Source organism: Medicago truncatula, chromosome 1, assembly GCF_003473485.1.
Source record: "Medicago truncatula cultivar Jemalong A17 chromosome 1, MtrunA17r5.0-ANR, whole genome shotgun sequence".
NCBI lineage: Eukaryota > Viridiplantae > Streptophyta > Magnoliopsida > Fabales > Fabaceae > Medicago > Medicago truncatula.
In genome coordinates this window covers 21,999,562-22,071,650 of record NC_053042.1, presented here as the reverse complement: position 1 = coordinate 22,071,650, position 72,089 = coordinate 21,999,562, and the positions used below count along the sequence as shown (strand labels likewise).

Genomic DNA, 72,089 nt, shown 5'->3' with positions numbered 1-72,089 from the left:
CATGCTTCATACTCAGCCATATTGTTTGTACATTCGAACAGAATTCTGGCGGTAAAAGGGATGTGATGCCCCTGTGGGGATACAATGACTGCCCCAATTCCCTTACCATAAGCATTAACAGCACCATCAAAGACTAAACCCCACTTGCTATTGGGATCTGGACCTTCATCAATCAACGGTTCTTCGCAGTCTTTTGATTTCAAATACATGATCTCTTCATCGGGGAAATCGAACTCAATTGGTTGATAATCATCAAGAGGTTGGTAAGCAAGATGATCGGCAAGAATGCTACCTTTGATTGCCTTTTGAGTTTTGAACACAATATCATATTCAGACAAAAGCATCTGCCAGCGTGCAATCTTCCCAGTAACAACAGCTTTCTCAAAGATATACTTTATCGGATCCATTCTGGATATCAACCAAGTTGTATGATTCACCAAATAATGACGCAGGCGCTTAGCGGCCCAGGCCGGAGCACAACAAGTCCTCTCAAGCATTGTATACCGAGTTTCACAATCGGTGAACTTCTTGCTTAGATAGTAGATAGCAATCGGTATACCCAAGTTGATGATCTCGATCTCTTCCTGGTGAGGCTGAATGGCTCTTCCCTCTTGTTCAAGCAGTCGAGTGATCTCATATGGTATATCATCATCCTCTTCATTTTCGGCTTCATGCACAGGGAATTCAAAATTTGGAGGAACCGTAGGGTTACTGTGTTCAACGGGTTTATTATGGCTCAATCTGCGTAAAATGGTTGGATGATTTTAGAAAGAGGTTTTTATGCAGATTTTTTTTTGAAATTAATAAGAAAATACAGATGTTTTGGTTTTTTCTGGCATTACCATTATTTCCAAGGAAAAAAAGCACTAAAAAAAAAATAAAAGTCGTGAAAGAAACGACAATTTTTATTAATAACGGCGATGCCGAAACAAACATGCCCTTACAGAAAATATCACTGTCGCTTCGGGCAGAGCGAGAGGATTGTTATTTTTGAAAAACAAGATACTTAAGCAACAAGACACATTACTCGGAAACATGCATGATTGAAGGAATGATGATGGCATCCCAATTTCTCGCAATGCCTCCTGGTATAACAAACATAGGCCTAGTGTCATACCCCAATTTTTGACCTAAGGTCCCACTGACACGTGTCGTTTAACCCTGATCAATCTATGATTTTTCAGTGAAAAACTCGACAGAGAGGTATTTTAAAATACCTCGTTTTAGGTTTTCTGAGTCGGGCCCTCTTCTTTCTTTAATTTTATTTTTTTTATTTTTAGTTAAAATTTCCATCTTTTATTATTTTTTTTTTAATCATTTAATTTTCATTTTATTATGTTAAATCTTTATCTATTTATTTAATTATTTCATTTTTTTTTTAGATAAGTCCAAAATGTCAAGTCTGTATAATCTTTTCTTTTATTATTTATCTTTTTATTTTAATTTTTATTATATGATAAAAATCCAAAAAATGGTCCTCATCCAAGAAACAACCTGTCACACGTTTTCTTTTTCTTTCTCATTCAAATCCAATTCTCAGCCTTATCAATCCAGCAACAACACTGCTTATTCTCCTCCCCAAGCCACCAATTTTTCTGCTCCTTTAACAAACCCTAAACCCAAATCCCTTCATTATAAATTGAAACCTACAGAACACAATTGAGAAACACAATTTAACCTAACAACACAACTTTTTCACACGCACAAATATTCTAAAAACCTGCAAACCAGTCACTTTGTTTTATTTTGCAATCACACTGCCATTGATATTGCTCATTCACATTTCTAATTTCATTTTTTTTTTTTTCTATTTCATTCACGTATTAGAAAACCTAGAGAACTTTTGTTTTACGATTCTATACTTCCAATTCTTGTTAGTTTTCATTGCAATATTATTTCCATTACTTTATTTTCTATATTGTTGAATGATCACTAGTTAGTCCTGGTTCCATAGTTTCATTGGCTGCTGCTTTTATTATTATTGTCGATTACGAATTCAGCTAGTTTGTTGTGTGCCGTATTCCCTGTTATATGCTTTACTCTAACAAATTTATTTCCCATGCAATTTTTGGATTCTAGTTCCATATCACATATATTCATTAGAATTCACTTTCACGGCTGTTTCACCTTCCATTCCATACTTTCTTTTTCACTATTAATGTGTGAATGAATTAATAACATTGCAGCTGACGTGCCTTGCGCCATTACTACTTTATCTCATCACTATTGGCGCATAACAACACTGTTTTGCTCTGTCTGTTTTCTTTGTATATACATGTTCCTATTTCTTTTACTAACTTCTGTTTTCAGCTCCTGCTACAGAAGTTGCAGACACCCTGCCGTGTTTGCACCTTGTTATTATTTGTTTAATTCTTTTGTAGCAAATTTTAACAGGTGTGTGTCATGGCTGTTCTATTCCATTCCAATTGCAAGAGCTGCTCTCCAAACTTAAAAATTCCATCATAAAGAAAACTGGTGGCCCCTTTGTCTTTATTTTTTTATTGCATATTTATTTTTATGTCATTTAGAATGTATATTAGGCTAATGTAAAATCATTAATGCATTTTTAGTTTAGGTTTATTATCATGCATATTTACTTTTCCGTCATTTATTTTATTAGCAGACCCTAGAATGTATAATAGGTTTTTATGTAATAGCTTTAAGTGTGCGTGTGTATGCTTACCTCTTATGCATGGTAGATTAGGTTAAAGGTCCTCGTGGTGGTCCAACGCCACCATGAGGTACCTACGCTTTACTTTTCTTTTCTGCTCCGTTAGTTTTCATTTATTCAAAAACAACAAAAACATGCAAATAACAAAAAAATCACAAAAACATTTTTCATAAACAAACCTTGATCCTAAATCAAGTGACCGTTTTTTTATTTTATTTCTTTAATCAAACATTAATCAATTTAATTTTATCATGAGTCCATTTTCTTTAATATTAAAAAACACAAATAAATTCTCATTTGCCACTTTGGCTTTTCATTTTAAAACCTTTTTCAAAACTAATAAAAAAACACCCAACAAATCAAACGTCAATTTCTACCCCGAACTACGAGGTTTTGATCCCTCACGGGTACGTAGGCAAAGGACCATGTCCTTTCAAACAATAAAAAATGTAGATAAATTAGGTCTCACTTTCTTTTTCTTTTAATCATCACATTAACTTCTTTTTCAAAAGCAAGCAAGTTATAGCACATTAAATTAAATAAAACCAAGAGGTTCCCGTAGAGTACTACGGACATAGAGGGTGCTAATACCTTCCCTTTATGTAACTAACCCCCGAACCCTAAATCTTTTCAAATAGGGGTAGTTTGAACTTTTTTCCCCTTTTCTTAATAAAATTAAATGTTCAGTCGTGAAATAATTAGTGAGTCAAAAGCTAATCAAATAGCCTTGATCTCCAAAAAATGACGCGACACCTAGGATCAAATCCAGTCGCCTTTTCAGTAATTGCATTGACAAACCCAGCGCTGTAGAAGGTTCCTGTGGAGACTCCTGAAGTTGGGGAATATCCGAGACCCTCTTTGTGCTTATTCTCAAGGAGTTGTATTAACTTGCCCCAGCCAGCAGCTTGTCCTTCTTGGATGTCATTGACAGTCAGATAATTGTCGTTCATCAGTCTCTGGATGTCATTCTGAACAACGTAGCAACCCCAAGGATTATGGAAGCATTCTGGGCAACTGGCATGATCATGGTCAAACAGAGAGGCTTGGCATAACTCGATGTGTAGTGGCACCAGAGGAGTTGCAACGTTACAAACGTCCGGTCTGGGAGCTTCCTCATATACCTCAATCATGTTTACAGCAGCGTGATTCGGAAGAGGATTGTCGACGACATGAGGAACGTTATTCTCAAAGGTCAATTTTCCTTGGTCTATGAGTTTTTTTACAATGTACCTCAACGCGTAGCATCCTTCGACATCATGACCTAGAGCACGTTGATGGAAATCACACTTGAGGTCCGAACGGAACTTGGGAGGCGACGGATCAGGTGGAGGCTTGCCCTGTCTGGTTGTGCAGTGCCCTTTGAGAAGTAGAGTCGGGAGTAATTCAGCATATAACATTGGTATCATAGGAAAGGTAGGTCTAGCTTGTTGCTGCTGTCGTTGTTGAGCTGGAGGCTGTTGTTGCATTCGCTGAACGACGGCATTAACGGGTACCTGAGGTTGTCCCGATGGCAAAGGATACTGATGATAGAATGGTGGAAAGAAAGGATGCTGAGAGTATTGCGCATACGGGTACGACGGAGGTAGCTGAGCAGCATTGATGTCCATGACCTGGAACGTGATCAGAAAGGTTTCGGGACAGATAGTTATTGGCAGATCTATCTCCCCAAGAATGTTCTTACGGGATCCGTCGAAGGCTTTAACCAGAAGGGTGCTCCTTCCCAAGGGAGTTCCCCGATAGCTCAATTGATCCAGAGTGGCCGTTGTCTGAGGCAAGGTGGTATTGACAGAGACAGGGTTCTTCCCAGGAATCTGGCCATTATTGACAGTACCAGAAACGCCAGCTGCAGTACTAGGAGTGAAAAACGGTGGAAGTCCATAAGGGAAACCAGTTGGCATAACGAAGCGGACATCAGTAGATGTAGTTGGGATCACACTTGTAGCTATAGGGATAGCTGTGGCTGATTGTTCCTGGGCGGCTAGCAGAGCAGTCATGGTATCATTGGCCTTAGCCAATTCTTCCCTCAGAGAAGCTAATTCGGTACGGAGCTGAGCATTTTCCTCTTCCATAGCTACCAAATTCTTCTTTCTGTATAGTCTAGTCTGATATATTCTGTCAGGTTCGTAGACTTTCCAAGCACGAGCCACCTTTCAAACTGTGGCAGAAGAACCAGGAGGCAGTGAGCACTTGGAAACCTTTTGTGACTGATGAATGATGCATATGGTGCATGATATGTACAAATGCAAATGCAGAAACGACTCTTTTTGTCATCGAAGGGTTTTAGACAAATTAGAAATTTTGTAAACATTATATGTCAGCTAGCAAAGTAGGAACCGGATCCTTGGAATGGAAGATCTCAATAGCATTCATTTCCACAAAGTTGTCGAGATTCGGGAAGAGAATGAGCCCATAGATAAGCAATGCAAGAATAGCCTCGAGCGTGTCCTGACAAGTAGTTTTGAGATTAGCTTGCTCAAGTAGATACTTTGAAGTGAACCCTCGGATGTGAGACTTAGTAGTAAGATGCTTGGAGACATCGGAAGTCTTGAGATAGAGATCCTTAGCAATAACCAGAGGAGTAAGAGAAGTCCCGGGACCGGTGAAAGGCGTCTTCTCGGCTATAGGTGAATCCAATAAGTGGGAATAAGCCTCAAGGGTAGGGACCAACTGGAAATCCGGGAAAGTGAAGCAGCGGAAACTCGGGTCGTAGAATTGCACTAGAGTGTGCACGAGCTTCTCTTCAACATTAGTCCGGAGAATAGTAAGCAAACCACCATACCGGAGTCGGAAACCCGTTTGATTCTTCACCTTGAGTGCCAAATCTCTCAAACTAACCAAATCAACCTCCTTGAACTTGTAGGATTTAGTCTTCTTCATACCTGTAATGTTTACAAAGTTTTTAATTTGTCCAATCCTTCGATGAATGCATGAGAAAAAATTATGCATGAATGCATGTATGCATGATTGTTTTTTTTTTTTTTCAATTACAGAGAAAACATGGAGGGTTTGAGATTAAAGTCGAGGAGCCACGGGCGGACACGGTGCCCGGTAAACTAGGGCTTAGGATAATAGTAACCAAGGTTCTAATCAAGCTCCCAAACTGCAACCTCTCTTACGTATATCATGGTAGCACAGGACAACGTCCGTTCCATGTTTATTCGCAAGAAGGTCTAGCTTGAGTGTAGTATCGCGTGACGACTAAAACTCGAGACAACACTCGGTTTAGCCACCGCACTACGTCCTAAAAAAGGCTAGGGATGGGTTTGGTAACTACGGTCCATAGCATCGTCGAACAATTGAAAGCAAAGTGCCTAAGCATGACAACACACGCCGACAATATTACTTCCAAAATGCCTCAGCTATGTGAGATTGATCGCATAATCCAATACACGAGGCAACCCTCGGATCGAATTGTCGATTATATCTCTACCTATTCATAAGTTCACTCAGCCCGGGTATAGGACTTTTGATATTCTCACCCCACACGTCAAATGAAAATAAACAAATATTCACATATGTAAGCAATAAAACAAAGCATAAATATAAACTAAGGAAAACTAGGCGTGACCCGCTAAAAGTGTCCCCAGTGAAGTCGCCATTTCTGTTATCGCGATTTTCGGGTGTCAAGTCATTAATTAGGCTTGAACCTTTCAATCTTTGATATTCTCTATTTTTTCTTGGGAAGGGCAAAATTGAGAAAAAAACCCTTAGATTCTAAGTTCGGGGGTCGTTTTCACTACGGGAAGGTGTTAGGCACCCGTGGTGACTATAGTACTCTATAGGAGCCGTTTTCTTAGTTTATGTCTACGCTTTATTTTTAATGCTATTTATGAAAAAGGAAATTTATTTATGTTAAGAATGGGGGGAGAAAGTGTTTGAGGTTTTATTTTAGTGGACTTGGAGAGGTTTTGACCTCATGCCTACATACCCATTTAAGGGATCAAACTCCATGTAGTTCTCTCTCAAAAAATGCTTTTTGTGTGTTTGGTTGATTTTAGTTTTTGTTGGAAAATGGTTTTGAAGAAAAGAAAGAGGCCTTAAAGGCATAAGAGAAGAAAATGGTGAATGTTGGTTCAATTGTTTAAAAAAGGTCTAAGTAGGGATTAGGATTCATTTGGATTTGTTTAAGAAAATAAAGGAAAAAATTCAATGGAGTTTTGACTCCAAGGTTTGTTTGGAAAAATTTGAGTGATGGAATTGGTTTATTATTTTTTTGAAAATTGACATTTGTCTAAAAATCGCGTTTCCTAAACATACATCTAAACGGTAATCATGCAACGTGTGTGCATGTCGGTGCTTGTGTCGGTGTACATCCCTTATAGTGTCCATAGTCTTTTACATTGAGTCCTAAATACATGCTATGGTCTTGCAAGGAATTTAAAAAAAGAACTAATCTATCTAAAATTATTACAAACCCAATTGATATAGAAATGAATAGAAGAATGATGCCTAAACTATGGGATGAATGAAATGTGAGATGAAATGGTTAGTATCATAAGTCATAAAAATAGTAGAAAGGTAAACAAAATTGAATAGAATAGCAAGAGAAAAAAAAAAAAAAGTAATGAAATGAAATAAAGTGGCAAAATATACCTAAAATTGGTTATGACACTTAGACATGCACATGACCTATAATCCCCTCATTATAGCAATGTTAAAGGGGTTTGATTTTGAGCTATAATGTGGGAACAAATAGGACACATTCAAGCCAAGAATCATGACACATTTTCAAAGATATTTTGCACTTTATTTCTTGATCAAAACACACATTACTTACAAAACAAGAAAGAAATGAAAATCCATATCCACAATCAGCAAAACATACATGTGATCAGCAACATATTCACCATGAAATTACACACCAATCATCCACATCACATGCCAACATTTTATGAGAAAATATACCACAAAAATACACAAACTTAGATCAAACACAAAATTAATCAAGAAGAAATAACACACACATTTTTATCATTTTTTAAACCACTGGAAAATATCACAAAAGTGTTAAAATGTATTAAGAAACATATAACAATTTTTTTAGGAATTTTTAGAGAAAAGATTGAGCATGCAGAGGTTCAATTAGCAAAAAAGCATGGTGCAGATAGCAGGAAAAATAAAAAACGTACAGGAAATAGGCCCAACCCAAAACCAAAGGATCCGGATTCACAGGGAGCGTTGGATTGATCCAGGGAAGGAAACCCTAGATCCAACGGCCAGGAACGAAGGGGATTGGACCGGTCCGGTTCACTGGCTTATATATACATATGAGCACCGGTTTTTTCATTTTCTCAAGTTCTTTCTCTTTCTTCTCTCATCCTAGTGAGAGAAGCTCTCACTTCTCTCTTCCCTCTCTCGCCGGAAACCGCATCTCTCCTCCCTCTCCCTCGCCGGAAACTGCATATGGAGGATGATCTTCATCTTCTCCGGTGAGGTTTGTTCCTCCGGCGTGGGGGCCGGCCGCCCAAGGGAGGCGGCGCCGCCGCCGGAGTTTGAACAAACTTCTCCGTTTTCGAAAATTTTTACATTTTTGGATATCCTTTTTCGTTCTAAACACGAATCCGGCACCGGTTTTTTCATGCAAGGCTTAAATCTTTGTAGATCTACACTTTTGTGTTTGCGGTTTTGAAAAAATTTTCTTGTTCTTTTTAGTTCTTTTGTTGAATGAAAGCTTTGGAACTTTGCAGATCTACAACTGATTCGTGTTTGTTGATACTTTGAAAGGAAAATGATGAAGTTTGAGTGTTTTTACCTCTGATTTGATTGGAGATTCGAACGAAAATCTTCGGAAAACTTTGGTTTGATTCTGTTTCGTTGATGTTGTTCTTGAATCCGAAAATAAATCGGTGATGCTCTTCTTCTTCTTTACCGGTTCGAATCTGCTTCTTTCCTTCTTCCTCTTCACTGATTCTCTGTGATCGGTGCTTGAGTTTGCCAATGGCGAATTCGCGCCTTGAATTGCAGAGAATCCGGTTCAATGATGATGATTGTTTGAAAAATCACTGAGAACTGAACGAATTTAGTTGAAATTGTTGATGAATTGTGATTCTGGAATTCTAGGGTTCATGAATGTTCTTCATGTTCTTGATAGTTTCTGAGTTTTTGATCTAACTGACAAGAGAGAGAAAAACTGATTCTGTTTTTGGTGATGTGGCGTGGAATGAATGGATCTCTGGAAATTCTGACACTGTGTTGTATTTATAGCTGACATGTGTACTTGAGACCCAATGGAAGAGGGACACCTGTAATTGGACTTAAGGACCTTGCTGCAAAAAGGAAAAAAATAAAAGGACTAATCTGCAATTATGAAAAAGGACTTAAAAATGCAATTTTAAAAAGTATTGGACTAAAAATGCAATTTTAGAAACTGTTTCAGGAACTAAAATGCAATAAAAATAAAATTGGACTAAAATTGGTAAATTGGACAAAACGTAAAGTGAAACCAAAAATAAAATTAACAAAAGGACTAAAATGAACCAGCTACAAAAATGAGGTATTTTAAAATACCTCTCTGCCGAAATTTTGACAGGAAAAGACCAAAATACCCCTAGGGACTAAACTGACTCCAACTGACTCAGATGCAATTTTTGAAATAATTTTTAAACAAAGACTCAACAATGATTTGTACAGACAAATTGAAAAGACTCAGAGGCAAACACAGGGACTAAAATGGGTTCCACTGCAGGAAATGACCAAAATACCCTTTTGTATGATTTTTGAAATAAAATGCAAGAAAAGTAATGCGACGTTTCAGAGAGTTCTTAAATGACTTGTAATGTCAGAAAAGACAGAGGAAGTAAAATACGTTTAAAGAGAATAAAGATTCAGAGTAAAATAACAGAGAATTGACAAATATCAGTGTTAAAAAAGAAATTTGAACGAGTATTTTTAGGTCCAAAATCAGGGTATAACAATGTCAAACTCATATTTTTCACTTTGATTTCTTTTATATACATCAGCATTGTTGGAGAAGTGGTCGTGGTTACACGACTATACCTAGTTGTATGGGGAAAATCAAAAGAGCAAAAGCAATAATGTCATATGAGTCCCCACAAAAAATCTACCAACAAGGACAACAACTATCAATTACTGTCCCAAAATTGATGTCAACGATGATAATAAACCTCAACCTGTCATAATTGAAGATCAAACAAGCACAGGGAAGCAGTGAGCATTATCAAATTAAGTGGTATGATAGGAAACTTAAAATAAGGAGTGATTATGGATTATTATTAGGGATTGTTAGTTTTAGAATAAATTAAAATGACCTAAGTTTAGGAGATTAGTTTAATTCTGATTATAGTCGGCGTTGCCAAGACCTTGGGTCATGAGGTTCAAGCTTTTGAACTTTAATAAATAACTAATATATATGTGTGCGCGCTCGCACATGCACGCGCGTGTATTATGTAATTGCCTTTTACAAGGTCTCATGTTTTAAAATCATTGAATAATCAACTCATTATTAATATTGTTGAAAGAAGTGGTCTTGGTGGCGAGTGATGGTGACACCTAAGCCAACGAGTGGTGGCGACACCAAACACATAACTTTAATTGATTTTATTGAAAAGGAGTAAGTATGAATAATTGAGAAAATGTATAATTGATAAATTGTACTTTTAAACTATTAAAACGACAGTTAAATAAAAATACAAAATTTATACTCAAAAGACGCTTAAAAATTACGGAGGTCATGTATGTGTGTGTGTGGATAATATACCTTTTCTCGATTGTAATTTTGTTTTTATAAATTACAAATTTAAGATGCCATATTTTATTTTATACTATACAATTATTATGTGTTTAGCCTACAATCTGCATGCGCTGACTGTCAACGATTTCAAAACATGAAACCCTGTAAAAGAGAATTAGTGTTTACACGCGCGCGCGCGAGCACGCATACATATTAATTATTAATCAAAGTTCAAAAAACTTAAACCTCCTAACCCAAGATCTTGGCAACGCCACCGGTTACATGACAATCATCATGCATTACTATTTAATCAGATTTAGAATATGGAATCGGAAATCAAAATTAATCAAACTCTGCAAAAATAATTACCGCATAGTCTTCCTCTATAAGATATCTCACAATCCATGATTTGCTATACTTTGTTACATCGATAAATGATGCTTTTCCTGCCACATTCTTTTTTCATTTGATGTGTTACGATTGAGCATGTAATGTGAATTCTACTAATGACATATTCTAAGTAAATAAATACGTCATATATCACCAATCCTAGACCAAAGTAAGTTCAATTATATTGGACAAACCCTACAAGGGTATGAACCTACCTTTCGTGTTCTTACAAATAAATGTATGGTAGCTTACGTGTTCTTACATTTTCTTTGTTCTTTCTCTTCATCTTCCTTTGTTCCAATATAATGGTGATTCAAGGATTTCTTTTGTTTTTACTCGTTATCTTCCTGCTATAGCTTTTGTGTTCATAGGATTCATGGGAGCAAAAATAGTAGAACACTACAAAACCGCAGTGGTGGAGGCAGCATTGTTTGTTATTATTTTCTTATGTTAATCCCTTACTCCAAATCTGCTGCATTAATTGATGTAATTGTATCCAATTTCATTTTTGTAGCTTTTGCATTTTTACCATAAATCCCTTTAAGTGAATTAATGTCATGTTGAACAAGTGAATTAAAGTTGTGTAATTTTTTCAACTTCAATTTCCTATCCTTTTACGTGTTTGATGCCACGGTGTTTGTTGCTATGTTATATGATTTGGGATGAAAATGTTTTTTTTTATAGATAATTTTCTTCTTTCTTTCTTCAAACTTCATTGTATTCCTTTGCCGTCTCTTTCTCACATTTCCTATATTAAAGTACATGTCACTTTGTTTCCCAAAATACAGTCTGAATGTCTAATGCTATAAAGATAAAAGATTGTGGATTATTTCCTATTATTTGCCTACTGTATGTGGTCCTATATTCCTACGTCATCATCAAATCTCAGCTTTTTAATGGTTACAAGTAAGTAAAAAAAGGTCTAAAATTGGGAGAAGGGTTCAAAGAGAGGTTAAACGCTTCAAATAAATGTGTGTGTAGATAATAATATACCTTTTCTCGATTGTAATTTTGTTTTTATAAATTACAAATTTAAGATGCCATATTTTAATTTATACTATACAATTATTATGTGTTTAGTCTACAATCTGCATGCGCTGACTGTCAACGATTTCAAAACATGAAACCCTGTAAAAGAGAATTACAGTTTACACGCGCGCGCGCGCACGCATGCATGCATACACGCATACATATTAATTATTAATCAAAGTTCAAAAAACTTGAACCTCCTAACCCAACGTCTTGGCAACGCCACCAGTTACATGACAATCATCATGCATTACTATTTAATCAAATTTAGACTATGGAATCGGAAATTAAAGGCTTAAATATGATATTAGTCCCTGTAATTTGGGTCAGTTTTAAATTTCGTCCCTGTAAAAAAAAAAACTTTGAATCACATCCCTGTAAAAAAAAAATTGTTTGAAAAGGGTCCCTGGCCCCACTAAAACATTGAAGTGGCATGGTTTTTGCCACGTGGCAGTTGCTGACTGTACAACTTATGCCACGTGGCGCTGACGTTGCATGACACATAATATTAAATTTTTAAAAATAGTTTTTAAATTCTAAAAATTGTTTTTAAAATTTAAAAATATAAAAAAAAATTAAAAAATCTGAAAAAAATATTAAAATATTAAAATTATTTTCTGAAATTATTTTTATCATATAATTTTCAAAAAAAAAATATTTATTTTTAAAATTATAAAATCTGAAATTTCTGAAAAAAAAATGAAATGATTTTTTTAATTTTTTTTTAAAATATGAAGAAAAAAATATAATTTTCAAATTAAAAAAAATTAATGGTCGAAAATTTAATTTTAACAGTTTTTTTTCGATTTTTTTAATGATTTTTGAATTTATTTTCATATTTTTTTAATTACGTGGACTGCCACGTGGCAAAACCCATGCCATATCATCAAAAATGTGGGGCCAGGGACCTTTTTCAAACAAAAAAAATATTTACAAGGGATGTTTTTCAAACTTTTTTTTTTACAAGGATGAAAATCAAAACGGACCCAAATTACAGGGACGAAAATCATATTTAAGCCGAAATTAAAATTAATCAAACTCTGGAAAAATAATTACCGCATAGTCCTCCTCTATAAGATATCTCCCAATCCATGATTTGCTATACTTTGTTACATCGGTAAATGACGCTTTTCCTGCCACATTCTTTTTTCATTTGATGTGTTACGATTGAGCATGTAATGAGAATTCTACTAATGACATATTCTAAGTAAATAAATACATCATATATCACCAAGACCAAAGTAAGTTCAATTATATTGGATAAACCCTACAAGGTATGAACCTACCTTTCTATGAGCACAAAGTAGAAGCAGCAGCACCTCTATTCAATGCTTTCTCAAACTGGGTAGTAACCAGGAGACACCCTGGTTCTTCTCTTTCTTCTTCAACAAGTAATTTGGCTGTTGAAGATCAAAAGAATGTTTACAAACTTGTATACTAGTAACACCCCCCAATTGCAACAGGTAAGGCACTGAGATAGTTGCAACCAAAACCAAAACCCTGTTCCATCGTCAAGATATAGAGTACAGAAGCAGATAACAAATAAGAAAAACGACCAAACTCGGAGCAGAAATGGAAACTTGACAACTTGAGTTTACAATACAAAACTGAGAATGGAATACAGCCTTGCCATTATTAGCGTCACCCCAAATCAAAGCACCGACACCAAACCCAAACACCAAAGCATGTACAAACAGATCATAGAAACATGACAACACTGAAAACCTAAACCAAAAACCTATTGAAACAAGACATCTTGTTACTTGCATAGTGACACAGTTCGTGTGTACCCGATGGAAGAGAGAAGCGTCAAAAGTCTCACAGTGGAAAGAAATTGGAGTAGATGAGCGAGAAGAGCCGAAGAAATGCAGCAGGGCTAATGGAAAATGTGTGCATATTTCAAAGTGTTGTGGAAGCTAGGAAATTCTAATTCATTATATTGTACCAATCAGAAGGCTTAAACATGACAGAGAAGGTGCACCAAAATTCTTAAACTCTTGGTTCTTTGGAGATGGAAACTCGATAAATGTTATCTTGAATCATTTTAATAGAAATTTTATCTTAGTTTGAAGATAAAATTATTCAATATTTTTACTAGGATATTCTCCAAATAAAAAGTGAACACACACACAAGTTTACACATTTAATTGTGAGCACATTCAGAATAACAAATAACTGCGACTATACTCTATGGAGTTTACATTTGTGAACACATTGAGAATATTTATGAGAAACCAAATCATTTTCATTGAACAGAACACCCTAATAAAATACAACAATGAGTTCAAATCACCTAAATTAGAAAATGAAAGACCAGTTGAACACATTCATCTGCAACACCATTTGTTGGAAGCTCGTTCAAATCAAAATTCCTAACAACTTTTTCTGACTTCAATTCATTATGACTCTGCTCTCTCCCTGATTCACCTTCATTATTTTTCTTCATTTCTTCAATGTCAATAGAGCCGTATTGACTGCAACCTTCTGATGTCTGCAAGGTCTTGTTATCAGTAGAAAATGAACGGGGAATCTTGAATCTCAGCACCAAACTCTTCTTAGTGTTATTATAAGGGACCTTCACCTTGGTATCTGGTGTTTCACCAGTGTCATTAGATGATGAAGGTTGAATCTTGAATCTCAGCACCAAGCTCTTTTCTCTATTATTCTTGTTAATACCCTTCACTTTGGTCCCTGGTGTTTCATCAATGTCACCACTATCTTGTTTCTGGATGTTGTCATTATCTGTAGTATTGCTTGAAATTTTGAGCCTTTTAGGTGTGTGATCATCATCATCGTCATCATCACCACCACCACCACGAGACATATCCAAGAGTATATGTGCTGCATTAAGAAGTTCATGATCAATCATATTTCTTCTCACGATGCTGCGTTTTTTCTTTTTATGGGAACTTGGAGGCAAATATTTGGATAAGTTAATAACTGGTGGTGCATCATCCACTTGAAACTGATCAAGATCACACATATCACTCTGTTGCTCCAAGAAGGAGACAGGGAAGAAGGATGTGGTCGGAGACTCAATACCCTTTTCGCAGTGCGATCTCATGTTGGACGGAAAAACCTTATCATAGTCAAGAAATGCATGCTTCTGCTTCCTATGATCATCAAGAACATCATGTTTCTGTTTCTTGGTCAGAGGTTGTTGAACAAGGTGATCAGAGCGGTGGTGATGTGATTTGTGGCCGCCGAGTGCAGTGCCGGAGGTGAAGATTCTGTGGCACAAATCACATTTGAACATTGTTGATATTGAACAACCAATATTCTTTTTCTGATCATCAGTAGCATCATGGTGATCATATTCTTTCTTTTGATGTTGTTGTTTATGGTTGTCGTAACAAGAACGAAGAGAAAAATGTTTCTTCATGATCGTGATGATGATGATGTTCTTCTCGATGGCGGCTGTGAAAAGAAAGAAACTAGGGTTTGAAAGAATAAAGGAAAAAGAAAAACCAATGAAGAATTGTTTGGAGTTGAATGAATGAGTGAAGTGAAGAGGTTTATTAATAGCTTAGTAGCTAGGGTTAGGGTTTGACTGTATGAAGAAAAAACAAAGCCGTTAAGATCGATCAGGCTCTTTCTTTCTACTTTCCCAACCTAAACAATATTATATTTTTTTAAATAAGAAACCTAAGTACTATTTATTTTACCCATTTATCTATCTTGACTTAATTATTTTTTTAAGGAGTCTTAGACCTAAATTTTGTAACCTTATTTTTTTTAAAAGGTCAAAATAGAAGTATATTATTTGCTTCAATAAATAAAATAATAACATACTAAACATAATTTTGTCAAAAAAAACACATTAAACATAATAATTACACTTCATTTACCTCTCGGTCTAACTCCATATTACTAAAGTCCCATTCTAGTAGGGTTGTTTGGTTCAACAGATGATGTGTATTTTAATGGATTATATGGGAGGAAAGGGGATATATTTTACTAAAATATATATGTTTGATTCAAAATAAAGGAGGGGAGGGAATGAGAGGGATTTTTTTTAATTAATATTTGATTTACAAGAGGAGGAGAGTGATTTTATTTCAAATAAAAGAAGAGGGGAGTGATTTAAATGTTACATTTACTTTTTTATATGGAAAATATTAATTTACTATTTAAAGTTTTAACTTAATTTTTTTCTTTAGGTGGTATTTACTAATGTTATCATTCTTTTATGACTATATCTTTTTCCGCAAATAAATAAACTAGATTGTGACCCGTTCGTTGCGCAGGTATCAAACATTTTTTTTATATTTTTTAGATTCACTATGAATATAATGCACTTGTGAAGGGTAGATCGTCCATGACTTGAGAACATCCTCGGAACATGCATAATGCATAGCCAATTCGCACACTTAGTACCCTAACATGTTGGATAGAAACAACTCAATCTTAACGACGTGTTTACACTGAAATTTGGTAAACAATCGCTGGTTTCAAAAATGTTCACTTGCAAGATCAACCAGTAAATCTTAAGAGCATATTGTGCTTTGTTATCTCTTTTAAACTTGACGCTTGTTCTTGAAGAACTTTGATAAAAGCAAGAATAAAAATAAAAAGGCAATCGAATCCAACCTAGTTGAATCCAATCGAAGTATGATGCGAATGAAAGTAAATGAATTACTCAAAATAAACAAGTAAATTGCAAAGACATTTAAAGAAATGTATTGAAATTGCATTGATTGAATGTAAGTTGGTACACATATTCATACATTGCAACTTATGACTCGTCAGTCGCTTCCATACGGATAATTTGAGTGTAAGTTTTTAGTATGATTGAATTGTGACCATTTTTTCCTAAGAAAAACTACTATTTATACAAACAGGGTAATAACTACCTAATTTTAAAACTATAACTGCGGATAAAAAACTACCTAATCACAGCCATTCGATTTAAACATCGAATATAGCCGTTAAAACACTTGACCTTATCCAGAGGAGTAACCGCTTTCGAAAACCTTTTGCCCATCGAAACGAAGTGCGCGTCTTCCATTCTCTTCGAAGGAATATATCTTCGATAAGAATTGTAAAGTCAAGTCCATCTTGTCAGGTCAACTCTTTTGACCATATTAAATGATACCCTTTTTTAAATATTGGCTAACACGATGTCCTGAGAAATTGATAGGATGGTTAGAATAAGGAGTACTAATGTGGTGACTCACCTAGTTCTAGAAGCAAATATGATTCACCTTAATTTAAAAGGATCTAATCTGTATTTTGCTAGAGAGTATTATTGAGTATATTAGGGTGCATTGTTTTTTTTTTTTTTTAAGGGAGGGTGCACTTGTTTTATTGTGGATATGTATTTGCTATATAAGCATTGTATGTCTTCGTAATGGAATTAATCAATGAAAAATATAGTGAATTTCCTTTCTTTTATCTGTAGTTTCTCTCGCTAAATTCTGGAGTGTCATCCCTACTCGAATTTGATCGTATCATAAATCTGATTAACTGAGCATAATGAAACTAAACAACCCCAACAGTCTCTAAGATGGAGCCGACATTAGTACCTAATGCCTTGGGGCATGAGGGTCGTTTAATTTACTTCAAATTTCAGTTGAGGAAAAATGAGAAAACAAAAAGAGCTAAGGAAAAAATGGTTGCAGGCTTATATTTATATTGTAATTTGTGGCTTGCAGCCATGTTGCACTTGCAAGTATTTGAGGACTTAATCGACATTGTAACTGAAGTGAACATAATCTACATTGTACTCCATTGTCAATATCAGTTGCTGTAATCAAACTGCCCCTTGATTGAGGCCGGATTCCGCAATTTTTAGGTGAACATTTGATGCCTTAAAGGATTGTTTTGACACTATCACTCCCTCAAACCTCTGTTGTCGTATTGAATTCTTATGACACTCGAAATGGACTCGGCCTTCTGTCATATGCCACTATTATCTTAAATCTTCGAACAAATTAAACATTCAAGAGATATATAGAGTGAACCGTATGTGCGTGAAAATTGATCTGCAGGAAATCATTAACACCAAAACATTCAAGATATACGTGTCTACTTATGGAAGTTCATATATATCCAAAACAGATTTAGAGCTTTTACTCAGTAACAAGGTTAAAACTATTATATAAGGCCAATAATTGTCTGAAGCTGAATTTATATCCATTGGTTTTTCTAGCTAGGGAAGTTGTTTTTTACAGTCCTCTTTCATACAACCTAAAAATGCTCTGATACAAAACAACACCTAGGTAAGGTTCTTGTAGCTTGCCAGCCAGATATTGACACATGATGACTACACATGGTTACCTTGTTATCAATGATTCCTAGCATAATTCTATTACTTCATCGATGATCCTAGCATGTATACTATCACTTTACTATATAGTGAAGGAATTTTTATAACTTTCGATTGTAGTTCAGACACTTTACTATACCAAAACCTAACATTTTCATTGCTGGGCCAATCAATTGTAATATGAAAAACAAAACAGAGTTGTCATGAAGAATTTTACATTCCTAAGCCTTATTATGCATGCATTCACCCCTTATGATTGTTATTTATACCTTTGAAACTGTCCAATACGACTTAATTCAGAGACTAAACGATGCGGATTATATGTTCGTCATAGCAGAACATTTGGATTTGATGCGATTAAAGCACCTTCTGATCTTATATAACTACTAGGGTGCGAGATGTCTAAACTAAACAGATATTACTGGATTTACTCTAAACTTGAACTTCATACTTAATTGTACATTCAAAACTTTTTGAAAGCTTAAACTTGACAGTGAAGGTACACAAGTTTACATGAAATAAGAGTATTGTAATAGCATAAAATATTCAAACATCTTGATCCAAACATTATTGTTCCCTAATAAAACTTGGAGTTTGTTCTTGAAGAAATAACTGTAACCATATCCCTCCTCCATTGAGTTTACATTTGTGAACAGATTCAGAATATATATCTTGAAAAAACAAATCAGTTTCTTTGAACAGAACAAACACCCTAATAAAATAGAACAATGAGTTCAAATCACCTAAATAAGAAAATGAAAGACTAATTGGTTTCATCTTTCATTGGAATCTCATTCAAATCAAAATTCATAACAACTCTATCTGCCTTCAATTCAATATGGCTTGGTTCTCTCACGGTTTCACCTTCATTATTGTTCTTCTTCTCTTCAATGTCAATAGAGGTATTATTATCCTTTACCTTGGTCTCTGGTGATTCATCAATGTCACTAATATCTTCAGAATTGCTTGAAAATTTGAGTCTTTTATTTCCGCTGCCATCTTTCTCTTTGATCACAACTGTTTCATCATTAACCCTAACATGACCAGTAGTTTGCATCACAGTTTGTTCCTTGACCGTCTCATTAACCATATCACCGCAGGAAAGTTTCAGCCTCTTACTGTCACCATGATTATTATCATAAGATATTTTGATGAGTGTTCGAGCAACATCTTCATCAATGATTTTCCTCTTGCTACCTTTATTGGTCGGATACGATATTGGTAGCAAATATTTTGATAAATCAATAGATGATGAAGTCGGCAGGTGAATATCCTTCCCATCTCTTTTGTGACATCTCATGTGTCCACACAAAGCCTGCTTGGATGAAAAAACCTTGTTGCAAACACGACAACAATGTTTCTGTTTCTCATCATCTTTATCATCCTTGTTAACAGCATGATTGTGTCTTTGTTTCTTGTTTTGAGGTTGTGAACGGTGAGATGTTTTGTGGCCACCGAGTGCAGCTCCGGAGTTGAACCTTTTGCCGCACAACTCACACTCATATATGCTCGAACGTTGAGATTTCTCGTTATCATCGAATGAATGATAAGAAGAACATGGATTATAAAAGGAACAATAGGGAGTGTTTTTCTTCCTCATGATCGATGATGTTATGAGGTATCAGAGAAAGGGTTTAAGAAAGACAGAATGTGAAGTTGAAGTGAGAACGAATGAGTGACTCCAAGGCTTATAAATAGCTAGGTTTTCCGCGTTGTTTGACCGGGTCCTTCCAACACTTTGTAGATAATTCATTGATATCTTTTTTTCTTTACCTACAAGATAATTCTCTATTAGTATTCTATCAAAAATAAATTATTTTTACCGTAAGAATGAGAGATTCACATCATAGATTCATTGCAATCTTCTATTATGACAATGACTAGCAAAAAATACAATATTGTCATATTATAATTATGAAACTTCTACGGTACATTCATAAAGTGAGAGGTGTACCGTACTCCTGCTTCATAATTTTATAAAATAATTAACGATCGTTTTTTATGTAATAATTTTATAAATTAACGATCATTTTTTATGTAATAAATAGCTATTTTTTAATATTTATATTTTATAGAACATTATTTCATAAGAAAAAAACATCATCTCATTGTTTATAAGAATTATAGTAATTTTTTTTACATATTATCATAAAAAATAATGAATATTCTCGATTATGAGTGATAAAAATTTAAAAAATAATAATTTTATTTTGTTGACATTTTTTTAGTTATTTTAATTATAAATGATAAAAAAAAATTATTTTTCTTCAAAAAATAACTTATTTAACTATTAATTTAAAGAGTGGGTACCGATACAGTCAAATGTATTGGGTGTACCATATAATTTGCCTATAATTATTTGACACCTTAACACTTTTGTGTATTTTATAACAAAAGATTATATTTAAAAGAGAGAGAAAAAACTGTCACAAGATTTAGATTATTTTGTAACAAAATATTCATTTTATATAATTGTATCTAAACAAACAAAATTACAATTTTTTAAAATCATTTTTCTTTAATTGTAACAAATTATCCTCCCCACCCCCACCTCTTAAGGAATGATGTCATTTGTTATTATAAATTAAAAAAAAACTTTGTGTTTTTTTTTTTTTTTAAACCATATGATCTACAAGAATCTAAAAAAAAAGTATCAAGAAAAGATAATTTTAAGGATTTTTTTTTTTTAAAAGAAAGTAAGTATCAAGAAAAGTTAATTTGGTAACAAAAAAATCATTTTATATAGTTGTATCTAAAGAAATTAAATTGATTTTTCAAAGAAGTGATTGTCATTACGATAAACGAAAATAAAGTTGGTTCTTTCAAAAAAAAATTGGTTATTATTATTAATTTTTAATATTGGAAAAGAAATATCTAAATAAATGAATGTGAACATCATTTTATTAATCTATAAATTAGTAATAAACTCGTGCTTCCCCACGGGTCGCACAAAAGGGCGCGGTAATTATATAAAAATAATAATATTGTCAAATATTTAAAGATATTAAATAAAAATTATCAATTAATGTTTCTATTGATATTTTTTCTTTTATAAAAATCAATTTGTTAAATATTTGAATCGCGCATGTAGTGGATTTTACGGAAAGCTAAAAAGAGAAATAAGATAGCTAGGAAGAAGAGTACCTAATAAAAACCATCGCTACAGAGCTGGAAGAAAAAAAAGCTTACGGAAAAAGAGCAATAAGGTAGGAAGAAGAGTATCTGTAGCAAAAGGAAACTAACTTTGCTTGATCGAAAACCAGACTAAACAGCTAACACAACAAAACACCAAGGGTGCGTTTGATTTGCTAAAGAATGAAGTACATGACAGAACAACTTCAATTGTCCAGTGTTTGATTTGTAAAATTGTTTCAGGTACATGACAAACTGGAGGCAAGGTATAAAACAAAAAATTATTCAATGTAATAAAAATTTGTCATGTATTGTTCTGCCTTGTGTTGTGCTATCTTGTACTGTTTAGTCCAGTACTTACTGTTTTACAAACAAAACATACCCCAAGAGCGAGCGAGCAAAAGGAAGGAAAGATACCAAAAAAAAGACATAAAAATGAGCAATCCTATTTAAGGTACCGGTATTAAATGCCGCCTCGGAAATCCAGACAGTTTCACCACTTATTGGGAACATATGGCGGAGATGATCTGATAAGATTTGGACATGCCAAAGCTGGACCGTTGGATCAACCCATGAGATCTCATAGATATGGCCTTGACCCTATACGAATCACCTCACCCTGTCCCAAACTTAGGCAGAGTAGGGGGAGTGCATCTTCGCTCCATTTAGCAATTCTCCATTTATCCCTTTTCATTTTATAGATGTGCGACATGTGTTAAAATAAAACTAAAGGCTAGGATTAAAAGTTATACAAAAAGTATTAATTTAATGAAAAACAAAACATAGTTTCCTCTTTTCTCTGGGAGCTCACACCCGTTCTTCTTCTTCTCTCATTATCATCATCATCATCCGCCATTGCTACTGTTTTGTCAAGGTTATTACCCGTGAAAATTCAAATCATTAAGAAATAGAAATCTTTAAATTGATGTGCTTATACGAAAATGAAAACGAATGGGAATTCAATAATGATTTAGGTCCGTTTCAAATTCGCTTTCTGCTTTAAGAAAGATTAGAGATGAACAAAAACGAATGTCGTCCGATGTGCTTGAAGAACAAAATCGAAAACGCAAAAGAGAAAGAGAATGGTGAGGATGATTTGAAAGGAAGGTGGAGGAGGATGAATGAAATTGAGGATTTCACAAATTATGGTTCATGTTCCCCAATCTGATTCCCTTTCTGGTGATGGTGATAGGAAGATGAAATGTGCTAACTGTTGTTACTGTTGTGCATAAGGGGAAAACATGTTTTTTCTAAATCTTTTAATCCTAACCCATAATTTTATTTTTGCCACGTGTCATATAAATGTGAAATGAAAAGGAGTAAATGGAGAATTGCTAAATGGAGCGAAGATGCACTCGAGTAGGGGAGGGGGCACAAACAATAATTCACCACTTTGCCTTGTACCAACGCTCGTGCTTGGGGAGTTGTGGACCGTATATTTATTTTAAACCACTCAGCCTCATACAAAGGCTCGTGCTTAGGGGGCTATGGACTGCCAATATCATATTAAGGGCATATCAGCCGTCGTAAGGACCAAACAATCCTAGGGTGTGACCCTCCATGTCGCTGTCTTAAAATAGCATCTAGAAGCATGTAGAATGCGCGCGTAACATAGAATGCATGAGTGAGTTTTAGATATTGTACACAAACCTCATATTTCTCTTTTGGAATTTCGGTACATCTAAGAATTATTGTGAGTGCTTGTTACACGTTCAAGGATCAAAATGAATATTCCTATTTATTTAAGATCTTGCTCCTAAAGAGTAAAGGTGTCAAAAATGGGTCGGCCCATTGACCCATATTTTTGAGTCGGGCCGGGCCTAAAAAACTAATCAAAAAATGCACCCGGGCTTTTTCAGCCCAAGCCCATTTGGGCCATACAAAGTTGGGGCGGGCTGGCCCACCGGGCTTTGGGCTGGCCCATTAGCCCATATTTAATTTTATTTTTGTTAAAAAACAACATATTTTTTAAAAAAATTATCAACTAATTTAAAATTTATTAACAAAAAAATATTTAAATAAATAAACTTAATAAATATGGATGAATTTAGCTTACAATTTTAAAATTTGAAAGTTTATAAATTATTAATTTGATTTAATTGAAAGAATAATCTAGAGTTTAATTATTATACAGTAAAAATTATTTATATTTTTATGTTCATCCAATCATATTTTATAAAAAAAATAATTGTGAGTAACTAATACATAAAAAATATATAATAAAAAGTGAATAAATTTTAAAAATAAAATATAAACGGGCTAGGCTAGGCTGGCCCATGACCCACCTGGCCCGGGCTCTAGAATTCACAGCCCAATCATAAACGGGTCGGGCCGGCTGACCCATTTCTATAATCGGGCCCGAGCCGGGCTGGGCCGGCCCATTTGACACCTCTACTAAAGAGAGACATCTAACTTGGTCCTAAAGAGTAATGACACATGTCGTGTTCACAATTCACCTTTGTTCAATAACGACAAAAAATGGTGAATTAGTGGGTTGACCCGGGGCGGGTTGAAGCGGACACGCGGAGTATATATAATTTGGAAGTGGATAATAGGCATAGCCCGTCGTAGTACAGAGAGACAGTCCGAAGAGAGAGAGAGGAAGAAGATGGCAGGAGGAGCAGTGACGGAGTTGAGTAGTGGGAAGATGTTTGGAGGATACAATAAGAGATACAAACATTACAGCAACACACTTGGTTGTGAAATGAACTTTCATATTTACTTTCCCAATTCTGATTCCAACAAATCATTCCCAGTTCTTTATTGGCTCTCTGGTCTCACTTGCACCGATGAGAATTTCATCTTCAAATCCGGTGCTCAACGTGCCGCTTCCGAACACGGTGTTGCCTTGATCGCCCCTGACACCTCTCCAAGTATGTCCTCTCACTTTTTAATTTGTAATTTGTAATTCATTGTTTGTTGATTGATTGATGATACAATACAATACAATACAGGAGGCTTGAATGTTGATGGTGAAGCTGATTCCTGGGACTTTGGTGTTGGTATGCTCTCTCACTTCTCCTTTTATTTTGTTCTTGTGACTATTCTGTTATAAAAAATTAGTTTGTTAGTTAGTTAAGTTGATTAGTTCATTAGACTGAGTTTCAGTTAGTTAATACAAGTAATAAGGTATGATACCTATGACATAATACTTGTATTTATACTAAGAATTATGTTAAAGCAATATCCTCTTAATATAAACCCAAGCCAGTAAATTTGATAAATGTGACTGATATTGGTGATATTCTAATAAGGGTTAATCAAGTAAATGGTCCCTATAAATATTCAGAATTTTGTTTTTAGTCTTTACAAAATAAAATCGCATTTTTTAGTCCCTATAAAATTTTCCTTCAACATTTTTAGTCCCTATAATATTTTTCGATCAGCATTTTAGTCCCTGTCAAAAATTTTCATCAAAATCTTTGGTCCCTAAAATGTTTAAGGAAAATATCACAGGGACTAAAAATGTGATTTTATTTTGTAGGGGCTGAAAACAAATATGTGAATATTTATAGGGATTAAACACTTACTTAACCCTTCTAATAATAATGTTTAAACTTGAATTTCCCATGTTATTTATTTCCTGGGTATCAGTGCTCGTTCACACAGATTATAACTTGTTTAAGTCTATCTATTGAATATAAGAAAACCAAACTTGTATGGATTCAAAATACTCATTAGAAATTATATAGAATGCAAGTGTTGCAAGATGTGTACTAGTACTTACCTTCGTGTGAAAACTGAAAGATCATACAATGACATGGGTCACACAGTTTAGGCACCCTAGATACATTGTACAAGGTGATAGAGAAACAGATGGACACGTAAATTGTGGGACTCAACCTAGGTGAATGAAGGCATTATTTGTGATTAAAATGTGCTTCTCACTTTTATTGCATAAGGTGATATAATGTTTAACGGTATTACATGTTGTTGCAGTAGGTGAGCGGACATACAATAAAAGATCTAAATTAAAAGTATATAAGATTAAAGTTGTACTACCAATTGGGGGAAGGATGATGTAATCTCGCCTAAAATGGTTTGGTCATGTGAGAAGGACCAACAGAAGCACAGTAAGGAGAGTTAGTTCAGTGGAAGGTTACCCAGTGATAAGTTGTAGAGGAAGACCAAAAAAATCATTTGGAAACGTATCAAAATAGGCTTGAGATCCAAATGACATTTATGATGACTCAGTTCACGTAGTAGCATTTTTTAATTCATAGGACCGACCACACATAAAGGAAAGGAGATTTTTCTGTTGTTAGAGAGGCATTTAGAAAAAAGAATTGCAATTGTGTAGAATATCCACTATATTTTCAGTTACAGTTAGCCTACTCCTGTGTGCGCACTCAAAGTCATACCACCGTCCGGCTCTAATATTAATTACATTATAGAAATTTTAATTTAAATATGAAAATGTTATACTGTGTAACTTCCTTTTAGATCCCTGAATTCCTGAATCATTATAAGTTTCCTCGCCTGCATTCTCAACCTAGCATGTGAAATTTGAATTTGAGCATAAGCCTTCAATTAATTAAATATCTAGACTATGTCTTTGCCATAAAGTTCCAATGGGTGATGAAGCTTGTTGTGGCAATGCACAAGCAGCCTTAAAACTTCACCAAGTATTGTTTGACGATGGATGAGAAGAAGAAAGGTATCGAGTGTATGGAGATGTTTGGATGTTACTAGAGCATGCTAACATGCATTAAAATCTAAATGGTACTCATAGATGTGTAGGAATGAGATAGATGAGAAGTTATTTTATCTGCACCTGAGTTTTATCTTTTTGCCATACTTTTGTATTACCCCCAGTTTTTTTATAGGAAAAAAAATACTCACTCCTGTTTAGAAGACATAGATGTTTTGTGGTATTAGTTTTGTTATGGTCTATAGCTAAAAGTACCTTGAGATGTTCAAGATACATTTTCTTTTGCAGAAGATATCGTAATTACATATTTAATTTTTGGAACAGGTGCGGGATTTTATCTCAACGCTACACAAGAGAAATGGAAGAATTGGCGCATGTATGACTATGTTGTCAAGGAATTGCCAGAGCTTCTAAGTCATAACTTTCCACAGCTTGACACATCAAAAGCTTCCATATTTGGCCATTCTATGGGTGGGCATGGTGCACTAACTATCTACCTGAAAAATCTCGATAAATATAAGGTATTGATGAAAAAGCAACTCAAAAGCTTCTCGTTTTAATATAGCCAAAGTAGTTACTTTGAAATTCCAAGCAATGTTATAAAAACTATGGATAGTTTTGCTGTTGAGATAACAGATTATTTGTTACTAATTGCTTTCCTTGACTGATATAATGGACATAAATATATGTTTGCAGTACAAGTTGACTGTCTTAGTATTATGTGTATGAATATATATTTCATTTCTAGACATCTCAATTGTGTTTGGACAATTGAGAAATATTCCATGATGTATATGGCATAAGAATCGTGGTTTCGGAAAATTTCCAGGATACTTCGTTGTCTCAATGAGTATCAAGCTAACCTTTTACATTGAACCTTTCCTATCTAGTATTGAAAGATAGTGCCTACGAAATGAAAGATGTTTATTGGAGGTAATGTTTCCCTGATTGGTTTTTGGGTGCAAGTAATGCATGTGTCTTTTGTTTCCTTGGATGTGATATGGAATTTTCCTTTTCCATTTTATTTGGGTTTCAGAAGTTTGGAGTGTCTAGATTATGAACACTTACTGTTTGTTGCTATCTCTTTATTAAAACAACAACAAATGAATAAAATGAGACTATATGGCAGTAAGGAAGTCACAAAATTTGGGCTCTTCAAGATTAGAAAATCTACTATGTAGATAATTGAATTTATGTATTTATATACTTTATCCGATTAGGGATATAAAGAAAGAATTAGCAGGAAATGGATAAGTGTTGGGGTTTGAAAATGTATCTATGATAGCTCAGTACATAAATTCAATTCTCACTTGAGGTGCTAGCTCAGAGTTAAGAGTTTGCCTTGTAATCTCATGGTACTGAGTTGAAATCTCCTTGGGGATTGTTGTAAAATGGCCGTCAGTGCCACTTTAATTAATGAAAATTTCCTCCTTCCCCAATTTTCATTAAAAAAAAAGAGTTAATGGGGAAATGGGTAAGTACTAGGGTTTTGAAATGTATCTATGTTAAAATCCTCTGTTGGCATTCAGGGGACATATGTGTGGTAAATGTTCTTTGGAAGGATAAATTATTGAAGTTCATCAATAGGTTTTTTTTTTTCCTTTTGAATTCCATGGTATAAATGATTGCTGTACGATTTCACATGTTTGTTTAAAGGTGGGTAAGGACTTGGGCTAGAATGTTGGTAGTGACTTTTCCAATCCCTATTATCTTTCTTCTATGCAGCAATTCTCCATTCTAAGCTAGGATAGGACATTCATTCGGAACTTCCATTTCTTTAGGTGATCTGTGATCATTTGATAGAGATGCTTCTGAATTGGAATTATGGTGCAACAAAAGGTTTATTCCCATATAACTAGGTTTATTATACCTAGGGTCGACATCAATTTCCCGTTTTTTTCCCCCTTATATAGGCGGATGTACTTATTGGAAACATTTAAGAGCCCGTGCCTTAATGTATGATTTCTGCAGATGAAATAGTTATATTTGATGACTTCAGTAGTTGTTTTAATTTCTTGGTTGAGGCTTGAATAGAAAGACCTGAATAAGGAGATTTCATTTAAGTTATAGTACTATAGAGAATGAAATTGCAATCTTGGTAACAATGTCCTGGAGCTAATAGCTGGGGATTACTGCGTACAACAAATTTAGTTGGGTGGATGAAATAAAGAATGATTCAGGATAATTTGTGTTTGCAAGATGGCTAACATTCTGAAAGTCCTGCAATGCTTTGACCATTGAAATGCCAGTAAGAGAAAGAAGAAAAAAAAAAAGGTTTGGGGGAGATGAGAATGTTAAGGCAGGATGAGTAGACATATATGAGTTAAAAATGAACATGCCGGGAGAAGGTTGGAGTAGCACTTGTTTACGAGATTTTTGCACATATACTTGGTATTCATAACTCTTTAAGATTTTTGCAAGTTTGAACCAAATCTCGCATTATTTTGGTGAAGTTTTTTATGTTCGTAGAACTCTAACAACATATATGACTGTCCTTTGTCATGATAAGTACTGTACTTATTGGGAGTTCTAACTTTTTTTTTTTTTTTTATTCTTCTGTGTTTTTATGCACTATTGTTACAGTCAGTTTCTGCCTTTGCACCAGTAGCAAATCCTACGAAGTGTCCTTGGGGACAGAAGGCGTTCACGAATTATCTAGGTGGCAATAAATCTGATTGGGAGGTAAATTAGAGGGGAAACTTTCATGTTCTCATACTTGTTGAGTTGATATTTCATTATAATAAGCAGTTGAAAAATGCAGGATTATGATGCCACTTCTCTTGTAGGGAAGTATCCCAACGTATCTGCCACTATTTTGATTGATCAGGTACATGATCATGTGATTTTTATTTCTTTACTTTTATTTTAATCGTGAACAGTATAATAAAAGTGAATGGAAAAATTTTAGGTGCTGTTTTCCTGTAAGATTTTATTAGATTTGTATTTGAGAAATTAATTTTTTATCACTAGTTGAATAAATCAAAATGGTAGGGCAGATATAATGCTGTTTGTCGCGAGCAAGATTTCAAGTGATTGCATAGATGCTCCTACACTCTTGAATTCATCCTGCTTCTTACCATTGCTATAATTTTCAGGGGGAAGATGACAAATTTTTGCATGATCAACTGTTGCCTCACAAGTTCGAAGAGGCGTGCAAGAATGGCAATGTTCCACTGCTGTTACGTCTTCAACCTGGTTATGATCACTCCTACTATTTTATTGCCACCTTCATTGATGATCACATTAAGCATCATGCCCAAGCTCTTGGACTCAATTAAGTTGTGTGCACTGTGATGATTTACAACTGTTCTGTTTTACTTTACTGAATCTACTCTATTATTTGGGAGCTGTGATACTTTGACTATGTGATTTGGAATTTCTTTCATGTCTTCATGCCGGTTGTATCGAACGCTTTCCCTACTCAACAAACTAATATTCACCCTAAGCTGATCAGGCTCAAAGTAAATATATAGCAATAAACAAGTGCTAAAAATGCATAAACACACTATGTTTTCACATGAAAAACAACGAAGACATTATCAAATTTCACATAATCCAACACAGTTGTTTTAGCTTATAATGAGCAGGATAGAAAACATTGGAAATGATCTTAAGTTCAAATCCATTATCATTGGCTGAATCATTCCTTTACTTACAGCACTCTGCCCTTTTGCATGGAATTGGGCAAACTCTAGGACAGTACAAACATAGCAGAAAGACGGACCATGCAATTGTCCTTTTTACTCATAAATCTTATCCATTATGTAGAGCTATCTCATAAGTACTATCGTGTTCAATTCTTCTCTTGTATTCAAACGATTCTCATATGTTACACAACACTCTGCAGCTCCGTAGACCACTCATCTTTGATATAGTTCATTTTTTGAGCTGCCGTTGCAACACTCTAGAGTCTAGATCACTTTAGTTACTTTTTTTGTTTTGTTGGGTTACAACTTTAGTTACTTAATCTTACACACTTGGTATATGTATGGTGATGCGGTGGTGAGAACTTAGTTTGATAGAATTTAATTTGACATAATTGATTTTGGTCAAAAGTGAATTGATATCCACTAAAATAGAGTGAGAAAGATACTGTCGACATTGAGGGAAGAACGAGAAGTTCCATAAGAAAAACCACATATCTTCAATTAATTTTTCTTGTTTTAAGTTTAATTTATTATTTTTCCACTAATATTCTCTTTGTTTCATCTGCAAATCTGAGAAATTATGATACATATATAATAATAGGGAGAAGAAGTATATCATAGCAGTGATGGTAATGAAGAAGAAAGCTTTAATTTGGTAATTATACATGTCACTCAAAAGTTGAAACTTGTACTCACATTTGCTTTGCCGCATAAGCATGGATTTGTGGTTTTTACGTACGATCTATATGGCTTGTGTTTGGAGAAGGAAACTCACGTTTGGAGGTTGTGAACGCACAACCTAACATACGCCTAGGACAAACATATGAAATCCAACAAGCATAGTGTGCATACATTAATTTTTTTCACTTACTTTGATGCATTTATTTATTTAGATTATATCCACTAAATATTTCATTTTGTTTTTCTAATTAAATTCTAATTTTATTGATTTTGTGTATATATCTCTATTTTCTGGTATGACGTTAAAATAAAGAAATAGCTTGATTCAATTTCATCGATGTGCCAATATACAAAATCCAAACTTGCTTTGGAATGTTGTACAATCAAACAAAATTGTTACCCCTTAATCAATCTCCAATATCACACACTCAATGAGAACAGCAACACAATTTTTTAATCAATCTTCAAGTTTTCCTGCGATACAAGTGATAACCGGCATCCATTATTGGGAAGATGAAAGAAGGCATTAAAATTGACTTTACCAAATTGAATATAATGGTCATCTAAGACCCAATTTATACCAACTCCTTGACAGTAACTTCTATTGTACAGCAGTCACGTCTCTCAACATTCAATAACTCTAAAATTGAAGCAACATGGAACTCAATGACCATCGAAGACCCAAACTTGAGCATGGTCCAGCTCCTGGCATTTGCTAATGGGTCGGTAACTTGTATTCTCGACACTTTTTCCACTTCAATGACCCTAGTTCTCTCTTCAGCGCAAAAAATTACATCAACTACCATGATGTATTCCTTAGCAAATTCAACCGTCTTCAGAGATGTGCACCCAAAAACAGACAAAAATTTAAAGGATGGTGGAAGTTTGGACAGAGACCTAAGGCTCTTGCAGTTACTTATTAAAAGGCGTTCCAGCCTTGAAAGGTTTGCAATTCTAAATGGAAAGTTCTCAACATTGCAATCACTTAGCGACAATCTCCATAGGGATGAAAAGATATCGATATTATCTACAAGTTAACCGTAATAACAATAGTTATCCAGAAGCATTTGGGCTAAACACTGCAGATCGCGTGGTTGGTGGTAACCACTACGAATAAGACCAAAATTAACAAATACTTCAGCATGATTGTGTTCCATATGAATGTCAACAACATTCTCGGCACAATAAGTAGATGGAATGGGTTCCATAAAATGTCCATCATGACACCCAGAAATCCTTTGTTGTTTTGATGGAAATCCAAGGCCATCAGGAGGGTGAGCATAGTGGCGAAGAAGCCAGTAATTTCTTGGATCTTTTTTGTATTCAAGCTCATGGTAAGGCGTCTTACCTTCTCTATTAACTTCTTCATGTGAGCTTTGCATGATGTCGAATGGAGCATACAATGGTTGAATTCCACACTGTTTCACTATAGACCCTGAACAACCCGACCGAACAAAAAACTCAAAGTAGACCTTCCATGGTATTGTCCCTGGGAAATCTGCAACTTCTAAAATTTGGTCATACCAAAGCCATACCTGGTCTGACTTAGCATCACTATAAGAAGACTTCAAAATGGATGTTCCTTTATATTCGCCTCCAAAATCGTATCTACACCCTGCAATAAGACCAGTACGATGAATGTTCTTGTTTGATTCGGATGCTCCAAGAACAAGGCAGAAGGCAAACCCCCGGCATCTGCACAGTAAATTCCATCGTTCAGAAAATTCAATAGTGATGAACAAGGAGTTTGTTTCTTTATGCAGGAACCAATCTGGCACTTTATTTCCCAGTAAAATACTATAAAAGGGCCGGGATACATATAGAAAATCCTCATGGTCAAAATTCTTTGAAACTTTATCATCAACTTGACAATAAGGATCAGAAAACACTTGAATCTTTGATGACAAGTAAGCTGCTAGCTGAATTCTAATTAGTGCCTCCTCCGTAACAGTCATGCGTGCAATCTGATCCAACTTTATGCAATTATGAAACTCAAATCTACCCAAATAGTCACGATGACGAATAGACATTTGTTCTTCCTTGTGAATCTGTGTCAACAATGTTCTCTTGTTTAGCTTACCAAAAGAATCTTGCAACATTGTGATCCCTGAATTTGAAACTGTTTCTAGGGATATGCAATTGCTTGCATTCAAGTCTTGTAGCAATAATGGGAGTTTGGGCATGGAACGAAACCTCCTGCAGTTACTTACATCGAGAGCTCTCAACAAGGAGAGATGTTGTATGCTAGCAGGCAATATCTCAATATCACTTCCTCTTAATGATAGTTTTTTTTAACTTTGGTAAGAGGTTGAGGTTGTGAGGAAGTTCTTCAATTGCCGTGAAATCCAAGTTCAAGTACTCCAGTTCCTCGGAAAAAACTGAATACCTTACAAGTCTTGAGCACCCTCTCAAATTAAGCCATCGAAGAGATCTAGATGGCTTCTCACTTTCAATGTAACAGAGCTGTTTACAGCCTCTCAGATTTAGTGCAAGCAGACTATCAAGTGACAAAATGTATGAAGGAACATTCAACAAGCTCGCACAATCATCAAGATGTACTTTCTCAAGTTTCGAGGCCAAAGACAAATCTGAGAGCTCAACCAAGTTCTTGCAACCACTTAGGCATAATGACTTCAAATTCACAAGATCCTGTATTATAAGAAACCAAAACTTAATTTCACAAGTTGTAGATTTTTTTATCAGTTCTTTTAAGTCTATGAAGTTAACAAGTTTCCACAAAATACCTGTACTCCATCCCAAAGCTTTCCAATTCGGCTATGTTTTATATCAAGTTCGACAAGCTTCTCCGCACAAAACTGTGGTGGCAAGGATTTCAATGGAAAACAGTCCCATCTGAAATAACTTATTTCGAGAGGCATGCAATTGAGACCTCTGGAAATATGCACATTGATTCTTCTCGTATCACTGGAGGGTATATAAAATATCAAAACTCTGAGCCTGTGCGTTCTCTGAAATGTTTGAGGGCTTAATGTCAACTCTTTGATTTGAGACATGTCCAACACAACACACTCAATACTTTCAAAACCCTGGAAAATAAAAGGAGTAAACAAATTTAGAGTGTTAAACATGCTCGACAGATTAATTTACTAATGCGTTGGACATATTTAGAAATGTGGTGCAGACTAAGAAATTTGAACCCTACCCTGTTATGCTTGAAGACATCATAAATTTCTTTAGGATCCCACAACCGTTTTCTTTCTCCAGGCTTTTTCTCAGATTCTACAAAACGTCCCATTTCTTGTATCAAATCATGCATCTGTACTGTGTTGTTTTTAGAAACAGTTACAAGAGACTTGTCTTCAAGGCTTCTCATCCCAATTTCAGTAGAAAAATCACATGCATCTAATATACTTGTTATTTGGCTTTTTGTTTGTCCTTTCAAACAGCAGGCAATATCTAAAAATATATTCTGCTCCTCAGGGTCCAATCCTTCATAACTCAATCTCAACACATCATAAATTTCAGCTTTTGGATATTTCTTCAGCTTTTCCAATGCACTTAGCATAACTTTAAGAGCTAGAGGAATGCCCTTAGCATAACCCACTGCCCTTTCTGACAAGTTTTGGTATTCGATCAATGGACTGTCTTGTTGAAAGGCGTTCAAGCTAAAAAGCTTTAGGGCTTCATGAGAATTCAATACCGTCACTTGGTATACTTCATCGACTCCACTGTTAAACACTTCTCTGTTTCGAGTGGTCACTATGATTCGACTACCAGGTCCAAACCAATCTCTCCCTCCAACAAGATATTCTATTTGTTCGGATAAACTCACGTCATCAAGAACGACGAGGACCTTTTTACATTTAAGTCTTTCTACAGCAAAGGCGGAACTCATTGTAGGGGTACTAATCTTGATGCTTTGGTCTTCTAACACGTCCGCCAAAACTTCATTCTGCAACTTTATCCGATTTCCCCATGTTTCCCTGACATTGGCAGCAAAGTAGTATCTCTCGTATTGATATGAGACTTTTGTAAACACAGCATCTGCAATGGTTGTCTTGCCTATGCCACCCATACCCCAAATACCAATAATATGCACATCAGCTGACCCAGAGCATAACATTGATTCCACATGCGCAACGTGTACAGAAATTCCAACAAGCCCCTTGTTTTGAACATGTGGGCTCATACATTTCAACTTGTCTAATATAACTTCAACAATTTCTTTAATTAGGACAGCCTCGGACCTAGATGAAAAAGAAAATTTTCAAAATTTATAGACACATGAGAATCAAACAATCATAACTTCTTTATGTATATGGATTATACATAAACCATATAGCATATTACCACACCCACAAATGGGGCGATATATCAAAATAAACATTATTCCAAATCTATTGTTTTCTTTCAAAAAGTTGTTTTTTATTAGCTAATCACTCAAAAATAGTTCTCAATGAATATACTAAATTACTAATAACTAAGATTTGAATATTATCTATAAAAAAAACAGTTATTTTACAACATATTTACCAACTTTACCTATTTTTCTCGGAAACCCATCCTGCTAAGTTTGCAGCTTTGTGCAGGGCAGTTCTCCACATGTGTACCTTGGTTAGATTGTCCCTGAAACGATCCTCGTGTTTGGCAAATGCATCTCCATAGGTTCCCCTCTGGTGTCTTACATGAGATGCATCGATGTGATAGAAAACAGGTATGACAACAAGTTTTTTCTTCTCACTGCATTCAATGATTTTCACAAGTTCATCCAAACACCATGAAGAAGACGCATAATCCTGCGAGAAAATTATTACGCAAATCTTCGAGCTTTCAATAGCTGATAAAAGCGTTGGTGAGATGTTATCTCCTCTCTCAATTTCCTCATCATCCACGAATGTACGGATCTTTTTTCCACACAAGGCAGCATATAGATGGCTTGTAAAATTGTATCGAGTATCTTCTCCTCTAAAGCTGAGAAAGACATTATGCTGCTTTGAGCTTGAATGAGAAACACCAAAAGATGATGAAGAAGAAGCCATCTAAACACCAATAAGCAAGCAAGTCCTGTAGTGAGTTGACTTCGATTCTTTGGCAAGTCAACAGACTTCTGATGAAGTATACCAATAGGTTAATTACAAATTACATAAATCAAGAAAAATCGAAAATACTTTGTAGCACTAACACTTCTGATAGAAGCCATGACTGGTGTTCGACACTAACACATGCGATTACATTCAATTATGTTATTTTCTAAAATTATTAGCGGTGTCGACGTGTCAGTGCCGTGTTCGGTGTCCGCATCAATGTTTCATCATAAATAAAATAGAGCCAACTAAGTTATGTTGAACCCAATATCTCCTTAATTTGAAGGATTATTGTTTTGGAGTGATATTTGGGCTGAGAAAGTCTATTACTCCAGTTAAACATGAAAAATTAGATATAACCAGTAACAAGCTCATAGCATTCTTTGTACATGCCTTTTAATATACTGAAGTCATAGAATGGTGAATGATTGAAATTAAACTATTTAAATTAAAATAACTGTAGTGGAGCAGAATTGGCAAAACAAACCTGAGAGTGTAGTTGCAACAAAGCTTTAGGTTTAGTAAATTAGTAGTTTATGTTGGAGAATAGTTGAAATTTTGGATCAGAGCTTTGAAGATTTATCCATGGTGAATAATTAAGGTTCTTCAATTTGTAAACAACTCAATAAGTGAGAGCTTGTGTATGGAGAAGAGAAGGCGCATTCTTTCCAAATATCTGTTTATCATTGACTGACTTCACAAAGGAAGTGAGTTCCGGGTCATAGGAAGATTTAGTGAACTCATTCAAATTATTATTATTTTTTTTATGAATTTTCATAGAGATATCTAGGGTCATACAAAAGAACAAATATAGCGTAAATATAAAAGTAAATACTTTACTTGAATCGAAATAATAGTATAATTTAATTCATAAGATAAATTGCCACAAACGTTTTTACTGTACCATATTAAACAATTTCCATGACATCGACCCTGCTACGGTAACATAACATATAAATTTAATGACATAGTTTATTGAAGAAAAGAAAATCCAACGTCTCTCGACATAAAAATAGTACTGATATGCTATAACAACAATACTACAAAACAAAGTGTTACACATTACGGAAAACTTCTCTGTAGAGCACATTTGATATCGATGTCACAAAAAAATAGGAACATAAGCATTAGAATGTGTAGGGGAATTAGTTTAATATTATTCTCCAAAAAAAAAAACATCAGAAGGAAATGCAGGTCTTATTTAAGTTATGTTTAGTCCTTTCCAAAAAAAAAAAAGACATTTTTATATGTAGAAAAAATAGGAGAGATTAGGACTAATCTTATAATTCTGTTTTTAAGTTCTAAAATAGGTGCTTGAATATTCAAAATGAAAAAGAATAAGGGCCATATGTTTCATCAAACAAACGATCTGTTCAGTGCTTTTCAATAAAAATAGCGCATTTTGTTAGGTAGGAAAAGATTGCATCAGAATGAAACGTAGGAAAGGATTGCATCAGAAGGAAATAATCTGTTTTGTGCTTTCCATAAAAGGAGGACATCTTGATAAGTATTGCTTGACAAAAAATTAGGAACGTTAGAATGTGTAGGGGGATTTGTTTAATAATATTCTCCAAAAAAAAAAAAACATAAAAGGAAACGGAGGTCTTATTTAAGTTCTGTTTAATCCTTTCCAAAAGAAAAATAAAGTCATTTTCATAAGTAGAAAAAATAGGAGAGATGAGGACTAATCCTATAAGAATAGGAGGATTTGCTTATTTGTTTAGTAAAATTAAGGAGAAAAATTAGGAGCGATTTGTTTATTTTGATTTCCATAACAATTAACATTTTGATTAAATTAAATAGGGTAATATAGTAAAATTAAGCAAAGAAGCTAGGTTAAATCTATGACAAAACTTTGTGTTTGGGTTAACTTTAAGGAATAAGAGATAAAGTATTGAAATAAAGATTATTTGAAAGCGGTTTTTGTTTTGTTCAAAAGAATATGAGCGATTTAGGAGTGATCTGTTGCTTTAATTTTGATTAAATTAAATAGGGTTAATTAAATATAGGGGTAATATAGTAAAATTAAGCATTAGGGTTAGGTTAGATCTAGGGCAACAATTAGCATTCGGGTTAAGGACTAATCCTACTAGACCATTGACCCGTGCTAACGCACGTGTCATTTTAAAAATATAATATTCACTGAAAAATAAGACATTGTAGTTCGCGTGAATCTAAATATTGTCGTGAATCAAAGCGAAATGTTAATACCAAAGACTTTGTTATTGTTCCATAATTCTAGTACGTAGTTCCTGTTACTTTAAAATAACATATAATTTTGAAAGGGAAATTGAAGTTCGTTGACATGCAAATAGTTTCAATAAGTAAGAAAATGAACAGTACACAAAAAAGTCCTACACATTACGGAAAACTTCTCTGTAGACCACATTTGATGCAACATTGATATCATCGCCGTCGTCGTCATTAATCAATATTTTTAAACCACCCCTCGAAGTAACCCGTGATATTGCGACGTACAATTGTCCATGTGAAAAAATAGGAGACGGTAGGTAGACACCAACATGTTCTAGCGGCTGACCCTGACTCTTGCTAATAGTCATTGCAAATGAGACAGATATCGGAAACTGCCTTCGTTTAAATTTGAAAGGAATTCTATTATCAGATGGTGTTTGCGATAACCTTGGAATAAACACCTTCTCACCGATATTAGAACCAGATATTACCCGTCCTTCGAGCTGATATGTACCCCCTTCTTCAACCATGGACCTGAACTTTGCCACCAAATCTTTTCTAGTTGTGGCGTGAATACGTCCACCCTATTGACGAAAACAACAACATTAAACAGCTGGTTAAATTACATAACTAAAAAACAACGATCACATTAGTTTAATTTTAAAGCTAAGAGTGCAAACATGTAGAAACCTTTTCATCGACCAGTAACATGTTCATGAAAATGATGCTAGTGGAGACCTTCTTCTCTCGAATCAACCAAATGTGAGCAACTCGCACACACATCTTGAGATTCTTTCTTCCTCCAGAAACAGCTGAGATTGGAGTGTATTTGGCATACATCATTGGCTTGTTTTTTCCTTTCCAAGAAAGAGGATGCTTATTTAGATTTAGATGGTTTGGCTAATAGGTTATGATATATTTATAGGAAAAAGGTGCAATACGTGTTAGTAGGATATGTCGGTTGAGCAATAAAGAGTATTAGTTATCAGGATAAGCACAAAAAAGTGGAACAAAATTAGGAAGTGGCCAACATTTTAGGATAAAAATTAATATGAATAAAATGAAATTAATATTGTTGATAGGGGACTTTGTTTTACTTAAGAATTGGCATGTAAATAGGGAAGGGGCGCAGAACAAAGGGATGTAGTTGAAGTGGAATAAAATTATGCTCAACATTTTTGGATAAAGATTAATATGAATAAAATGAAATTAATATTTTTGATGGGGCATTTTTTTTTTTACTTAAGAATTACCATAGTTGACTCGCCAAAACATATTTTAGAGATGTGGATTAAATCTCTTAGTTACTTGAATGAGAGAAATTAGGATCAGGATTTTAATTTGTTTCCACCCAAAACATATTTTAGAGATGTGGATGAAATCTTTAGTAGTTACTTGAATGAGAGGAATTAGGATTTTTAGTTTATTTCCACCCAAAACATATTTTAAATATGTGGATGAAATCCCCTAATTATTTGAATGAGAGAAATAAGGATTTTAGTTTGTTTGCACCAAAAAGTTACTTTAGAGATGTGGATGAAATCTCTTAGTTACTTGAATGAGAGAAATTAGGATTAGGAATTTAGTTTGTTTCCACCTAAAAAATATTTTAGAGATGTGGATGAAATCTTTAGTAGTTACTTGAATGAGAGGAATTATGATTTTTAGTTTGTTTCCACCCAAAACATATTTTAGAGATGTGGATGAAATCCCGTAATTATTTGAATGAGAGAAATAAGGATTTTAGTTTGTTTCCACCAAAAAGTTACTTTAGAGATGTGGATGAAATTTCTTAGTTACTTGAATGAGAGAAATTATGATTAGGATTTTAGTTTGATTCCACCCAAAACATATTTTAGAGATTAGGATTAGTGATTGTTAGTAATAATGTTACTAAAAGTGTCACCAAAAGGTAGTAATTGTTACTACTAGTGTTACTAAAAGCTATGCTACTAAAATGTTTCAATAACACAACAATGCTACTAAATATAGTTTGAGGAGCACAAACACAAATATATAAATCAAAAACCAAAGCAAGCAAGGCTAAATTATTTATGAAATTCAAGAGACATTTGCTAAATTCAAAGACAAAAAAATAGATGCTTCCAAAACTCTAAGAAACTAAAACTTAAAATTCAAAGTGGAAAGGTGTTGCACAATTTATCTAACATGGACTGATTGTAAATAACATCAAGGTAGATGGTATCATGTGACCCAACCATCGGAGCACCCCCTCTGATCTTCACACCTTCACGGAGCCTACGAGCTTCCACAAACCTATTCCAACGTCGTCCTATCTTGAAGTGTTCATAAGGAAAAGTTGCAAAAGTTAGCTCACACACCCATAAGTTACCGCAATCGTCGATAATATTCACAGTTGTCTTGAGTGTATCAAGCATCTGCGGAACATTGCCGGTGTAAAGTAGAATCTGCAAAATTAGAAATCCATGTAACTTATATCAACTAAACGGAAAAGGAATAAAAGAAGTTAAGGTGGACACGAAAAGTGTATCATTCCATGCAACCTTTAGTAACATCATACTCAGTTAATTTTTTTTTTCGAAATCAAGAACCATGTCAGTGATATTGTGACGATAAGCGAGAAGAGATGTTATTGGGGGGAGATAGTCATCGAAAGTTGCTTGCAAATTCATCTTGTCAAGAAGGAAATGCATAGGGGGATCAAAAACCGGGTAGGAGATACTCTTGTGAAACCTATCAGTCAACTGTATATCAAACTGTCCGTCACCAACAAAAACCAAGGTAATTCAGGCACCAAGATCGATTCCGTAAAATTCACGAATCGCTTTCCATCCCTTTGTGAGAAAAAATGCTCCGTTTACTCTGTCGACCAATACTTCAAACTTGTTGGACTTAGGATCAGTCAATATTGCATAGCGCCCAATTTGATCTCCAAAATCACCGCCAAGCATGTTTGGCAAGCATACTGCACCCTAAAAAAATAACAAACAAAAACATCACAAACGTTGATAAAATAGAATGCAAATAATTAAGAATAGGTATATTTCGCAAAAAACACATACAACATCAATGTCATATTCAACGATATATGATCTGTATTTCAGTCTCAACTTGTTGATTGCTTTGTCAAGATCGGAAAGAGGGTTTTTCACCAGCAGACCTACAAAAGATTAAAAGGATTGAAAGAATGATTTATACTTTACAACAGCGAGGAATAAGAGCAAAAGTCTATATATTTAGTATAAACCAGAGTGGAATGAAGATATGGTTATCAGTGAGGCAGTGGTATGACAGCAAAGTCTGAATGTTTCTGAAAGCCATGTTGATTAAGAAATTTCGGTTTAAGAGAAAGGTATGGTTTTAGAAAGAGATTTCGGTTTAGGAGAAAGGATTAAAATATATTGGTGAGGGTATGGAGGAGGGGAGTTAGGAGATATGGTTTATGGAAATCAATTAGATAGGTTTTAGGAGGAGTGAAGTTAGGAAATCATGATTAGGGTTTGGAGGAGGGGAATTAGGGAATATGGTTAGGTTTTGAAGGAGGGAAAAGTTGCTAAAATATTAGGTTAAAATTAGGGCAACAAAGCTTTGTTTAGGAATAAGAAGATAAGAATAGGAGGATTTGTTTATTTGTTTAGTAAAATTAAGGAGAAAAATTAGGAGCGATTTGTTTATTTTGATTTCCATAACAATTAACATTTTGATTAAATTAAATAGGGTAATATAGTAAAATTAAGCAAAGAAGCTAGGTTAAATCTATGGTAAAATTTTGCGTTCGGGTTAATTGTAAGGAATAAGAGATAAAGTGTTGAAATAAAGATTATATAAAAGCGATTTTTGTTTTGTTCAAAAGAATAGGAGTGATTTAGGAGTGATCTGTTGCTTTTATTTTGATTTAATTAAATATAGGGGTAATATAGTAAAATTAAGCATTCGGGTTAGGTTAAATCTAGGGCAACAATTAGCATTCGGGTTAACTTTAATAAATAAAAGATATATACTAGATTGATGACCCGTGCGGCGCACGAGTCTTATGAGCTAAAATCATTTCAAAATTTACCATTCACTTTCTTTAATTTTGCAATTTTTTGACAAAATTTACCATTCTTTTTTAATGTGTGAAATAATCAAATAAAAAAAAAAAATCTTGTGAGACTTGATCAATCATATTTGCTGTAAGTGCATTAATATATGGATAGGTGCTTCAATATCCTTATTCTAGCGCAGTTACATGGGTACCATGAACAATTGTTCCCTTCATCAAAGATAAATTTGTATTACTATCAAGGGGTATGTTTGAAGAGAAAAAAATCAAAACACATATTACATTTAAAAAAATAGGGACTTATTCAAGTATTCAATTTATAATAAAATAAAATAAAAACTTATAATTAGAGACAGATGGACAAAACATAAGCTAAATCACATTAGCATTTAGTTCTATTGGTTTAATGTGTTTACTGTTTAGCTATCTATATTTTTTTTACAATGCTACATTGGTAAGGAATAAAACCAATTGGAAATTTTAATCAAACATGAAGCATAACTTAATTGTTAAACCAGATGGCTTGTAAAAGCAACACAAAGTTGGACTTACTCATCTGTGCTCGTGATTTTCGGATATCAAACCATTAATTGATTTGAATCGTTAATCTTTGAACTCTCAACTTTTATTCGTGGGAAGTGAAAAAGTTAGTAAAAACCCTTGAGACTTTGGATTCGGGGGTTGATTACGCGAAGGGAAGGTGCTAGCACTCTAAGCGTCTACGGTACTCTGTAGGAACCTCTTGCCTAATTTATCCTGTGCTAAATTAATTCGCTTATTTGAAAATTATTGCCTAAAAATCTAAGTAAAAGAATGGAGGGAGAAGAAGTATGTTTTTGGTTATTTTTATTTGATTTGGAATGATTAACGCCTTTTCCTACATACCCTTAAAGAAAAGGGATCAAAACCAATGTAGTTCCCCTGAAAAAATTTCTTTTTGGTGGGTTGGATTGATTAAATTTTTGAAAATGGTTTGGAAAGAATTAGTGGGGAAATGGATAAGTTTTGGGGGTTTGGAAATGTATCTATGTTAGCTCAGTACATAAATTCAATTCATACCTGAGGTGCTAGCTCAGAGGTAAGAGTTTGCTTTGTAATCTCATGGTACTGAGTTGAAATCCCCTTGGGGATGGTTGTAAAATGGCCGTTAGTGCCACTTTAAATAATAAAATTTTCCTCCTTCCCCAATTTTCATTGAAAAAAAAAGAGTTAATGGGGAAATGGGTAAGTATTGGAGTTTTGAAATGTATCTATGTTAAAATCCTCTATTGGCATTCAGAGGACATATGTGTGGTAAATGTTCTTTGGAAGGATATAGTATTGAATTTCATCAATAGGCTTCTTTTTTCTTAAAGGTGGGTAAGGACTTGGACTAGATTGTTGGTAGTGACTTTTCCAATCCCTATTATCTTTCTTCTCTGCACCAATTTTCCATTCTAAGCTAGGATAGGACATTCATTTGGAACTTCCATTTCTTTAGGTGATCTGTGATCATTTGATAGTGTTGTGAATTCCGATCTCAAATCGAACCACACCAATACAAGAAATATGATGTGTGGAGCAAAGGAGAGTGGTAACCACCAAACTAAGTGTGTGCAAGCAATAATCAACAAAACACCACCTAGATCTAATCTAGGAAACAAGTGAGAAACACAATACACAATCACAAGATAAAAGGAGAGGGAAGAAGAAAACAAATACACCAAGAGATTGGTCACCCAGTTCGGTCCAAACTTGACCTACTCTGGAGGAGAGTTTGTACTCTCCAATCCACTATCAAAGAGTTCTTACAAAAGGGATACAAAAGGTTGCAAGAAATTAGATTTGACAAGTTCACAATGAACAAACCCTAATTTCTACACTTTTCCCAATCTCACCAAGACACTCAATGATTTTTTCTCTACAAGGTGTTTCCCATGTTTTCAACCCAAGAGATACTCTAATCAAAGAACCCTAAACCCTAGAGTTGCTCCCTTTGATTTCCCAAGTCTCTCTCTCTTCCAACTCTCACTTCAAATCTGCACAAGAACACTTAAATACATGCCTTCCACTGATAAAATCGTGTCACGATTTCCTGATCGTGTCACGATTGGTGCATCCGTCTCAAGGTATGACCAGTCCTTATCATGGAAACTTAACGAGCAAGTTTGCACAATCGTGTCACGATTTCCCACAATCGTGCCACGATTTGGCACCCTGCAACCTAGCTCACGGCACCACGAAATCGTGTCACGATGCCAAATTCGTGTCACGATTTCCCTGTTCTTCCAGACCACAAATTTGAAGACAATCTCAACAGATAAAGATGCTTCTGAATTGGAATTGTGGTGCAACAAAAGGTTTATTCCCATATAACTAGGTTTATTATACCTAGGGTCGGCATCAAGTTCGTGTTTTTTTACCTTATATAGGTGGCTGGAAACATTTAAGAGCTCGTGCCTTAATGTATGATTTCTGCAGATGAAATAGTTATATTTGATCACTTTAGCACTTGTTTTAATTTCTTAGTCGAGGCTTGAATAGAAACACCTGAATAAGGAGATTTCATTTAAGTAATAGTGCTATAGAGCATGAAATTGCAATCTTGGTAACAATGTCCTGGAGCTAATAGCTGGGGATTGCTGCGTACAACAAATTTAGTTGTGTGGCTGAAATAAAAGAATGGTACAATATAATTTGTGTTTGCAAGATGGCTAACATTCTGAAAGTCCTGCAATGCTTTGAGCATTGAAGTGCCAGTAAGAGCAACAAAAAAAAAAAGTTTGGGGGAGATGAGAATGTTAAGGCAGGATGAGTGGACATACATGAGTTAAAAATGAACATGCCGGGAGAAGGTTGGAGGAGAACTTGTTTACGAGATTTTTGCACATATACTTGCTATTCATAACTCTTTAAGATTTTTGCAAGTTTGAACCAAATCTCGCATTATTTTGGTGAAGTTTTTTATGTTCGTAGAACTCTAACAACATATATGACTGTCCTTTGTCATGATAAGTACTGTACTTATTGGGAGTTCTAACTTTGTTTTCTATTCTTCTGTGTTTTGATGCACTATTGTTACAGTCAGTTTCTGCCTTTGCACCAGTAGCAAATCCTACGAATTGTCCTTGGGGACAGAAGGCATTCACGAATTATCTAGGTGGCAATAAATCTGATTGGGAGGTAAATTAGAGGGGAAACTTTCATGTTCTCATACTTGTTAAGTTGATATTTCATTATAATAAGCAGTTGAAAAATGCAGGATTATGATGCCACTTCTCAGGTAGGGAAGTATCCCAACGTATCTGCCACTATTTTGATTGATCAGGTACATGATCATGTGATTTTTATTTATTTACTTTTATTTTAATCGTTAACGGTATAATAAAAGTGAATGGCAAAATTTTAGGTGCTGCTTTCCTGTAAGATTTTATTAGATTTGTATTTGAGAAATTAATTTTTTATCACAAGTTGAATAAATCAAAATGGTAAGGCAGATATAATGCTGTTTGTCGCGAGCAAGATTTCAAGTGATTGCATAGATGCTCCTACACTCTTGAATTCTTACTGCTTCTTACTATTCCTCGAATTTTCAGGGGGAAGATGACAAATTTTTGCATGATCAACTGTTGCCTCACAAGTTCGAAGAGGCGTGCAAGAATGGCAATGTTCCACTGCTGTTACGTCTTCAACCTGGTTATGATCACTCCTACTATTTTATTGCCACCTTCATTGATGATCACATCAAGCATCATGCTCAAGCTCTTGGGCTCAATTAAGTTGTGTGCACTGTGATGATTTACAACTGTTCTGTTTTACTTTACTGAATCTACTCTATTATTTGGGAGCTGTGATACTTTGACTATGTGATTTGGAATTTCTTTCATGTCTTCATGCCGGTTCAATCGAACGCTTTCGCTACTCAACAAACTCATATGCACCCTAAGCTGATCAGGCTCAAAGTAAATATATAGCAATAAAGAAGTGCTAAAAATGCATAAACACACTATGTTTTCACTTGAAAAACAACGAAGACATTATCAAATTTCACATAATCCAACACAGTTGTTTTAGCTTATAATGAGCAAGATGGAAAACATTGGCAAGGATCTTAAGTTCAAATCCAATATAACAATGTATAAGTAAAAGATAAATAACATAAAAGAGAACACCAAGGAGAACAAGTGATCTATCAATCAATGGAACACCTTGCTTCAATTTTAACAAAGAAATAAGTGAAAGAAATTAAATTGAGAGCTGAGAAATAAATGGTGGCGCATCCAAATTAAATTTACAGCACTCTGACCTTTTGCATGGAATTGGGCAAACTCTAGTGTGTCCTTGGAGGCGAAACTGACCAAAGAGTAAACAATATTCCTTGTCCTAGGACAGTACAACATAGCAGAAAGAGGGACCATACATTTGTCCTTTTCACGCATAAATCTTATCCATTATGTAGAGCCGTCTAATAAATACTATCGTGTTCAATTGGCAAGGACAATGCATAACATATTATACAAGGTCTGGGGTTCGAATCCCAGTCACCAGCAAAAAAACTATTCTCATGTGTTACACAACACTCTACAGCTCCTTAGACCACTCATCTTTGATATAATTCATTTTTTGAGTTGCTGTTGCAACACTCTAGAGTCTAGATCAATTTAGTTACTTAATCTTACACACTTGGTATATGTATGGCTATGCGGTGGTGAAAACTTAATTTGATAGAATTGAATTTGACATAATTGATTTTGGTCAAAAAGTTAATTGATAGACCACTCACGGCAACAATGAAGTGGTTATCCACTAAAACAGAGTGAGAACGTTATTGTCATTGAGGGAAGAACGAGAAGTTCCATAAGCAAAACCATAGATCTTCAATTCATTTTTCTTGTTTTAAGTTTAATTTATTATCTTTCCACTATTCTCTTTGTTTCATCTGCAAATCTGAGAAATTATGATACATATGTAATAATAGGGAGAAGAAGTATATCATAGTAGTGATGGTAATGAAGAAGAAAGCTTTAATTTGGTAATTATACATGCTTGTACTCACATTTGCTGTGCCGCAAAAGCATGGATTTGTGGCTTCGATCTGACTCGCATTTCGGCATTTTACGCACGATCTATATGACTTGTGTTTGGAGAAGGAAACTCATTTTGGAGGTTGTGAACGCGCAACCTAACATACGCTTACGACAAACATATGAAATCCAACAAGCAAGATATTGTGCATACATTAATTTTTTTCACTTACTTTGATGCATTTATTTATTTAGATTCTATCCACTAAATATTTCATTTTGTTTTTCTAATTAAATTCTAATTTTATTGATTTTGTGTATATATCTCTATTTTCTGGTATGACGTTAAAATAAAGAAATAGGTTGATTCAATTTCATCGATGTGCCAATATACAAAATCCAAACTTGCTTTGGAATGTTGTACACAATCAAACAAAATTGTTACCCTTAATCAATTCCAATTTAATAGTATCAACTATTTATATAGTGGTTTGTTCCTACGAGTTCACGAATCACACACTCAATGAGAACAACAACCCAATTTTTTAATCAATCTTCAAATTTTCCTGCGATACAAGTGATAACCACATCGATTATTGGGAAGATGAAAGAAGGCATTAAAATTGATTTTACCAAATTGTATTAGAAGAATTTATAATTGAACTTTGGATTGGAGGACCTAATTCAAATAGTGTCTAAGCAACATTGAACATAATGGTCATCTAAGACCCAATTTATACCAACTCCTTGACGGTAACTTCTATTGTACAGTCACGTCTCTCAACATTCAATAAATCTAAAATTGAAGCAACTTGGAACCAAATGACCATCGAAGACCCAAACTTGCGCATGGTCCAGCTCCTGACATTTGCTCGTGGGTCAGTAACTTGTATTCTCGACACTTCTTCAATGACCCTAGTTATCCGTTCACCGCGAACAATTACATCAACTCTCATGAAGTATTCCTCAGCAAATCCAACCGTCTTCAGAGATGTGCACCCTTTGACATACAAAAATTGAAGGGATAGTGGAAGTTTGGACAGAGACCTAAGGCTCTTGCAGTTTCTTATTCGAAGGTCTTTCAGCCTTGAAAGGTTTGCAATTCTAGAAGGAAAGCTCTCAACATTGCAATCACTTAGCGACAATCTCCCTAGGGATGAAAAGATATCGATATTATCTACAAGTTTACCGTAATAACAATAGTTATCCAGAAGCATTTGGGCTAAACACTGCAGATCGCGTGGTTGGTGGTAACCACTACGAATAAGACCAAAATTAACAAATACTTCAGCATGATTGTGTTCCATATGAATATGATCAACCTTCCTGGCACAATAAGTAGATGGAATGGGTTCCATAATATGTCCATCATGACACCCAGAAATCCTTTGTTGTTTTGATGGAAATCCAAGGCCATCAGGAGGGTGAGCATAGTGGCGAAGAAGCCAGTAATTTCCTGGATCTTTTTTGTATTCAAGCTCATGGTAAGGCATCTTACCTTCTCTATTAACTTCTTCATGTGAGCTTTGCATGATGTCGAATGGAGCATACAATGGTTGAATTCCACACTGTTTCACTATAGACCCTGAACAACCCGACCGAACAAAAAACTCAAAGCAGACCTTCCATGGTAATGTCCTTGGGAAATCTGCAACTTCTAAAATTTGGTCATACCAAAGCCATACCTGGTCTGACTTAGCATCACTATAAGAAGACTTCAAAATGGATGTTCCTTTATATTTGCCTCCAAAATTGTATCTACACCCTGCAATAAGACCAGTACGACGAATGTTCTTGTTTGATTCGGATGCTCCAAGAACAAGGCAGAAGGCAAACCCCCGGCATCTGCACAGTAAATTCCATCGTTCAGAAAATTCAATAGTGATGAACAAGGAGTTTGTTTCTTTATGCAGGAACCAATCTGGCACTTTATTTCCCAGTAAAATACTATAAAAGGGCCGGGATACATATAGAAAATCCTCATGGTCAAAATTCTTTGAAACTTTATCATCAGCTTGACAATAAGGATCAGAAAACACTTGAATCTTTGATGACAAGTAAGCTGCTAGCTGAATTCTAATTAGTGCCTCCTCCATAACAGTCATGCGTGCAATCTGATCCAACTTTATGCAATTATGAAACTCAAATCTACCCAAATAGTCACGATGACGAATAGACATTTGTTCTTCCTTGTGAATCTGTGTCAACAATGTTCTCTTGTTTAGCTTACCAAAAGAATCTTGCAACATTGTGATCCCTGAATTTGAAACTGTTTCTAGGGATATGCAATTGCTTGCATTCAAGTCTTGTAGCAATAATGGGAGTTTGGGCATGGAACGAAACCTCCTGCAGTTACTTACATCGAGAGCTCTCAACAAGGAGAGATGTTGTATGCTAGCAGGCAATATCTCAATATCACTTCCTCTTAATGATAGTTTTTTTAACTTTGGTAAGAGGTTGAGGTTGTGAGGAAGTTCTTCAATTGCCGTGAAATCCAAGTTCAAGTACTCCAGTTCCTCGGAAAAAACTGAATACCTTACAAGTCTTGAGCACCCTCTCAAATTAAGCCATCGAAGAGATCTAGATGGCTTCTCACTTTCAATGTAACAGAGCTGTTTACAGTCTCTCAGATTTAGTGCAAGCAGACTATCAAGTGACAAAATGTATGAAGGAACATTCAACAAGCTCGCACAATCATCAAGATGTACTTTCTCAAGTTTCGAGGCCAAAGACAAATCTGAGAGCTCAACCAAGTTCTTGCAACCACTTAGGCATAATGACTTCAAATTCACAAGATCCTGTATTATAAGAAACCAAAACTTATTTCACAAGTTGTAGATTTTTTTATCAGTTCTTTTAAGTCTATGAAGTTAACAAGTTTCCACAAAATACCTGTACTCCATCCCAAAGCTTTCCAATTCGGCTATGTTTTATATCAAGTTCGACAAGCTTCTCCGCACAAAACTGTGGTGGCAAGGATTTCAATGGAAAACAGTCCCATCTGAAATAACTTATTTCGAGAGGCATGCAATTGAGACCTCTGGAAATATGCACATTGATTCTTCTCGTATCACTGGAGGGTATATAAAATATCAAAACTCTGAGCCTGTGCGTTCTCTGAAATGTTTGAGGGCTTAATGTCAACTCTTTGATTTGAGACATGTCCAACACAACACACTCAATACTTTCAATACCCTGGAAAATAAAAGGAGTAAACAAATTTAGAGTGTTAAACATGCTCGACAGATTAATTTACTAATGCTTTGGACATATTTAGAAATGTGGTGCAGACTAAGAAATTTGAACCCTACCTTGTTATGCTTGAAGACATCATAAATTTCTTTAGGATCCCACAACCGTTTTCTTTCTCCAGGCTTTTTCTCAGATTCTACAAAACGTCCCATTTCTTGTATCAAATCATGCATCTGTACTGTGTTGTTTTTAGAAACAGTTACAAGAGACTTGTCTTCAAGGCTTCTCATCCCAATTTCAGTAGAAAAATCACATGCATCTAATATACTTGTTATTTGGCTTTTTGTTTGTCCTTTCAAACAGCAGGCAATATCTAAAAATATACTCTGCTCCTCAGGGTCCAATCCTTCATAACTCAATCTCAACACATCATAAATTTCAGCTTTTGGATATTTCTTCAGCTTTTCCAATGCACTCACCCATTCTTTTGGTCGTTTGGAACGAAGATGTGAGCCCAGAACTTTAAGAGCTAGAGGAATGCCCTTAGCATAACCCACTGCCCTTTCTGACAAGTGTTGGTATTCGATCAATGGACTGTCTTGTTGAAAGGCGTTCAAGCTAAAAAGCTTTAGGGCTTCATGAGAATTAAATACCGTCACTTGGTATACTTCATCGACTCCACTGTTAAACACTTCTTTGTTTCGAGTGGTCACTATGATTCGACTACCAGGTCCAAACCAATCTCTCCCTCCAACAAGATATTCTATTTGTTCTGATAAACTCACGTCATCAAGAACGACGAGGACCTTTTTACATTTAAGTCTTTCTACAGCAAAGGCGGAACTCATTGTAGGGGTACTAATATTGATGCTTTGGTCCCCTAACACGTCCGCCAGAACTTCATTCCGCAACTTTATCCGATTTCCCCATTTTTCCCTGACATTGGCAGCAAAGTAGTATCCCTCGTATTGATATGAGACTTTTGTAAACACAGCATCTGCAATGGTTGTCTTGCCTATGCCACCCATACCCCAAATACCAATAATATGCACATCAGCTGACCCAGAGCATAACATTGATTCCACATGCGCAATGTGTCGAGAAATTCCAACAAGTCCTTTCTTTTGAACATGTGGGATCATACATTTCAACTTGTCCAATATATCTTCAACAATTTCTTTAATTACGACAGCCTCGGACCTAGATGAAAAAGAAAATTTGCAAAATTAATAGACACATGAGAATCAAACAATCATAATTTCTTTGATAGATTGTACATAAACTATATAGCCTATTACAACAGTCACAAATGGGGCGAGAAATCAAAATAAACAGTATTCCAAATCTATTGTTTTCTTTCAAAAAGTTGCTTTTTATTAGCTAATCACTCAAAAATAGTTCTCAATGAATATATATAAAAAAAAAAAAAAAAAAAAAAAACAGTTATTTTATAACATATTTACCAACTTTACCTATTTTTCTCGGAAACCCATCCTGCTAAGTTTGCAGCTTTGTGCAGGGCAGTTCTCCACATGTGTACCTTGGTTAGATTGTCCCTGAAACGATCCTCGTGTTTGGCAAATGCATCTCCATAGGTTCCCCTCTGGTGTCTTACATGAGATGCATCGATGTGATAGAAAACAGGTATGACAACAAGTTTTTTCTTCTCACTGCATTCAATGATCTTCACAAGTTCATCCAAACACCATGAAGAAGACGCATAATCCTGCGAGAAAATTATTACGCAAATCTTCGAGCTTTCAATAGCTGATAAAAGCGTTGGTGAGATGTTATCTCCTCTCTCAATTTCCTCATCATCCATGAATGTGTGGATCTTTTTTCCACACAAGGCAGCATATAGATGGCTTGTAAAATTGTATCGAGTATCTTCCCCTCTAAAGTTAAGAAAAACATGATGCTGCTTTGAGTTTGAATGAGAAGCACCAAAAGATGATGAAGAAGAAGCCATCTAAACACCAACAAGCAAGCAAGTCCAGTTGTGGGTTGACTTCGATTCTTTGGCAAGTCAACAGATTTCTGATGAAGTATGCCAATAGGTTAATTATGAATTACTATATATCAAGAAGAATTGAAAATAAACTCTTTCTGACACGTGACAGTGTTCGATGGATGTGAATACATTCAATTATGCAATTTTTTCAAGTTATTACTTGTGTCGTCGATGTGTCAGTGTTGTGTATGGTGTCCATGTTTCATAAAAAATAATAAAAAATAGAGCCAACTTCATTATGTTGAACCTACTGTCTCTTTAATTTGAAGGATTGACGTGTTTGGAGGGTTATTTGGGATCAGAAAAGTCTTTTACTTAGTTCAACATGAAAAATAAGATATAAGCAGTAACAAGCTCATAGTATTCTTTGCATAGGCTTTAAGTACTGTTACTTATAATTTAATATGAATTTTAAGGCTCAGTTTGTTAAAAAAAAAAATAGCTGATAGTTCACCGCGTATAAGCTTATAACCATTGTTCCACAAATCGAGTGTTAACTCGGAGGTAAACTCGATTTTTGGTGAAATCGGAAAGTTTGACGAGTTTGACCGAGTTAACATGTGTTAAACTCGTCCGAGTTTACCTTTGAATTTTTTTTTTGGTTTTTTTTTTGTCTCATTTTCTTTCAAAATCCAATTCTTTTTTCAATCCCAAATTGCTGAAATGTTGCTTTTACGGTTAACATAACTCGTTTTCTCCATGCTTGTTATGTACAGAAGCTACGCCAATGCGTGACAATGACATACATTGAATTTTAGGGAATGCATTCAGAAGCTTGTTATTATTGATTGATTTGAAATCATTCAAATATATTACTTGCTAAAGTATTTAAATGAGAAAATGGAACAATTGAAGTTAAAGTTACAACTAAAGATGAAACAGAGTTTAAATGTACTCATAAATTTTGTTTTTTATTGTTAGAGTTAATTATTTAAATGTGGTTAATTGGTTATGTTTTGTTTAAATATTAGCTTACATATGTTATATATATAATAAATTTTATATAATTTAATTTTAGAAGCTAAAACGAGTTGAGGTCGAGTTGTAAAACCTTACTTATAACATATAGTTTATAAGCTAGCAATTGAATGTGAGATGTTGAATAAATATAAGATGACATTAAAAATATTTTTAATTAATACATATTTTCTTTCCAATTAAAATTACAAGCATAAAATTGAGATAAAAAATGATAAGTTATAAATTACTTGAACTAGCTTAGCTTAGGCGAAACTGTTGTAAGCTAGCTTATTGTTCATGCAAAAAAGAGCCTAACTCATTGAAGGGTGAATAATTGAAGGGAAAAAATTAAATGTAACGTTGTGATCATAAGTCATAAAAGGAATTAAATTAAAATAACTGCAGTAGAATTGAATTGGCGAAACAAACCTGAGAGTGTAGTTGCAACAAAGCTTAGGTTAAGTAGTTTGTGTAACTAGAGAGAGTAGTTGAAATTTTGGATCAGAGCTTTCAAGATCTAAGTGAGCTTCTTCAATTTGGTACAACTCAATAAGTGAGAGTGTGTGTGTGGATAAAGAGAAGACGCGTTCTGTAAAAGTAAATGAGTGGGGGTACTTTTTCTGTAGTAAGCTCATAGCATTGAATGCATTGACTGACTTCACAAAGGAAATGAGTTTCAGGTCGTCGGAGGATGATTTAGTGAACTCTTCTGTATTATATAAAAGTTTAAATGTGTCATTGGTTCCTGCACTTTCATCAGATTTTGATATTGATCCCTGCATTTTTTTTGTTTGGCATTGGTCCTTGCACTTTGTAAAAATATTGGTATTGATCCCTCTATTAACTTTATGTTAAAAAAAAAAATACAAAATCAACGAAGTACGTGGCCAATCATTTTTCTTATGAACTAAAGAAATTGATGAAATAAACTAACTTTTATTCTTATTTTTCATGATGGTAATGTAATAATAATATTGAGAGACAATTTTATTATTATATGTTTTATAACTAATATCAAGGAGTGTTTTTTTATGAAGTAAATTAAAAAATGAAATTTAACCAGATTGTTTAAAATAATATCATATTTCAATTATAATATATTTTTTGTTTTGGCTGATTGGAAAAAAAAAATACGATGCAACGAAATCAAAGTAGAAATGGTAATATCATGACTATTGGAGAAGATATTATTTTATTATGATGTGTATTTTTTTATTTGACCGGAAAAAAAAAAGTTTTAGAATTAATTGGGATTGAATGGTATATTATTGAAACGGATCCTTAAACATTCCTCGCTAATCACCATTAAAATCATATTAAAACGTTCTAAAATAAACCTTAGACTTTTTTTTTAAGGAAAAATAAATCTTAGACTTATTTATTTCAAAGTGATTATATTTTTTTTATCCATATGTATTTTTCGTTTATATTCTTATATCTTCATGATTCTTTGGACGTCTTTGATTTATAATTTATTCATTTACTTTTTCATGAAATTTAAATATCTATTTTAGTTTGTTTTCTTCATTTATTTTCTATTGGGACTTATTGAGCTTAACTTTATTCTTTTTGTCTTAATGATATAGATATATTAGTCTTAAAAGATTATCCAAAAAAAGAACTGCAACAATGGGGGAGCTGATCTAAAAAGAACAGGGGGCTTTGTATTAGCGGACATATACTGGCGGATATACTAGCATATTTGATATTTTCAATTGGATGTATATATCACAATTAATGTAATTTCTAACTATTGACATAATTTATATATAATCAATGAAATTTAAAATATTACATTTGCCCCAAATTACATGTCACTTTGCGAGACAACTCAGAAAACATCTAAAGCTACTACAAAATCATAAGATCAAGAATTATATTGTAGTTTACAAAGTATACCAACAACATATAACTCGGATTCAAATGTCTTACTCTCGATAACTCTTCAAGTTCTTTGCATGCAACATAATTTGTGCTATTGGAAATAGTGATTTAATTCCCATTAATTGACTTTCATTCAAATTGATTTGGTGAGATTCAAAAACAAAGGAATTAATTTCATTTATTTAATTGATTTTTATATCTTTAAAATGAGGTATTCAACCAATATATATAGTGTGACATAAATGGTAGATATTGGACTCCTGAATCATTTTGTTTAGGTATTTTTTCTTTTCACGGGTGTGTATTGAAAACATTTGTTAGAGGAGATGAACCCCTTAAATTAATCTTAGTATCTCGAGATGATTAATCTCCGCTTTAGAGCAAGAAAAATATCTTTGATTTGTTAAAAAAAATACCTTTGATTTACTCATTAAAATAATACCTAAATTTGCCACATCATCCCTTATTCCTTAATGTTATTAGGTTTGCAAACACTTAACTCTAAAAATTTCCCTCTAAAACCAATGCATTAATTGTTCTTAGTGCTAACCCTAAAAAATCCCTTCAAAATTCCACTATTTGAATTTCAAAGTATTTGGCTGTTTGAATTTGAATTTTTTTTTGGAATCAAACCTTATTAATTCGGTGGCATTTACTAAAATATGTTGTTAACCATGATACATTATAGCCTTTTAAATTCTTTGCATTTTGAATTTCCAATTATCCATGCTTGAGCTACTAACTAGAGCACATGGCTCAAGGTCACGAGCATGCATGTTTTCAAAGCAAACATGCAAGTATCAATAAAAGCTCCATTTTATATATTAAACACTCTATTAAACTTTTTACTAACACTATATTAATGTTAGACCACTGTATCTATTCAAGTTCATCTTCTTGACTACTTCTTTTTGTTTGTACTCCCTTCTCCACTCCTTCTCTATCTTCTTGACTATCCATCCTTTTAGAGCCTTATGTGAAACAGACCACTAAATTTAATTTAATTTCATGATTCCATTTGCAATTGACAAGATATTTGTTTTCCATCTATTTCATCCTACATCGAAGACTTATGGGCTTCATATTCAATATATTTTTACAAAACTCATTCTCTATATTCTTTCCTATCTATATTCTTCATCGTTTCTTGAAAATTCTATCATTGTATATATTGATTATTTTTCTATGCGATTTTGATTGTAATTTGTTTTCAGATTTTCTTAACAGTTTAACCTACTAGCCGTGGATTTTGGTCCCTAATTGTCTAACAAAAATAACATCTTTAATCACTAACTTTGCTCTATATTTGATTTCAAGTTGCTATGAAAAATAGTGTTTGTTGGATTCAAGTGCTTGATATAGAAGGGCAAGAAAGAAAAATAGCATTCTCAGATTGCTACTATTGTTTGCTTCATGATAAAAGGCCTTGATTCCAAGTTGCCATAATTTTCCTAATTTTACGCTAATTTAAAAAATTGATTTCAATCATATTAGTAACAAGTTTACATTTTCATTCAATCCCTTAAATTTTGTGAATACTCCATTTGAGTTTTTGATTAGGTTTGCTTATTCCAGCTATGATGAAAGTGATGGATATAACAAGTTCACAACTAACAAACATCCTTATTGTTTAAAGTGGAGGTATTTGGTGTATATCATTTGTTCATGCATGTATGTACCATGTTCATTCATCAGTTGAAAAAATTATGCTAAAAAGAATCTATATACTCCCCCCTACATCAAATGAGGTTCATTCATCCTTAAGATCGAGTGAGCAAGTTCAAAAGCAAGTGGTTTTTGCAAGAAAAGATTTGGTTTTTTGTAAGAGGTAATATTTATGCCGTTGGTGTCATTGTTGTAGTGCATTGTACAATAACATACATGTCCCAATTCATCATTTGGACTTTGGAAAGGCTTGAAAGACTCAGAGATCAAGATAAAGAAAAGAGTTCACAGGAGAATGTTCAATGTTAAAGAGAGACATGAAGATGTTGAGTAAAAAATTTAATGATCTATATGATTGTAAATTAATATCATTGTAATATTATTGTAAGACAATAATAATTATTTTATTGAGCACAAAGAAACCCACGCTAGCTTTCATCTCTATATATGAATTTTACATTCCAACAAGTAATTTTAATCGTTTACTCTAACGTGATCTCTTATTATTTTTTTGAAGATAGCTCATGTTGTAGATTTATGTCCTTTTATTTTTAAATTATTTTTTTAAAGCAATTTCAGCAACAAAAAAAACAATTTCAAGAACTACTAACTGTTTGTGATTGTTAATACTTTTAATAGAGTTTTTATGTGAGTAAATTAATGTACATAATGAGCTCCTCCAAAGGATTAATTGTTCAGATGAACATGAGTGTGATTCTTGGATGAAAAAGTATTTGGTCTGATTTTAAAACCAAAATGGAAATATATAGTATAACTTATTAATGTTTATTATAGTTGATAGGACCTGTGCGAGGTCAAAATACATATTCACGACACTAATCTTTCATTAATTACAACTCATTAGCAAATCTCTCAAACCACTCCCTACTTCTTATCCCAACTTTTTCAGTTCCCATAAACTTTAATTTTTTGTTATGCTTATCATTTTTGGTTCTTAAATATTGGTTCAACCAATTATTTCTTTGAATTGAAATTAAATAATTAAATAGTTATTCGAGCCCATAAAACCCGTGCGGCGCACGAGACATCAATCTAGTTAACTTATTTAATCTCTTTCACAGGCAACCGGAAGTACAAGTTGCTAAACAAAAAGCCTCTCATCTCCCTTCATCGTCTTTCTCATTACTTCCGATCTGGCATCTTGCTTTCTTCCGTTTTGGCCATCTCTATTTTGATTTCCTTTTGTCAATTTGTTTCCTTTTTTTATATGTTCTCATTTTAGTTTTTTTCTCTACTGTTTGTATCGTAAGGAAACAAAATTGTCCAAGAATATATTTCAAGGTCGATTAATACACAATTTTGTCTCTTTCAATTGGGTGATAGAAATTGATTTATTTTGCAAAGGAGAACCTGTGTTTGTGGGAACAGCAGATAAGATGAAACGTGAAAACCTGATTTGATTAACAATAAAAAATAAAATAAAAGGTAACACATGTTACTAGGTAAAATGAATTAAAAAAGTGGATGACATGGTTAATTATGAATGGGTGTGTTAAAAGAGAGTGTTAGTGGATGTGACCCTAGCATTTCTCTTGAAAAAAATGCGGCATTTAGATTCAATTTATTCGACCATGATTAATTTTCAAACATGTAATTGCCCTATCTCTTAATCACTCTCATTGTTTTTTTTATTACTCATTATTTGATTGTTTCAACGCCTCGCTTGATGGCGATAACACTAAGAGTTAGTTGAAAGCTTTCACAAACAACTTTTTTTTTTGCTTGCGTGCTGGTATGTTATGTGAAACCTTTTAGGTCTGATCTCGAGTAAATCACTTTTTCTCAATTAAGTCTTACTAAAAGTTCAATGTTTTTATAATATGGACTTGGATCAAGACATGTTTTTGTATTATAATAGGAGGGAAATGTAACTCAAACTTTTTTTAAAGAAAGGGAGTGTATCTTTTAACATAAGAGATGAATGAACTATAATTCAAGCTTCTCTTAAATGAGGTGAGAATAATTTGCTCTAACAAATTTGTAGTAAATAGATGATAATATTCACACAATCTAAAAAGAGTTGTTCATCAAAAGAAGATAAACTTTTCTACGACTTAACATTTACAATTTAAACTTTTCTACGATTTAACACCATACATTATTCAGTGTTCCCTAAGAAAATACAAGTGTTATGGAGATATTTTAGATGATCTGTTATTTTGGCGGACAGAGTATTTACGTTGATAACATGTGTTATTCCAAAGAGTATTGTACTGTGATGATGTTTATTGGAAAACTAAATTTGAAGTATTCTAAATGTAGGACCTCAAGCAAATGAAGAAATGGATTACAAGCATCTCTTGGGAACCTGTTCACCTTTATGCTCCTTGTCGTCGCTTTGTAAGTGCCAGCAAAGATAAGATTGCACGTATATGGGATATCTCTTTAAAGAAATGTATATGTCTTAATAGTCATATAGAGTCAGTAACATGTGTTAAATGGGGAGGAGATGGTGTGATTTATACAAGGTATTTTCTCCCTCTTTTATTCCATCTGTTCTTATGTTTATAATCAAGTTTGTGTATTTATTACTCATTTTTATATTGCATGAATTGGGATATTATTCAGTAACTTCAATGCTATATTAAGTTCTCAATGAGACATGTTTTCATTAAAGTTTACAAAAGACATTTCATTTAGCCTTTGAATTTTTATCAATTTTTTATGCTTATGGAAAATTATTCCCCAATCCCCCTGGATGAAAGAAAAACTCATTTATGCTAATTCCCGTTTATTAATTCATGCTTTGTATTTGAATTTCAAAAATCTTACTTTTAGACTTTGCACAACTATTTTTTTAACTAATACAGCTCACAGGATGGTACTGTAAAAGTTTGGGAAAGTACACAGGGCAGCTAATTTGTACACTAATGGGAGCCTCACCCCATAAGGTTCATATTATTTTGCAATTTGTGGTTGTAGTATTTATGTGATTGACTAATTAGTTATAGAAACTTCCTTGAATGCATTAAAAGTTGCGATCTTTTTCTATTTTTTTTGTTGAATAATATTCCAAACCTACATTTTCTTTTCTGATGAGTGGTTAATCTAAGAAGCCAGAAATCACAACTTTCAGGAAAATGTGCTTGATTACTATACTAGTTCAATCTCTTTCATATTATACCATGAAGGATTTTACTGAGTCTAGTTTTGATTTGATTTATTGCTATTTTAATTTTTTATGCTATCATCTTATGATAGTTGAACTTTTTTCATCATTTGTCAATACATGCATGAGTAGTATGTAGATGATAGTGTAAAAAACTTCTACACTAACAGAATATCCATATAATTTTTCACTAATACTTTGCTTTTATGTTCATCCATGTTAAGACTAGTAAAATGCTTTTATTTTTTTGGAAGCCTTGTTTTATTAAATAAGTTTATTTTGGAATAACATAGTACACAGGCATCTGATAGTGAGTATATTCTTTTTGCATGATATACTTTCAATGTTCTGTATTTTCTGTTTTAAAGTTCCTGATGATAATCAACACGGTAGTACTGACATCAGTTTTCTGGCTTTATTTTTCCCATATTTTCTTTAAATTTTGGGGTCTATTTTAGAGCCATGGAAGTTGGGTTAATTCTTTAGCATTGAGCACTGATTATGTTCTCCGTACTGGAGCTTTTGATCATACTAGAAAGCAGTTTTCATCTCCGGAGGAAATAAAGAAGGTAACTGTTATTTGTAAAATAGTAATAATGTTAGCCCTTTGAAGTTCAACCATAGTCACTAAATGTGGTCAGCCCCGGGTGATTTGAACCTCCAGTGTTGCATTTCATTCTAGAAGTCAAAATTTAAAGGAAAAATTATATTTTGTTTTAAAAAAAAAATTGGGGAAGGGGGGAAATTTTTTATTTGAGATTACAAGACTAAGCTCTTACCACTGAGCTAGCACCACAAGTGAATAAATATATAACTTTCATAGGGATTGGAGCCTGGTTTCGTAATGGTACGCTAGTTGAATGGGAAACTTGTGTCTTGCAATATTATATTTAGTTTATTCTCACAATTTTGTTTTAAATAGAAGAAAATGTAATATATTTTACTGTCTTATATTTTTAACAAAGATGCTTCAAACAATATGACTGGAACCCTTTTTCTTCCATCTTCCTTTCTCAAGAAAATTTCTTTCCATCTTTGCTTTACCAATACCACCCTATGTTGTAGGTGGCCCTTGAAAGTTACAACACAATGAGAGGCGGTGCTCCTGAAAGATTAGTTTCTGGATCTGATGATTGTACTATGTACCTTTGGGAACCCTTCAGCAACAATAAAAGTTATAAAGCGCGGATGACAGGTCATCAGGAGGTACAAATTTTTCTGTTATTTTTATGTAAAACTTTAAAATATGTCCATGAAATCAATCAAAAAGATATTTTCCTTCAAATTGCAACATCATACAATTTGTATTAGCATTTGAGTTGTTTTTTAACATGCAAACTTTATTGATATAAGCCGATGAAAGCACTAGCAGTACTATATTTGACCCCAAAACCATACAAATCTGAACAAATAGGATAGAACACAATACTAGACCAAATAGAGTTTCATGAAGGTGTGGAGGATGTTTGGTCATGAAATATTGGTAGGAGCGGAGGATGTTCAGTCAAGGAATTATATATTGACTAATGTTAAAGAAATCAAACTAATGTGCCGCCTATATTGACTTGTTGGAATAAATTGATTATGTTAAGGGTTGTTGTATTTGGGTGGACACTTTTCCTTAACAGGTTACCCACCATGGATAACTTGATCAAGCATTGCATTATTTATGGAAGCAAGAATCTTGTTTTGAAGGACATGGACTGAAAGAATAAAAAAGTACGTTTTCCAATTTTTTTTGAAGTTTGGCATACTATCTTTGTATGGTTGGGCGTATGAGGGGCCTTTTCGAATGTGTTACAAGTACATAAAGAACAATTCATTAGGGTTTTTTTTGGGTGGTAGAGTCAGAGGATGGCTCTAACTCGGTTTGGTTGTGTTTAGGTAATTGGAAGGTAAGGAACTCGGTGTTATTCTAACAAAAGAACTGCAGTATTTCATCCTCGGTGGAGTAGGTAAGAATTAGGGCAGGGAGGTGGCTGATGGCAAAGGTAAATGCTTTGATATCACATTAGATCAATGATATCATAACCTTTGGCTTGTCTTGGTGTTGCCAATCAATGAAGGGAAATGTCCATATCATAATATGTAATTGTAAGTGAGGAATCAAAAAGAGGGATGTGTTGGATTTGTATAGGAAATTTTAAGTGTTGGAATGGATTGGAATGAATTGGTTGGCGACAATATAAGACTGTCAAATGTAGTTTTGCTTTGCTAATTAAATGCTTATATCAAGAGTGGTTGAGTGGAGTACGGTTATGGTGCTTGGAATGATGCAGCAAGTTGATATGGACTGGTAGATGTTAATGAAGGCATAGTAGGTTCTGAGTGGAGGTGGGCTTCAAATGCAGGGCTTAGACGATTGGTTGTTTGAATGGATGAAAGGAGATGATGGCTTCATTTTCATTTCGTTCAACAATTGAGTATGCCAAGCACTGCACCTGAACTTAAAATTATTGAGATGTTTCTTCAGTTCTCATATGTTTTGTGGAAAATTAGATGCCACTCACCTACAATCTGTGCAGGAGTATATTTGATCTGAAATGTTGCAAGATCAATATGACAGACATGGTTGTTAAGCTGAAAACTAAAGAGTAGCTATAATATTAAGGCAACATGTTTACTCAAGTATATGGCCGCATATAATCATGGGTACCATGTAGTAAGCTTGTCTACTAATAAAGCATATGGAAGCATACTATACAACTTTCTACATTGGAAGCAGATGGTCGAAACTTTGGTAAAAGCAAATGGAATTCATCCAAGGATCCTCACTGATTCAGATCATATTGTTGAGAAATTCAATCTTATTGGCAAAAGATCAATTTCAGGATCTTGTCTACAAATTTAGTATCTTGGTTGTCAAGAAAGCAAACATTGATTGCTAGATCCAACACATAAGTAAAGTATAGATCTCTGTGGAACCTAGCTCCGAAGTGATCTGGATCCAGCATCTCCTAAAATAGATACAGCCATACAGGATGTTACTGAATAACCAATGGTCTATTTTGACAATTTGTCCACCATATCCTTATCATACAATCATGTCCTTCTCTCATGAACTAAGCATCCATTAGTTGAAATTGTTTTTATAGTTATACATGATTCAACACAAAATTTAATAATTAACATTTTTTTTATGTTCAATTAACAAATTGTTTAAATGCTCAATGAATCTTTTAGGCTTAATAATGATATTAGTTGAACTTTGTTACAGACTATAAACCATGTCTGTTTTTCACCTGATGGGCAATGGGTGGCAAGTGCATCTTTTGATAGTTCTGTGAAGTTATGGAATGGAACAACAGGGAAATTTGTTGCTACCTTCCGCCATGTTCAGGATGTTTACTAGATCAGGTACATAAATGTTTCCTTCTTATCTTGATCTAAACGCCAAAGAATTCACTCCATTTAGAATTATGATTCAGTTTATTTTGTTTCTGCGCAGCTGGTCTGCAGACAGTAGACTATTATTGAGTTGCAGCAGTGATTCTACATTGAAGGTAAGCGTAATTTCCCCTTTCTTCAGTGAAGGAGACAAAAACCAGTGGACATCATTTAGCTTCGTTTGTACCTTAAATTACAGTAACTCTCAGTAGCAAAGAAGATCTTTGACCTTTCATTGTGCTTTGTTCCCCAGGTTTGGGATATTCGGACACGTAAATTGAAGGAAGATCTTCCAGGCCATTCTGATGAAGTATGTCTATATAAATACCAAAAAACTAGCGTGTTATTTTATAAATATTATGGGCCAAAAGTAATTTTTATATAAATGAATCTGTTGGTTTTCTTGGAACTTTTTAAGTAAAGCAAAAGCTATATTGTGTTTGTTTAAAACCATCATTCTTTTTCTTGTATTACTCATATATCATATAAGCTTTTTATGAGAAACTAGTTTGGAATAGTTTCTCAACATAGCCAAAATTCAGATTTTGTTTTCTCTTTTCAGATTTTGTTTACTTTCAAAACTTACAACGAACGGATAGAAAATCATATTAAGTGGTTAATTTTTTTATGTGAATTTTCACAAAATTTATAATCTTTTTGTTGCTGGTGTCTAATCTGCATCTATTTTCCTGCGGGAAAGGTTTATGCTATTGATTGGAGTCCAGATGGAGAGAAGGTGGCTTCTGGTGGTAAGGATAAAGTATTGAAGTTGTGGATGGGCTAGCCTAAGTTTTGGATGATTATTCTTTGGAAACTTCAATTGGTGTATCTTAATGGTGTTACCACTGCATGGAATTAATCAATGGAAATCAACACCTGGATTACAGCAGATGCAAGCTTATAATTTTAGATAGAATTTTGGATATCAAATTTCATTTTCTTTACGTATGCTTTTAGGATACAAGTAACATTTGAAAAAAGATTCATGTACCACTCTTTTGGTACACCCTTTTCTACCACCGATGACATGGCATGGAAATATTAAAAAATTTAACTATGTAAAGAATGATAATAAAGAAAAGAATAGATCCAACAAACGAAAAAATTGATATTTTGTCTCCTATCTGAGAAACGCGGTCTCTGCTCTCTCCATCTCTCTGTCTTTGCCATCTCCTCCCAATCTCCGGTCTTTGACCGCCATCTCCTCATAGTCTCCGATCTCCGACCGCCATCTCTTCCCAGTCTCCGACGGCTGCATTCTCTCTAACGGTCTCTTCTCCTTCTGCGATTCAACATCGACTGCTGTCTCCGTCGCCGAATCAAACCGTTGAAGGTGATGTATATTTTAAATCTTGTATTGTTTTCAATTGACCAGCTTGTATAGTATAAATTATGGTGCCACTTTAGACTTTATGTAGCTAACTGTTAAATTGAATTACTACATCAAATCTCTCTTGCGCACACAAATTTCAAACATGGACAATATTTCAACAGCTCTGTAATATGTGCATTTGTTTTTGGCTTTCTGGAATTAGCTATACCAATTTATGAAGTTTTTGCACCTTTTACCCATTTGGATGCTTTTATTATGTTAATGGTTGCACTTTATGAGAATTGCATTTGTTTTTGTGATACATAAATAACATGTTATACATAGAAAACATTCATTTATCATTGTATTATTGTTAGTAAAAAATCATAAGTTTTCCCCAAAATTTTTAGTTTGATTGTGGTTGTTCCTCTAAATGTTATCACATAGAGTTGGTGTCAAATTCTTAATCACAAGAATTGCGGTCACATTTTTGTTAAAAAATGGTCAAATTGTGAGAAATTTGAAGGAAAAAAAATGTGGTTACGTCTATGTTAAAATATGGTTAAGTGCAGATAATTTTTTTTTTCAGTATGTCTATGGTAACAAAGATAAGAAAACATTAACTTGTCACAGTATTATCTCCATAACATTCTTCAATTTTTGTGGAAAACATGTGATTTTAAAAGGTGTTTGTATTTTAGTTATAAGATGAATTTTTTTTAAATTGTTCTTGTAACGTGTGTTGAGAATAGGTGTTTGTGTGTGTTTTAATTGTTGCTGATAGAAATTGTTTTTGTATACAACAGATAAGATAAACATCATGAACAAAAACAAATGAAAAAGGGTTGGTGGTGTCGGTGTTGGTGTAAGTACACTGTAATTAATTATACATTTAATGTGTATGTAATTGTTTGTGTTTGATGTCATTAATCAACATGAGCAACAAACCAAGAAGAACCATTTGTTTACCAACATCAGTTCCAACACTAAAACCTTGACCCATCAAACCCATATGTGATTGTAATCAAACAAGATCTACCTCTAATTAAACACATGAAAACACAAATAATCATATTCTCTGCAGTTTTCACCAACACACAAGATGGAAATAAAACTCAAGTAACCTTAAATGAAAATAACCCTAGATGTAAACAATCATGTGGCAAATAACCTTAAATGCAAACAACCAGACCAGATGTTGAAGAGGCAAAAACAAGAAATAACTCACCTTCAAAGGTGAAGCAACACTGATTGAGGGGAAGTGGTGAGATTGATTTACGGACATTGATGGTTATAGACAATCTTCTCACAGATTTTTTGGCGCCGGCGGTGGGTGGTGGTGTTAGGATGGGAGGACGAACTTTGGAAATGGTTATTGGATTGTCCTGTCCTCGTGGTACCTTCGCCGTCGCAGTGGTTGTCTTCATCGGGAAAGGGCCGGGACGGAGAGAAGGCGGTGAGAGGAAGGGAAGAAGAATGGGAAAGAGAAGTGAGGGCTTTCTGTGTTACAAAATTGCCCTCAATTTAACTATTAAAAAAATGTCACATGAAGGGTGTACAAAGTGGTATGCCACATGGGATGGTTTGTGTATCACCATTTTTCATTTATTACGATATAGTGATTGATTGTTTAACACACATTTTTAGTCCTTTAAAAGTAACTAATAAATTCATATTGTTTATTGACTTATTCATATTTAGGCGTTGATGAGATAAAACCGCAAGTGTACGGTCTTACCGAAGTAGTATAAAAGAGTATCGTTCCGACAGGGAGTAGTTCAATTTAATTAACCTTTAGAGATGATTAGAAGAGAGAAGAGAATTGTAAGTTGGGGGTTTTTAAACGGTTAAAAAGCAATATAATAAAAGAGCCTTGGGATCGTTGGTTTCATCTAAATAACAAGTCCTTCTCAAACCAAAACCATAAGCTTATAATGTTATGTTAGACCTAATTTCTCAAGACAGTTTCTCTTAAGTTCCTCTAGCAACCAAGCCTATTTCGCTGACTTGATTACTATTGGATTTTGGTTCCTCTAACAACCAAGCCTATTTCGCTGACTTGATTGTTATTAGTTCCCTTGAAGATCGAAACTATATGTCTCAAAGATTGCAAAGCCTATTTCGCTGACTTTGCAATCCTTGTCTGAATTCACTTGTTCGAATATCAAAGCTCCACTTTCGTTTTATGAATTGATATTTGGAATAATGGACGAACAATTATCAAACCCTCCACTTTCGTTTCCACGGTTTGATAATGGTTAATCCATGTTAAGACGGTGAATTCAGATAAGAAATTAGGGTTACATAAGATTAAGGCTTAGGGCTTGGTTTGATTAGGATTATGTCATTTAGACTTATCCAACAATCCCAAGACAAGAAGAAGTCTACTCACTCATGTTCATCGTAGACATGGGGGAGAAGAGAGAAAGCATGAAAGTAAAAGACAGGAAAATAAAGGAAAGGAAAAGAACTTTATTTAGAAAAGCAATTGTCACTTATTGTATTCCAAGTAAAGATGAATATTTGTGATGGCTAGCTACTCTATTTATAGTACACAATTGACTTAAAATCTAAGCAAGTATATTCCAAGAATATTCCTCGGTAGATTGTGCGCCAAAATAGAATAGCTTGGAGTCCAAGCAAAAGCAGCAAAAGGTCTCTGGAGGGTGGCACGGCCGTGCCAAGGCTAGCACGGGCCGTGCCAGGCTTCTGACTTGTGGGAGATATATTTTGCTTCCCAATCTTCGTATTTTCGTGTCCAATCTGCTCCAAATCCCTTTCTTTTGCTCCAAGACTTAATCCATCCAATATTCTTCCCTGAAATATAATAAATTGCAATTTAAAGTAAACTATCCTAAAAAGGAAATAATACTAATATAAAATTATATAAAATCTAAATAAAACTAAACTAAAAAGCATATTAAAATAGCATATAAATGACTCATCAAACTCCCCCATACTTGAATATTTGCTTGTCCTCAAGCAAAAGGCATAAACATAGTAGCATCAACAGTTAAATCAAATGACAATTTAATTAAAGCACATGTCTCCTCAAGGGCTTAAATCTCAAAATGTACACTAATCACAAACTCAAGTATTTCTTGAAATCTTTATTCTACCCAACGATCAAGTTTCAAGTGAGTGTGTGTGTGAAGTCCAACCCTTTTCTTGCTCCTGTATAAGATAGGTATTATGAGGAAACATGGTCTAATCCTAGCACTAAACTAACCAAGAAAGATTCCTTCTACAATTCACATAAGAGAGATGGGAGTTTTTGAGAATCTTTGTTCTTTGCCATATGCATATTTTAAGTTCTTTATTTAAGGAACAACATTTTCACGTAGGAGGTCGGAGGGCCTACCCCCTTCCCCAATCTAGATTCAATGGTATCCCTTAAAACATCGTCTTCACGTAGGAAGTCGGAGGGCCTACCTCCTTCCCCAATCTAGTTTCAACGATGCCTTTTTAAAGTTTTTTCTCAAGATAACAATCACCTTCACGTAGGAAGTCGGAGGGCCTACCTCCTTCCCCAATCTAGATTCAGCGATGAGATCTTGGAATTTATTTGGCTTTTTGGCTTTTTATGATCTCCCTTATACTCACTTATACTACTGGCGCTTTGAGAGTCTTTAAAGGTTAATGCACCACTAAGATTAGAACGCGTTTCCTTAAAATACCTATTCATACATTTACTCAAGGAAAGCAACTTTGTGTTTTTCTCATTGGAGAATTTTATTCACTTTAAAACAAGATGTGGTTATATCAAGAAGACTTAAAACACAAGAGTTTGCTTTTATGTACAAGAATCAACAAAATAAGAGGAGACAATGAAAATTTTTGTGTCATGATGTTTTCAATAAAAATTAGCTACTTAACCATGCCTTTTACAATAAAACAAAACAAAAGAATAAAGTTCAAGGGAGTTTGGAAGCACTACGACTAAAGACACTTTATTAGGCTCCCCCCACACTTAGGAGAAGCATTGTCCTCAATGATTCAAGGTAAAAGAAAAATAAAAGAGGAGGAGAGGTAGAAGAGTGAGATAGAGATGGAAGAGATAAGGTGAAAAAGAGGAAGAGGAAAGCTCACATTTTTATTGAGGTCCATAGGGAGGGCCCTGAAGGTGTAAGTGTTGCATCATGTTCCGAAGCATTTGGTTATTTTCTTCGGATATGCGGTTGCTCCGTAGGACATCATTTCTTTGCCCAGATAATTCAACACCTTGCCTTTGTTGCTCGGTGCTTATGCTTTGTACCTCGGTTTGCATCCATGCCCATCTTTCATTGTTGTCGTTATGGTCATGGGGCTCTTCTTCATGGTGCATGTGGGCACCTTCTTCGTCACCTTGATTATGCTCTTCTTGTACCTGTAATCCATCACTAACATACAACAAATTTTCCTCCACCTCGGGGTTAGTCCGAGATGGGTTAGGAAGTAGAAATAAAAGTGGTATGCGAAGTTGAAGTGCATAAGTCATGGGTGGGTGAATCTTAATGAAGTTCATAGCAACAAGGGTTTCAATATTAAGTCTATTGTTGCCCTCAATTGGATTTATCCCATCTTCCTCACCTACTCCAAACTTTCTAGCGATGAAGGTAATGATACCACCGACTACTATCTCAGCTCTATTGTCAGGTCTAGCTCCTATGGAGGAAAGCTAGTCAAGTAGGTAGAAACAAGTATTAACGGGATTGTTATTAAGCATTGCCCAAAGCATAAAAATTTCATCCGTCCTAGTTGTTCCTACTTCTTTTCTACCCCAAATGGTACAAGCCATGACTCTCTGGAGGTATCTAAGCACGGGGTTGTGAATGTTACTAGCATTGTTGGTGCGGGGGTTATATTGTCTTAGCCTGGTAATGCGTTTCCAAAAGAGAGCGGGGTTATAGTGTTCCGACTTTAAATTTGGATTCCAAGAATCATGGATGAACCCCACATTTGCAAAGTCCATCTCTAAGCAGAAATTTTCAAGAGACATCTCATAATCCATATTCAAAAGTCGGAAGGAGACTCTATGATCGGGGTTGTCAAAATTCACCTTATCCTTCGTAAATTCAATAGAACTTAAGAATTCATAAGTGAAATTTTCGAAGCCCTTCATAGGTCTAAGCATATCAACCCATCCTAAATTTCCTAGTAAGCTGAACACATTATCCCTTAGTCCTAGCACACTCAAAGTATAAGGATCTGGATATTGACAAGGATGCAAGGGTTTAGAGATAAGAATTTTATACCTGTCCCTTTGCTTGGTGTCCTTGAAGATTATGCCATGATTCTTGGCTTGAGTCTTCTTCTTTTGTTGTGGTCCTCCGAAAGAGCTTGCTCCACCTTTCCTAGATGCCATTTATCCGGAACCTTGGTTGACCGTTTGTGTTTTGGGTGAGGGTTGGGTTTTGGGAAATGTTTTGAGTAGAAAAGGTTGGTTGGGTGATGGGGTTGGGGTTTGAGTAAGTGTTAGGAGTTGGATTGGGTGAATTGATGAAGAATTTGTGGGTTTTTAGGTAGGTGAATGGGGGCTACGAATTTGATGATATTTGGGAGGGATGGAGGAAAGTTGTTTTTGATTGATGGGTTATGATTGAAATGGGTTTGTGATTGATTGGGTGAAGAAATTATGTGAAATGGTGAGGTTTTGGGGGAGATATGGAAGCTTTGAAATTCTATGGTTATGGAGGTTTTTGAGAGAAGTGTAAATGGAGAGAGAGTTTGTGGTGGAGAATGAGGGAAGAAGAAGATGAAAAGGTGGGTTTATCCTTACCTGTGGTCGGGCACGGCCGTGCCAACCTTAGCACGGGCCGTGCCAACTTTCTGGATCTTAGCTGGTATTTGGATGGTTATGGTCTGGCACGGCCGTGCCAGTGTGAGCACGGGCCGTGCCAAGGTTCTGGACAGCGGCCTCAAAATTTTTCTCGTTTTGCTTGAATCACCTTCGGACAATTACCTACAGAATAACTTAAAAACAAAAACGAAAGCAGTTAAATACGTGGGTTGCCTCCCACGAAGCGCTTCTTTATAGTCATTAGCTTGACGTTATAAGAAAGTGTCCTTAGAATGGATCAAAGAGGTCATGTTGTGTAGATGGCGCTAATAAGCGTTCTTTCACTTTATGACCTTTAATCATATTACAAGAGTAGAGGGCGGGACCTTTCATATAATTCTCCAACTCAAATCCTATCAACTCATCACTCACTTGAAAAACAATCCTACCGTTTTGAACATCTACTATAGCACCCGCAGTGGCGAGAAAGGGTCGTCCTAAGATTATAGGGCACGCATTGTCCTCATCTATGTCAAGCACCATGAAATCAGTTGGGATTTCCATCCCTTCTATTTTAACGGGGATGTCCTCGACATATCCGACATGTTGTATATCAGAACGATCGGCTAACTTCAATGTTGTGTCGGTAGGCTTTAGCTTGCCCAACCCCAGCCTTGTAAAGAGGGGTAGGGGCAACAGACTAACACTAGCTCCTAAGTCACACAAGGCATGGTTTAAGGTTTCATTCCCTATCATACAAGGGATGGCAAAACTTCCGGGATCTCTAAGCTTAGTAGGTGGCTTCTTGATGATTGTACTAGTGTCCCTTGTCAAAGCTATTGTTTCATTATGATCTATAGCCTTTTTCTTTGAAAAAATTTCTTTTAAAAGCTTGGCGTATAGAGGCATACGAGACAAGGCTTCAGCATAGGGGATTTTAACGCAAATCTTTCGAATTATGTTAAAGAGTTTAGTGAATTGAGCCTCCGAGTTGAGCTTAGTAGGCCTTAAAGGTGTTGGGGCTTTGTTCTTATCAAGCGGTTTCTCACTTTTTATCACACCATTCTTACCTAGATACCTGAAACTCTCCTTCTTGACATTTTTAGCCTTAGTAACAGTCTCTTCTATCTTACTACCCCCCAGAAAAATAGCGTTGACATGGGCTTTGGGGTTTGTTTCAGGTTGACCGGGAAAGACTCCCGGTGTTTGAGAAGAGGTGGCCACTTGCTGGGCCACTTGGGAGATTTGGGTCTCAAGCATTTTGGTGTGTGTGGCGATGGAATCAACCTTGGTATTGAGCTTGGAGAGAGAGTCGTTCAGAGATCCAGTTTGGTTTTTTAACTCTTGAAGTTGTTTATTTTGATTCATCATGCAACTTTCCAACATTATTTCCAAACTAGATTTCTGAGCTACTCTCTGGTTGTTTGTATAGCCAGGTGGTGCTGTTTGCCCATAGGAACCTTGAGGATTTTTGTAAAAATTTTGATTTGGCCTCATTCCTTGGTTGTATTGAGCGTAATTTAGTTGCTCAATATTGGCAGCACTACCTAACTGACAATCAACACCTGTATGACCAGTTATACCACAGACTTCACATGTAGGGGATGCAGGAGAAGGTGGGGCAGCATTAACATTAAGTTTTTCAATTTTTTGTGTTAATGCCTCAACCTTAGCAGCAAGGTGGTTATATTCAGAGACTTCGTATATACCTGCCTCTTTCTTAGAGGGAGTAGGAGTGGTGACAGCTCTTTCGTTGGTCCATTGATAGTGATTTTGAGCCATGTCCTCAATCAAAACATAAGCCTCCGTGTAGTTTTTGTTCATTAGAGCTCCACCTGCAGCTGCATCAACAGACATCTTAGTGGTATATGACAAGCCATTATAAAACGTGTGGACTATAAGCCACTTCTCTAGGCCATGGTGGGGACAAAGTCTAAGCATTTCCTTGAAACGCTCCCACGCCTCATAGAGAGACTCCCCATCTTTTTGATTGAAACGCGTAATTTGGTCTCTAAGCTTAGCTGTTTTAGATGGGGGGAAAAATCGGGCGAGGAATGCTCGCCTCATATCGTCCCATGAAGTAATGGAACCGACTTCTAGGGAATGGAACCAAGCACCAGCTCTATCCCTTAAGGAAAAGGGAAAGAGATGAAGTCTTACGGCTTCTTGGTTCTCTTTTATGGTGCCACTGAGTCTAAGGAAGGAAGAAATATGGAGATTTGGATCCTCAGTGGGTGATCCAGAAAACTGGTTTTGCTGCACTAAATTGAGTAGTGCAGGCTTGATTTCGAAGTTATTACCCGCAACCGTTGGGTACACGATAATAGCTTGTGGCTCTTCCGTTGAAGGAGTAGCATACTCTT

At 34.7% G+C, this 72,089-nt stretch overlaps 3 protein-coding genes, 1 non-coding gene and 1 pseudogene across 5 annotated transcripts; 3 read left to right on the top strand and 2 right to left on the bottom strand.

Annotated features, from left to right (window-relative positions):
• Positions 1-23,712: 23,712 nt before the first annotated feature.
• On the top strand, positions 23,713-45,297 carry LOC25483373 (S-formylglutathione hydrolase). 2 transcript variants are annotated; one of them, XM_039835167.1, is made up of 6 exons: positions 23,713-24,053; positions 24,135-24,182; positions 26,156-26,352; positions 44,488-44,586; positions 44,666-44,731; positions 45,000-45,297. In XM_039835167.1, exons 1-6 carry the CDS (start codon positions 23,789-23,791, stop codon positions 45,180-45,182), a joined length of 858 nt encoding a protein of 285 aa, XP_039691101.1. In that variant the 5' UTR covers positions 23,713-23,788; the 3' UTR covers positions 45,183-45,297. The 2 variants fall into 2 exon arrangements, with proteins under 2 accessions (XP_039691101.1, XP_013467511.1); XM_013612057.3 differs by lacking the exons at positions 44,488-44,586; positions 44,666-44,731; positions 45,000-45,297 and adding exons at positions 28,415-28,513; positions 28,593-28,658; positions 28,927-29,276 and having other exon boundaries at positions 23,731-24,053.
• LOC112419262 (disease resistance-like protein DSC1) lies at positions 30,665-53,258 on the bottom strand. Its single transcript, XM_039835157.1, has 6 exons — positions 53,020-53,258; positions 51,092-51,656; positions 49,739-50,819; positions 49,320-49,622; positions 47,342-49,225; positions 30,665-30,923 (listed from the first exon to the last, which is right to left on the bottom strand). The coding sequence occupies exons 2-6, from the start codon at positions 51,586-51,588 to the stop codon at positions 30,735-30,737; spliced, it is 3,954 nt and encodes a 1,317-aa protein (XP_039691091.1). The 5' UTR covers positions 51,589-51,656; positions 53,020-53,258; the 3' UTR covers positions 30,665-30,734.
• On the bottom strand, positions 32,402-35,907 carry LOC25483372 (disease resistance protein RPV1). Its single transcript, XM_039835159.1, has 5 exons — positions 35,692-35,907; positions 34,663-35,227; positions 33,323-34,367; positions 32,904-33,206; positions 32,402-32,808 (listed from the first exon to the last, which is right to left on the bottom strand). The coding sequence occupies exons 2-5, from the start codon at positions 35,157-35,159 to the stop codon at positions 32,425-32,427; spliced, it is 2,229 nt and encodes a 742-aa protein (XP_039691093.1). The 5' UTR covers positions 35,160-35,227; positions 35,692-35,907; the 3' UTR covers positions 32,402-32,424.
• Positions 53,259-58,362: 5,104 nt separating the features above from the next.
• Positions 58,363-63,583, top strand: LOC25481047 (notchless protein homolog; annotated as a pseudogene).
• Positions 63,584-71,638: 8,055 nt separating this feature from the next.
• On the top strand, positions 71,639-71,745 carry LOC120577962 (small nucleolar RNA R71). Its single transcript, XR_005643938.1, has one exon. It is a non-coding gene; the product is annotated as a small nucleolar RNA R71 (small nucleolar RNA).
• The last annotated feature ends 344 nt before the right edge of the window (positions 71,746-72,089 follow it).

Coding starts and splice junctions, on each gene's coding strand:
- LOC25483373 (XM_039835167.1), top strand. CDS start 23,789: ATGGCAGGAGGAGCAGTGACGGAGTTGAGTAGTGGGAAGATGTTTGGA. Junction 44,587..44,665: donor GCAATAAATCTGATTGGGAG/GTAAATTAGAGG, acceptor TGAAAAATGCAG/GATTATGATGCCACTTCTCA. Junction 44,732..44,999: donor CCACTATTTTGATTGATCAG/GTACATGATCAT, acceptor TCGAATTTTCAG/GGGGAAGATGACAAATTTTT.
- LOC25483372 (XM_039835159.1), bottom strand. CDS start 35,159: ATGGCTTCTTCTTCATCATCTTTTGGTGTTTCTCATTCAAGCTCAAAG. Junction 34,368..34,662: donor TGGGTTTCCGAGAAAAATAG/GTAAAGTTGGTA, acceptor TTTTTCATCTAG/GTCCGAGGCTGTCCTAATTA. Junction 33,207..33,322: donor ATGTCTTCAAGCATAACAGG/GTAGGGTTCAAA, acceptor TTTATTTTCCAG/GGTTTTGAAAGTATTGAGTG.
- LOC112419262 (XM_039835157.1), bottom strand. CDS start 51,588: ATGGCTTCTTCTTCATCATCTTTTGGTGCTTCTCATTCAAACTCAAAG. Junction 50,820..51,091: donor TGGGTTTCCGAGAAAAATAG/GTAAAGTTGGTA, acceptor TTTTTCATCTAG/GTCCGAGGCTGTCGTAATTA. Junction 49,623..49,738: donor ATGTCTTCAAGCATAACAAG/GTAGGGTTCAAA, acceptor TTTATTTTCCAG/GGTATTGAAAGTATTGAGTG.